Here is a 70382-nt window from a genome sequence, read left to right as displayed (position 1 = left end):
GCACACGCTCTTTGGGTGCAGGGACCTGAGCAGCACATGAGGCTCACAAGGCTGAACACAGAAGCAGGAGGTACCTGGTGCCCCGTTCTCCATCTCCCTCACCTGTGTCCCCTCCTGCCCAGCCTTCCTGGGCTCTGGCAGGGACATCTTGGCTGGGCTGCCTCACCCAGACCCGAGCCACACAGACCCGAGCATTGCTGAGCACAGAAGCAGGGGAAAAGCAGGCATGGCTCTGCAGCAAATGCAGCAGGACAGGGGTCTGGAGCTGCACAGTCCAATTTAGGCACCAGATAATGTGTGTGTGGCCACCCTTGGAGTGGGTCTTCCAGCCCCTGCCTCAGCCCTTTGGACTCTAATCTGGGCTCAAGCTGTTGGATACGCATCAGTTGAAAATAAACCCAGCAATAATTAAAACACTGTGCAACGCTTTTCCCTTTGGGGACAGCGGGGGGGGAGGGAAATCTGTTTGTATTTTTGGCCTGGTTTTCCTCATTTTCTGCCACAGAAAACAATTCTTCTTAATGATGACTGTTCCACATTCCCGCTCGTGTTCCTTGCTTTTGTTAATGTGAAGATTTAAATGCACCATTTAATACCAACATGGGCCAATGAACTCATGGCTACACTCGCACTCCCAGGCTGCCAGGAGGATGCACGATTCTATGACAGGCAATTAAAAATCCCATTATGGGACCACGGAATAAGAAGTAGATGATGTATTAAAACAAGGAACATGTTTAATTTATAAATCCGAGTTATTGCATGCTGTGAAGTGCTAGGGAGAGAAATGAATAAAGAAAGGACTTTGTAGAGCTGCTCGCTATTAAGTATTATAAACAGCAATATATGTCTGGCTGTCAGAGCCTCCTGACAGCTCTGCATGCCAGGCAGCCCTCTGCCTCCCCTTCCCCCAGGGCAACTAATTTCTTGTATTTCCAAATCCAATAAGAATTTTTGCTGCATTAGCCAAAAGAACTCATAGCCGCAACATCAGGGAGTGTGACTCGAGCAACCTGGCCTGGGGGATGGGATGTAAAGCAGAATTGCACAGTTTCTCTATTAAAATTCAGCCACGGTAATTAAAATTTGATAATAAAGACCTGCTCAGCACCTCAAAGCTGTTGGGATGAATTTCTCAGGCATGTGCCTGTCTCTCCTGTGCCCAGTGTGGTGGTCGCAGCATTGCTTTCCTGGTAGCTGGATGCCTGGATGGGAAAGTGGGCTGCCAGGGGCTCCCACATTTGATTTTTGGAGGGAAAGGGAGAGGTATATCACATAGATTATACAAATAATTGCATGGATGGCAATTGCATGGATGGCCCCATCCTTCCAAGAAAGATTGATGCAGCAAGGTGCAGTCCTGGTGTAAAAACCCCCCAAGGATGGCTGTTGGGTCAGATTGAGGTCCTGAAGTACCTGAGCAAAATTCTCCCTCTGGATGGGAAGGCTGAGGCTTCTCCATGCTCCCTACACACATGCTGCAGTTATCCTCTGAAGAGAAATGCTTCTGGCCACAGCAGCCCTGGGGACAGAGGGATCCTGTGAGGGACACTAGCCTGGAATGACCCAGCAGCCTGATCAGAGGAAATCCCAGAGAGAAGTCAGGGAGACAGATAACGGGAGGGCAAGGCATCCAGCGGGACATCTCGGATCCACAGGGAGGGCTGGGAGAGGAAACGGCCCATTAGCAGCGTTTTGGGGAAATCAAAGAGCCATTGTGCACCGGGCTCTGCATCCAGCTTTCTCAGCGTGTTTCCATCTCCCTGGGGACACTGCTCCAGCCTCTCACCTCCTTACGTCAATGCATTTCCCAGCAGATTTCCCCATCTGTTTATCATCTCTGGTGGTGAAGGGTCTCATGGGGAGTTCTGCCTGCTCTGCATCTGCTCTTGTGACAGGCTCCATTCTGTCTGCCAGAGATAAATGAGCAGCCCTGGGGCGGGGAAGTCCTGGGAATAAATACTCTGGTCTGGGGAAGGGACCTTTCTATGGTGAGGGTGAGACCCTGCACTGCTGCTGTGGTAAACTGGAGAAGAATGGGAGCCAAGGGGGTCTTTGTCTTCATCCCCAGAAAAGCAATGACATGTTCCTACATGTCTCACTTCACATGAATCATGGAATGGTTTGGGTTGGAAAAAACTCTAAAGATCATCCCGTTCCAACCCCTCTGCCATGGACAGGGATGCCACCCACTGGACCAGGATGCTCTGAGAGCCATCCAACCTGGTCTTGAACACTTCCAGGGATCCACAGCTTCTCTGGAAAGTCTGTGCCAGTACCCTCTGAGTAAAGAATTTCTTCCTCACATCTAGACTAAAACTCTTGTCTCTTAGTCTAAAAACATTCCTCCTTGTCTTATCAGTATCTACTCATGTAAGAAGCTGCTCTCCCTCTTTTTTATAAGCTCTCTTCAATTACTGGGAGGATCTCTAAGCTCTTCCCAGAGCCTTCTCTTCTCTGGGCTCATCCTCCCCAGCTCTCCCAGTCTGTCTGCAAAGGAGAGGGGCTCCAGCCTTCTGAGCTTCTTTGTGGTCTCCTCTGGACCTGCTCCAACAAGTCCATGTCTTTCTTGTTCTGAGGACCCCAGATCTGGGCACAGCACTCCAAATGGGGTGTCACAAGGGCCTGTAAGGATGCTGCTCTCCCAGGTATTCAACAAGAAGAGTGTTACTCTGCCTTGTCTCCACCAAAGGTGATGCCCATCTCCTGACACGCTTGTTGGCCAAAGGACTCACACAGCAAAGGAAGGTGATTAACAGATCCCAGACCAAACATGCCCCACACCAAACTGTCTCTGAGAGTTGGCTCCAGGGGCACCTGGGCACAAGGGGAAACAACCATCAAGAAGTCCAAACAACACAAAGCTCAGCTGCCTGCCATGCACAAATGCCCTGGCTCAGAACAGCTGTGTGAACAGAATGTGTTGAGGGACCCCTCACCCAGGCAGCCGAAGGGACTCCCAGAGGCAGAAAGGACACATTTCCCCTGCCCTCCTGGCAGTGCCATGGCTACTGGAGGACACAGAAGCCTCTAACTCCTGAGGGTTTGGCAATGACATACTGGTGTGAAAATCCCAATGTCCCCCCATGTTCCCCAAGCCCCCATCTCAGAACTGGGTGGTGCAGGAGGTTTTCTTGTGAGAGCAGTTCTGCTGTTCCTGGTTGTATCACTGACCCATATTCCTTCCTGAGCTTTCAGCCATCACAACATCCCAAATAAACAGATTCTCCCTGCCAAGGTGTGAATATGGTCCCCTAGAAGGGACTTTCCAAACCATTACAAACTGGAAGTCCCTGTGACTCAGTCAAGTCCACAAGACACATGCTGGCTGCTCACTCTCTTCAACTTGATACTGCCAGGATATTTATGGGCTTCATCCAGGGAAAATGCCAAGTCCAGTGTCTGGGAAGGAAAAATCCCCAGGCTACAACACAGGCTGGGGGTCACTGGTGGAGGAGCAGCTGTGCAGGAAGGGCATTGAGTCAGCAATGCATCATCACAGCAAAGAAGACAAACAGGCCCTCGGGCTGCATTAGACAGAGCATTGCCTGCAGGTCAAGGAAGGTAATTCTTCCCCTCTGCTCAGCCCTGCTGACACCATGACTGGATATTGCAACAGCCCCCAGCACAAGAGAGATGGAGACCCATGGGAAAGAGTCCAGGGAAAGGCCATCAAGACAGAGTTGGAGCTCACACAGCCCTGTGGGATCACACAGACTGGGAGGGGAGGCTGAGCACACAGTACTGGAGAAGAGAAGCTCTGGTGTACCTGCAAGGAGGACATGGAGATGATGAAGCCAAGCTGTACACAGAGGTGCACAAGGGAAACACAACAGGCACTCCACATAAGCTGAAGCCAGGGAGGCTCAGACTGGATATGAGAAAAAATGTTCCCACTATGAGGAGGGCAGTTCAGCACTGATACAGGGTGTCCAGAAAGGCTGTGCTGCCTCTAGCCTTGGAGGTTTCCAAGATTCAACTCACTAAAGCCCTGAGCAACCTGGTCTGACCCCAGAGCTGGCAGGATGAAGAGGTTGGGCTGAGGACCTCCTGCAGTCCCTTCTCACATCAGCTATCCTGTCATCCTACAGTGCCCAAGGCCATCCTATGCCCAAGACACACAGCTGCATCTGTGGCTCAGCAGTGCCAAAGGCTGGCCTTCCTCTCTAGGAACAGCACTGGTGACTGCATCTCCTCCCCTGCTGGGAGACCTCCACCAAACCCACAGCTACCAGATGGCCAAAAGCTGCCTCCCTGAGCACTAGCAGGGAGAGGGGGAGCAGGAGCCTCCCGGCGCTCTCCCAGGCATCCCTAACCACAGCACATTGTTCTGGGCATCACACAATACCCCCAGACAGAGCAGGGCGTCGTGGGGGTGTGGGATCCACAGTCACGTCCGGGCTGCTGCACGTCACCCCCAGGAACAAAGCCTTGCTGGAGGGCAGGGGGCTGAGTGCCTGGTGTGGGGTGCAGGAGAGAAGAGGAGGGCAGCTCTTCTTCCTCTGTCCCAATCAGAATTTGATTATCCAAACACAGCGATCGTAAAAGTCCCCCACTCATCTGGTAACAATAACGAGCCAGGGAACAGCTTGTCCTCGCCAGGCACCACATCACTCACCAGGCCATGCAGCCAGAGAACACCTCCCCATGCTCCTGATCCTCACCCAAGCTCTCTGCAGCTACCTGCAAAGGCTGCAGCAAGGTGGGGACAGCCTCTTCTCCCAGGTAACTAACAAGAGGATTAGCCTCAAGCTGCACCAGGGGAGGACCAGGTTGGACATCAGGAGGAAATTCTTCCTGAAGGGGTTGTTAAACGTTGGAGTGGATTGCCCAGGGAGGTGGTGGAGTCACTGTCCCTGGAGGTATTTAAGGAAAGATGGGACATGGCACTGAGAGCCATGGTCTGGTTGACAAGGTGGTGATTGGTCACAGGTTGGACTCAATGGTCTCAAAGGCCTTTTCCAACCCAACCGATTCTGTGAGTCTGAGTCACTCCTCTTCCACTCCTGCGTGAGCACAAGGTGAGCCTGGTGATGGAAACTGAAGGTCTACAAATTCCTGGGTCAAACTCCTCTCACTCCGTGACCTTGAGACCCGGGCTCAACACAACCAGTACCAGAAACTGTACACAAAAAATGGCTGCCCTTGGGTTTTGACTCTTTTAGTGAGGCTTATTCTGAGAAAGAACAAGATGGGATTCCTGCTAAGGGTGTCACTGATGGGTAGTGTCTAGTGCGGATGGATGGATGGATGGATGGATGGATGGATGGATGGATAGATGGATGGATGGATGATGGATGGATGGATGGATGGATGGATGGATGGATGGATGGAGGGATGGATGGATGGATGATGGATGGATGGATGAGGGATGGATGGATGGATGGATGATGGATGGATGGATGGATGGATGGATGGATGGATGGATGATGGATGGATGGATGGATGGATGGATGGATGGAGGGATGGATGGATGGATGATGGATGGATGGATGAGGGATGGATGGATGGATGGATGGATGGATGGATGGATGGATGATGGATGGATGGATGGATGATGGATGGATGATGGATGGATGGATGGATGGATGGATGGATGGATGGATGAGGGATGGATGGATGGATGGATGGATGATGGATGGATGGATGGATGGATGGATGATGGATGGATGAATGGATGGAAGGAAGGAAGGATGGATGGATGGAAGGATGGATGGATGGATGGATGATGGATGGATGGATGGATGGATGGATGATGGATGGAGGGATGATGGATGGATGGATGGATGGATGGATGGATGGATGGGAGAAACGCACAGTCTGCAGCTTGAGACCAGTGAAGTGGCACAGTGGGAGGCTGAAGGATGGAGGCAGTAGCCAGTTTTCCTAGGGGCCATGGAAAAGCAAAGAGAAAGGGAAAGATGAACACGCCTCTGTGTACTTTGGATGGGGTTGTTGTTTGTTGTTGTATTATCTGCTTTCCTGTTTCCCTTGCCTCCCTTCCCTCCAGTGGAGCACTGTTTTGTTAAGTTTCTTTGTTCATGAGTGGGGAAGGGTAGCTGTGGAGGGAAGCAGGGGAAGGACAGCTGAGGCACTGTGTGAGGGAAGGAGGGCAGAAGCAGACATGGAAGGCTTGTAGGGCAGGGGTGTCCCTTGAGTATCCAGGCTGGTTTGACTAAATTTTCCCCTGTTTCTGGCTAGAAATCAGTGATGTGTTTTTGACAACCCTTAAAAATTAAGGGCTCCTTAATTGCTCTTTTGTGCTGCCAGAAAGGTTACATCTATTACAGAATTACCTCGTAATGGTAATTCTCGTGATGGTTGCAGCATCCAGAGCTTTTAGGGCTGTGTCCTGGCTCATTTTCAAGGGCAATTTGCTCCATAGACACTTCAGGACTTGAAGAGAAGGTTTCCAAAGATGAAATGGAAAAAACTGTGCTAAGAGCAGGAATGAGGTCCAGCCCTCTGCTACCTGTAACCTGGCTTATTCCCAGAGCCCTGGCATTGGGATCCCACCATCCCACTGCCACTCAGCCAGCAAGTTCCCCGCAGTGATGGGGCAGGGCTCAGGGTGAAATGAGCTGCAAGCAAGGCCTGCTGCAACCTCAGTGCTCCCAAGGCACTTCCCAGCCACCACCATGTCACAGTAGTCATTCCCAAACTGCTGTTGGGGTTGTCCCAGGAGCTGCTCAGCTGCCTTGCCCAGTTCCCTCAGCCTCAGGCCTTCAAGCCCAGTTGTCATTGTAACCACAAATGACACCTCTGCTTTTCCTCTGACCTCATGTGACCTTGTAATCAGCTCTGCTGCTGCTTTTGTATCCATATTGAGTATCTTTCACCCACAGGCTGCCTGGAACCATCCCTCACCCCCAACCTATCCCTCTCCCTTGCATCAGCTTTGGTGTTGCACAGCCTCCACACAACTAAACCACTAATCTGGCACAAAAATAACTGAGTGAAAAAAGGGAATAAGTTTCTCCTAAGTCAGGGTCGAGTTACTCAGCATAAGATAAAGGGCAGGATGGGCTGGTAGTCTGGAGCTGAAGGAGACAGGACAGGAATGAGCCTTCCGTGTTGGCAAGCTCTTAGGCTGGTTCAAGCTGATGTGTTTAAATCATGGCTGAAAGTGATTTGAGCTCAGGGTGTGGGACTCATCCTTCCTTCTTTCTCACATCCAGCTGGAGTATAACTGGTGGCAAACAGAGCAGAAACAATCACAGTGAGGGTCTGAAAAGCTGCCAAGGGAACAGAAAAACTGCCCAGCTTACAGGAAGGACCTGGAGGCTGGTGAGATGGGAGGGATGTGTCCCTCCCAGGAGCTGGCCTGTGACCTCTTCATTGCTTTACACAACCAGCCCTGTTATTCTTTCCAGCAAGAGGCCCCACTAAGGATCCTCTCTTCCAAAGTCATTTAGCACCGGGGCTAATTCTCAGTTTCCTGGAGGAGGATTTGCAGGCAGTTAAAATGTGTGAAGGCAGGAGAGTGCCAGACTGCAGGGAGCTTCCTACAGACTCCTCTTGCCTCCTAAACTGGTGTGCAATGCAAGGCTGGAGCTCTCCTGCTGGAAGTCTTGCTCCCTGGGTCTCCATCCCCACCGAAAGCTTCTTATGGCATAACCAGCTCCTTATACAACCCACTGGGTTACTCTAACCAGTGTAAAGTCTATAAATTAGTCCTTAAGCTCGTGATAATAAATAAATCCTTGAGATTATGTGATGATTAAATGGCCTGAAGTGATTTAAATCAGCCAAGCTTGGGCGAGGCTTTTAAAGCGCTGGGGTGCAGGAGCCCAGGGGAGGTGAGAACACCTCGCTACCTCCAAGTCACTTTGCTCTGCTCCCCGCGGAGCTGAGGACACCCAGGCACTGCTCCCTACAGTCACGCCAGGCTGCTCCGTGCCCATTTTCCAGCGCTGGCCGCCCCGCAGGAAAGGGATGCCCGGCCACCCTTGGCCACCACAGATGCCGGTGACTCACAGCCCCGGCATGTCCCAGGCTCCGTCACCTGCCTACGCTGCGGCTCATGCCTTTCCAATTTCCCCGATGGTTTTCTCTGCCATCTGGGACTTCAGCCTCATGTTTCTCCCCGCTACTTGCCTCCTGAGCTATCCCTATCCTATCCCCATCCAGGGTCTCATCCATCCACCTCATCATCGTCACCGATGAAGGGCAGGCTGTGCCTTCCTCGCCCACCGCTGTGCTGTACCCTGATACCCGTGGGAGCCTACGAAAGGCTCTGGGTCTCGGTTTTGGGAGGCACTAACCCACACGGAGGCAGCCCTTGTCCCTTCTCAAGGACGTTTGAGTTTCACGTGTGCTTTTATCGCCCGGTCAGGCACTATTTTAAGCTCTTTGCATCTCTTTGCTGTCACCCTTAACTGCCCTGAATAACTCTGTATCCCATATACATAAAATACGCTATGTAAGGACAATAGAACCCCACGTGAGCTACTTGTCACCCTGACCATGCTCCCCCCATGAACACCACTACCTGCTGGCTGTGACCCCTTTGGCACAGCCCTGTGTGCCCTCAGCCCCGGGGCAACGGAGCTGTGGCATCCCCCTTACATCAGGGGAGTAGGAAAAGTCCTTAAACTGTGACTAAGATTATCTGTGACCACCCAGCAATGAGATCCGCCCTGCTGGCTGCAGCTGGGGTGCTGAGCATGGTCACTCGGGAAGTGAGTGAGACATTCTCCTGGGGCTCCAAGTGAGAGCCCAAGGCTGCATAGCTGGCCTTGCAAAGAAAGCAGCGTGCTGTGCTGAGTGGAATGAAGCCTGTTGGGTTAGAGGTGGTGAGAGTTATTTGCTGGTTCCCCTCTGTACCAGGAGGATGTAGGCTGGATTAGGAGCGGCCCGTGCCACTCCAGTGGTCCTGCAGGTGACACGAGGCACAAAGCTGGCAGGGTCACATGTGCTGGGCAATGTGACACAAAAGGGATCTTGCATCCACAGCTGACACGAATAACAGATTTGCAGTGGGGGTTGTTTGGTACCTGTATTTGATGTTGAACCTACGAGAGTGCACAGTCCCTCCTGGAGAGCAACTGGCTTTGGGAAAATCATACTGAGCCTTGCAGTGTTCTCCAAAAGCTCTGCAAACCATCCTGTCACCTTGTCACCTCCCTGTCCCACTCAGGACACGCTGGCCAGAGGAGCAAGACAACACATGATTCTCTGTTTAGCATGAAGCTCTGAGCTTTGCTGCCAATGCTCTGTTCTTGGCTGCACCACTCTTAATCTGCTGCTTCACTTCTTCCAGTGTAAACCCAGGGTTTAAACATGGCAAGTAAACACTGCAAGGCTTTCAGGTTCATCCATAAAAATGTTCTTCATCGTTTTTAATTTCCAGCTTCATCATTTTTCATTTCAGCTTCATGACCATCAAGATACCCCAGCTGAGAGCTTGGCTCAGCTTTGTTAGGCACTGTTCAAGTCTCAGTCCCAGAGCACTTGCACCAAGGAGAAGGAAAGGGATGAGGACGGGAGGAGGGAGGTGAATGAGGGCACTGGATGAAGTGCCCAGACTCCAAGTGCTTTTATTGAGGTTAAGCGTTCAGACTTCTGTATCCAGACCTCACTCTTCAGCTGAGCCACAGGACCTCCTGCAAAACAAGAATCCACAGGGATAAAACCCCCAGACAAGAAGCTTTAAATGCCTCCATAATTTTAACTTGGAGAGGTGCAGATGTGACTGCTGGGCTTGTTCCACATGCACCAAACCAGGTGTCCAGGCAAGCTGTGGCTTTCAGTCAGATAAAAGTTGTCCTGCTTGACAGCACTTGCATGACATGGGGGACAGGAAGGAAACTTCTTCACAGCAAGTTACTGACCTGGGAAGGATGTGAGATGCCAGCCTCATGAGCCTCACTCCCTGATCTCACCAGGGGAGAAGATGCAGGGCCACCTGCGCTTCACCTGCAGCCTCACCTCCCCATCTCACCTGCTGGCTATCTCACAGCCCTGGGCACAGGGCTAAGGCAGTGTTCATGCACTTAGCCTGGCCATCAGATGCTCCTTCTCCTTTCTGAAAGTCCTCTGGGAAAATAGGCTCTCCAGTTGTGCACCCACCATTTCCAGAGGAGAGATCAGCTCAGGTGTGATGGCAACCAAACCTCCATCCAAGTGCCACACTTTACTTCCCATCTGCCATCCCTGTCTCAGCCCTGAAATCCCATGGGGTTCTTGAGGTGGGAAATCCATCAGTGCTAACACACCTGGCTTAAATGACTGTGTTTGTGTATATATATGTGTGTGCATGTATCTATATATTCCTGCTGGGAACATCTGCTCTTGGTAGACATTTCCCTTCCCAGTTTCCTGGAGATCACAGGGAGGGTCAGAAGGGTGAGAACGCCCACCCAAACTCTCCTTTCCCTCACCCAAGGAAGTCTAGGGGCTTTGTTGATTTAACTTCCCAATTCATGTTAATGCAAATTATGACCGTGGTTTCTATATGAACTGGACTCAGAAATTTTCCCATGCAGCAGTTACTTTCCCATAACAACAACACCAACACAGAAATGTTCTGTTTGTATGGGAGATGTGGAAGCAATGGTCCATGTACAGAGAATGAGAGAGTCTGAAAGGAAATGAAGTCTGCCCCATTAGCCTGGTGTCTTTTAGTGCAAGTCAGGGATGAGAAATCACTTCCTGGAATGTTTCTGGTTTCTACAGGGTGAATCAAGTGATGGTGCCACATCCCCAGAAGTGTTCCAGGCATGGCTGGATAGGGTCCTGAGCAATCTGGTCTAGTGGAAGCTGTTCCTGCCCATGGCAGGGCGTTGGAACAAGATGATTTTTAAGGTCCCTTCCAACCCAAACCATTCTGTGATTCCATGGTTTTGGGGCATATTCTTCAAAATTTCCCAAATAGCTTCTTTTGGCAAAACAATTCCTCCCATTTCATGAACAGACTTGAATAAGGCTCAGGTGACTAAGCAGGAGCACTGGCTTTCCTCACAAGACAAGAGATCTTGCTGTTGGGAGAGATGATAAATTCTGGTGGCAAACGAGGTCAGTGGATGCCTACTTGGACTCCTACCACCAGCTTAGTGAAGACCCAGCAGTCTTTGGTCAACATGAGCAGTGAGTTTCACCTACTCTGATTAAAAAAGCCCTTCTTGTTTTTCAGAGTTACCAGTTCACTGACCTGGGTGTACTTGCATGACTCATGGGGTGGTACAAGGGGGAAAAAGGAACTGAAGGCAGGGAGGCAAGGAGGAACTTCTTGAACTGCTGCTGCTTCCAACAAAAACACTTAACACAAAACTCCAACCTCAGTCACCTGTTCCCTATTTTCCTTTTGAAGAGTGACAAAAGTGGAAAAGCAGCAAGTTGGTCACTAATAAGCAATTTATGTCTCAGCCAGTATGAACTAGTCCAGGCGGCGTGACTGGGGTTTGTCACTGCACGTGCTGTGAGGTGGGGAGGCACGGGGGATTTACAGATCAGCCCGTGCATTTTTGCATAATCTGTGGACTGCCTTTAGGTTCTGTATAAATAATAATAATTAAAAGTGGATGTAACCAAGTGGAATCCATTCCAAAGCAGTAACATGATCCATCTCATTGCCAATCCCCTGAGTCACTCCATTCTCCAGATGATTATTTTTCTTCTTTTCCCTAATACAATCTGAACGCTGCCCTTCACAGTGCTGATGGACCCAGCGTGGGTTGGTACTGTTGGGGCATTTCAAACCCTCTTTTAGCCCAGACACAACCAGGCTGCTCAGTTCTGCAGCAAGATCTGCCCTGTATTTCATCAGAGAGCTACACATTTTTAAACCTAAAATTCACCCCACCATCCACAAGCCTGGTGTTAACCCAGTTGTGTTATTGCCTATTATTTGCCCAATTTATTTTGAATTAAAAGAAGCGATGGGCATCCCATTTCTTTTGAACAACCTTACTGTATCTTGTTTTGCATTTTGATCTCTCCTTGGGATGAAATTCCCCTTTATTGACCTCCTGGGAAAAGCTTGTTGTTCCTGGGTTCGGGAGCCCCGAGGGAGGGCAAAGCCCAAAACCAGGGCTCTGCAGCACTTGCACAGCAGCACAGCCAGCTGTGGAGGAACATCTTCTCCCTGCACATGTGACAGACTCCGTCCTATTCCCCCCTGGGAACAGCAGTCCTGCCACTGCCACCCCAGGTCTGGGAGGGAAGCTCTCCAGACTCATTCCCAGGCTCTCAAGGGTCATTACTCCTCTCCAGATCCCTTCCAGCATTAGAGATAGAGAACGTGTGAGGAGAAAAACTCCACTTTGGGAGAGGAGCCTTCTACCTGGACTCAAAACTCCCTGGAATTAGCTTGAAGCCTCTTGTGTGCTTCAGAAGGGCTTGGTCAAAATGCACATCTCTTTAGAGCAAGAGCACCTCAGATGGGATTTTATAAGTTCCTTGCTCTTTCCTTTGGCATGGCACTGAAACCCTCCCTTGGTTCATCTGCCTTCAGGGCATCTCCAGAAGGTGACTGTTGGATTTCTGCACGCTCTGGAATTCAGGTGTTTGAGTGTTTTTCTCAATAAACAACCAGCAATGTAGAGAGTCATAAACAGCCTTGATTTGCTGCACTCATAAACCTTGAAGGTCCTGATCAGCCATATCTGGGGGTGCTCTGGTCTCCTGGTCAGAATTTGGAACAATGCTGAAGTCTCACGGCAACTCCTGTTTCCTGTAAGAACCTTGGACACGTCTTGCATCCTTTCCAGTCCTGACTCTGACCTCATCTCCTGTTTCCCCTCTCTGGACAAACCTGGACCTGTTTCCATCACTTGCCACAGGTATCGATGGACACTGTGACCGTCACCCTGCTCTGCCCACCCTGCTCAGACGCTGCAAGATGGGCAGTGAGGGCACTGTGTAGGCTGTGGCCACCCTCAGCATCCAGCTAATCCTCTCCATTGGAGGGATGTCTCTGCTTCCTGGTGAATTCCTCCACCACAGGGAACGTGCTACATGTTCATAGAGTCGTCAAATGGTTTGGGTTAGAATGGAGATTTAAAGGCTCTGTTCCAACTCCTGTTCCAAAGGCAGGGATGCCACCCACTAGACCTGTCCAAGCTGGTCTTGGGATGCGGCAGGGATGGGGCTGCCACAGCTTTTCTGGACAACCTGTGCCAGCGCCTCACCACCCCTTTGGCGAAAAAATTCTTCCCTGTATGTCTGACATTGGAGAACACCAAAAACAAAACCAACAAAAATCTCCTCCCCGAAGATTTCACGGTGCCGAACACCCACCCCCGCTGCGATTTCTCCGCGGCCGCCGCCCTGGGACGCCTGAGTCCCAGCCCAACCCGAACCACGAGGGGGACCGGAGCCACCGCTGCCCCAGGGACCCACGTGTTCCCGCCGTGTCCCCGCCGTGTCCCCCCGTGTCCCCGCCGTGTTCCCGCCGTGTCCCCCCGTGTCCCCGCCGTGTTCCCGCCGTGTCCCCCCGTGTCCCCCCGTGTCCCCCCGTGTCCCGCCGTGTCCCCCCCGTGTCCCCGCCGTGTTCCCGCCGTGTTCCCGCCGTGTCCCCCCGTGTCCCCGCCGTGTCCCCCCGTGTCCCCGCCGTGTCCCCGCCGTGTCCCCCCGTGTCCCCGCCGTGTCCCCGCCGTGTCCCCCCGTGTCCCCCCGTGTCCCCCCGTGTTCCCGCAGTGTCCCCGCGCGGCTCCGGTGTCGCGTGGGGGCGCCCTGGCGCGCGGGCGGGTGACGCCACCGCCGGGCCCCGCCCCGGCCCCGCGCGCCGCCCCCGCTCGCGCCCCGCCCCCGCGGCAGAGCGCGCGGCGGCCCCTCAGCAGGGCAGGGCAGGGCAGGTGGGAGCGCGGCAGGGCCCCCGCCCCGCCCGGCCCGGCCCCGGCCCCGGCTCGGCCCGGCCCGGCCCCCGCCATGGGCGCCCGGCCGCCGCCGGCCCCGCGCCCCGCCGCCTGAGGCAGCGCGGCTGCACGGGCAGCGCCTCGCCCGCAGCCCCGGCCCCGCCACCATGGGGGCCGCCGCGGCCAGCCGGAGCTCCGCCGGGTTCGCCGGCATCCTTGCGGTGAGTGCGCGCGTGTGCGCGGAGCGACGGGATCGGTCCGTGCCCGCGCAGCATCCGCGTGTCCGCGGCGTGGGTGGGGATGTGCTGCAGTGCGGGGCTGCCCGCCCGCGCGTCCTGCCCCGCCTGGGGCAGCCTGGCAGCGGGGAGGGTGTTTGGGCATCCTGCTGACCCCGCTCCGCGTGTCGGCTGTGCGGGGCTCCGCTGCGCCCTCGCCGAGTGCTGCTGTCCGCCCAGCCCCGGGTCCCGGTAGGGGACGCCGGCTGGGTGCGATATTCCCTGCGATATCCATCCTCCCCGTGCCTGTGTTAGCGCAGGCGGCGGCATCCCCCAGCCAGGGCTGTGCCGCACCGCCAGAGTGAGCGGATCCTTGCTCTGCTCTCTACACTGCTCCGGGAGCTCGGCACTGGACAGGGATCCATCCATCCATCCATCCATCCATCCATCCATCCATCCATCCATCCATCGCCCCCGCGGCTGCTTTTTTTGCCACCCTTTGGGCAGGCAGTAAAACTCTCCGCTACGAATGGCAGGCAGCTGCTCTGACTTATCGCCGAAATGTTTTCCGGCAGCTTTATCTCCCCATTTACCTTCCCAGGTAGGGCACTTCCCGATCAGCGCTTTAGGGCTACATCCCGTCTGTTTGGGGAGAGACAGTAATTCGGTGTGTCAGGCAGACGCCGCAGCTGCTGCGGCTGGGTTGTGTAACAGAGGAGAGCACTTGCTCTTGAACTCAAGGTGGATCTGAGCAAGCTGGCGCTGGCTCGACAGGAATCCCAGTAAACAACAAACAATCTAAGGCTGGAAGGGCATTAGCGGGGAAACAGCCTCGTTGCACTGCAGGCGAAGGGGAACTTGGCGCAGCGGTGGAGCTGACGGTGCTCGGTGCTGGCTGGGCGCTCCCGAGTGCCGGCTTCCCTCTGGGAGAAGAGAGCCGAGGGAAGCCGGTGCTGCTGCACGTCTGGAAGATGAGATGCTGATGGGGAGTTTGAGATATGCAGCTCCAGCTGGGATCCTGGAGGTCAGTTGGGAATGGTGGGTGTAGAGGGGAGAGGTGGGAATAAAAGAGTGATATAAAGGTGTGGGGCAATACAACAGCAGTTTTGGGGCATGAAGCAAGACTGAGCAAATACACACGTGTATGTTACTTGTGCATGTGTGTTCTCAGAACTCTGTGTGTGATCATACAAGCAAGCAAGGCAAAATTCCTGTCTGCTTGTGAGCTGGCAGGATCCTCCCTGAGTTTTCATCCGATACCTTCAACATATTGGATATCTCCCTTTGGTCACATAAGGAGTTCATGTCTCCAACCCGAGGGAAGTAAGTTCAAATTGATAGGTGGTGGGTCTTTTACTAGTACAGCAAACTCAAATCTGCCTGGCTGCTGGGTTTTGGACAGTTTCTGGAGCAGTAGCAGCAGTTTTTGCAGGGGTGATGTTGGCAGTGATTTCATTTGCTTGGTGGATTTTTTGGGACCCCACCAACTGCTGCAAGGTAGTTTCCACCATCTCCCCCACTGCCCTTGCCTGGAACCAGCACAATATCACCTCACTTCAGCTTGGGGCTTTTTGAAAGCGGGGGGATTCCATCTGTTTGGAGCAAAACCGTGGCTGGCAGGGATGTTTCTGAGCTCTGGTCCGCACTGGCTGCAGGGTTGGCTGCTGGGTTTCCCTTCATGGGGACCAGATGTTGTGGTGCTGCTGTTCTGGCTTGCTCCACTCCGTGTGTTTTGCTCTTCAGATGGAGTAAAGGAACTGCTGATCAGTGAGTCCTGGACTCTCATTTCACAAACCCCAAACCAGCTGAAATAACTGGTCATGTTGCAAGAAGCAGAAATTTGCCTTGCTCTTCGGTAGTCTCCTCTCAGGCAACTTTTTTTCAGACTGAGTAATTTGAGTCTTTTTAAAGTGATCAGGGCAGGACTTTTGCTCTTCCTGTCTGCCAAGTTACCGTAAAACTTCCAGACCAATTTATTTGTCTTTCTGGTGTTTTTATGTGTTTATTTCTTTTCCTTTAATGTTGCAAGCACTTTCCCAGTAGTGTCGGCGAAGGGTGCAGCTGACCTCTGGGAAGTGCAGCAGGCAGTGCTGCTCATCCCCAGTCTGTGCCAAGGCATTGCCCAGAGCCAGCTGCCGTTTCTACCAAATTCTGCTGGTTCTGCTTGGAAACCATTCCCAGAGTATCAGTTTAGCACTCTAGGTCCCTGCTCACTTGCAGGTCTCTGCTCCTGCTCTTCTCTACCAGAATCAAGTGTCCTGTGTTTAGCTGCCATTTGTGTTTTGGGGTTTTTTTATATTAATTTTTTTTAAATTTTCACTTTAGGTTTATTTCTGTGTCCCCACAAGTCTGCCAGCTGAGCAGCACTGTACACAACCTGAGATTATGACAGTCTTGGTGTTGCAGCATTTTAGGACACAAATTTCAGGACAGAAAGTTGATTCACCAACTTTCTGCTGGTGTTTTGACTCGCTTTGCAGGTTTGGGTCCCTTAACGAGATGCTGTATTCACAGAATCATAGAATGGCTTTGGGTTGGAAGGGACCTTAAAGATCATCTGGTTCCAACACCCCTGCCATGGGCAGGCGTGCCAACCACTGGACCAGGTTTCTCAGGTGTTTGCAGCTGCATCCCCTGCGCACATGCCAGTGTGGCTCGTGATCCCCTAAGAGCTGTTCCTGTGCAGATTGTCCCTCAGGTCTCCCTGCAGCTGTGGAAAAAGGGTGCACAGCGGCACCTCTGGGATGGAGTCATCGGGCTGGGTGATGCTGAGGTGCCTGGTGCCCACACCAGCTGTGGGGTGCTGCTGCCTCAAGGGTTTGTTTGCAGCTGAATGCGAACGTCCCCTTGTCTGCGTGTTTCCTGGTGTGGGGAGGTCGGAATGATGGTGTCCCCCAGCCTGATCTGATTTCCTCACACCATAAAGCCCTCATGTGCTGAAATAGGTGAAGGTGGCTGGGAGGTGCCTTTGCCCGTGTGGCGCAGGGTATCGGTGCTGTGTTGGGGATGCTCTTCGCGCTTGTGGCTATCCTGTCCTGCTTTGGACCCTTTTGGAAAGGGACCCCCATCCCATTAAAAACCCTTCTTTGTTCCTGCATTGAGCACAGAGAGCATTGCTGAAACTGCTGAAACCAAGTTTGCTCTTTAGTGTTGTCTTGCACCCGTTCTGTTTTTTTCTGGGTTTTTTTTTACCCTGTGCACTTCCTTTGGTACCAGTGTAATGAAATTAAATGCAGTGGCTCAGCAGAGCTCACTTCATTACTTGGTTGATTTTTCCATGGGAACTCGAAGTGTCAGCCAAAAAAGTCCAGGTCTGTGTGCTGCTGGGCAGCCCTGAGGGTGAGAGACCAAACCAGCAGATACTCCTTTTTGCTGAAGATGTCCTCCTGCTCTTGGCCTTCACTTTCAGAGATCTGAGTGCTGCAAAACCTGAGCAGTTGGATTATTTTAGGGAGCAGAAGTGCCAGTCTGAATAAATAGCAGATGCTCAATGCTGCTTAGCCATCCCCCACTGGAACTTGCTGTTCTCCTTGGAAGTGCATGTGCAGCTGAAGATCTTGAGATGTTCAAAAATACCAGCACTGCTTTTCTGAGACAGGGTTTAAAAAAAACAACTCAAAAAAGCCAACTCAAACCTAGTGCTATTACAGGCTTTGGTTACCCGGGAGAGGGATGGGAAGATGCTGGAATGGGGAGAACAGGAGGGAACCCAAGGCACATGCTTGTGGCGGGGCTGTCCATGGGTTTCCTAAGGTCTAGCGTGATGCAGAGCGAGAAATCAGGATCTGAGACAGCAGCACACAGCTCACTCCTGATGAGGCAGGAGAGCCACCGCCTGTCCTGCCTTTCCTGTCACCCTGTCCTGCTGGCACTGGCACGGGAGCAGGGTGAGTAACACAGGTGACCTCTGCTGCCACCTTAAGAGACCAGTTCGCTAATTCAGGGATGCGTCATGGAGATTACAGGGGAGGGTGGCAGGTTTCCTTAGAGCCAGATAAGCGCTTTGTTAAATCATGTCTTAGGGGAGGGGAAAAGTAAAATGCATCCTGTAAGCCTTTGCTGCCTGCCAGGGCAGCCCCACTTTTTAATTTGACGTGCCGTAATTAGTCTAGCCGCTGCAGGATCCTTCTCAGCTCCTGCGGGCTTGCCTGCTTCTGCCTGCTCTGTAATTGCTGCTTCAGGGGGAGAAAACTAACTAAATAAAAAAAATAAAAATGTGAAGTGTTTTGTACAGATCCCAAGCTGTAAATTATTTAGCAGGTGAAACAGAAATGAGCTGTGTGTTTCCAGGAAGCAAGAGACTGCACCAAAAATGACGCGGCGCAGCTTGCGGCTCTGCCGCGATGTGCCTTCTGCAGAGTCATGTTGTTGGGAGCCTTTTTTTTTTTCCTCTTATTTTTTTTTCTTTTTTTTTATTATGAATATATTCTTGTTGGCTGATAGCCCAGAATAGGTAGCAGAGCAAGAGGCAAGGGGTTGTATAACACAGCCAAGTGATTTTTTGTGCTTGGCTCTGCAGCTGAGCAGCATTAGGATCTCTGGTCTTTTTACCTTCAGTGTAGAAAATGTTTGAAAATTCAGGGTAACACTGACTTGTTCCCTCTCTCCCTCTGAACTTAGCCTGTGGCTGTGTGGAAATGTGTTTCCTGTTGTTTTGCATGCTGTGTGAGGTTGTGTCTGCCTTTCTTTTGATATGCCTTTTGTTCCTGGGGACTTATCTCCACTGCCATAACTGACATTAAATCCATGGACCAGAAGTCTTCCGGAGGAAGCAGAGATACTTCTTGGTAGATGGAGCTTCTCCTGGGGATGGAGAAGCATCACTGCAAAGGAATTAAGGGAATAAAGCTTTGGGATTGGAAGTCAGTAGAGACAGACAGATTTATTTAGCAAAGCCCAGTTGTTTCCAGTTCAGTGTCTAAAAACTGGTGTCCTTTTACCTATGTCTGATGCAATGAGGAGCTGAGTTACAGCAGGGTTCCTTGAAGAGCATAAAAATAGCACCAGGTTTTTTCTCCTGTTGCTAATGCAGCTGGTTTAGAGTGGATTCAGATGTGGTTGGAGGCTCAAAGCAGAACATCCCTTGTGGTCTCGCCAAACCCAACACTTGCACTGGGTCATAAAAAATCGTGAAAAGGCAAAGGAGCTGAGAAATATTCCAGGAACAGCTGCTAGTCTGGATTTCATCCTGGTTTGTGTTACTCAGAAGGGTAACTATTTGAACAAGTGCAGATTAACAAATAGAGAAGGAAAGTTTTACAGGTCAGAGCTGCCATCTGCATGTGTTTTTTGTCTTGTCAGTGAGTGCCTGCCTCATGCTGGAGCCTCTCAGCCTTGAAATGCAAAGCTGGTCTGAATTCTCCTGGGGTGGCCAGGTAGCACGTACTGCTGAAACACAATTAGCAGTATTTACCACCCTGGCAGGGTTGCAGTGTAAATGATGCTTAGTTTCACTGAGAAGTGTGGTGTCAAATGTAAGCAATTATAATCGTAGCTGGGGATGTGTCTGCAGAATGTGCTGCCACCTGCACCGGTTCCATTCCGCTCCAGCCTCACTGAGGTCCCTCCCGTGGGCGTAGCAACTTGTCCATGGTCCCACAGCTCTGGGACATCCTTTGTGATCCTACAGGGGGTCGTTGACAGAGAGGGCTCCGTTTGCACGCTGTTGTTGGCTGATACCTCCTGTTTGTTTTCCAGCTGCTCATGCTCCTTGGCACCGCTGATGGTCAGTCGAAGCTGACCTCTGAGCAGAATGCCATCAGCCTCTCCCCTGGCAAGTACCGCCACCTCGACCGTGCCACCAATGAAGAGCTGACCTGTGACAAATGTCCTGCAGGAACCTACGTGTCTAAGCACTGTACGAAGAGTACCTTAAGGGAGTGCAGCCCTTGTCCAGACGGGACCTTTACCAAGCATGAGAACGGCATAGAGCGGTGCCACCCTTGTAGGAAACCCTGTGAACTGCCAATGATTGAGAAAACTCATTGTACTGCCTTGACTGACCGCGAGTGCACTTGTCTGTCTGGCACGTTTCAGACAAACGATACCTGCGTCCCTTACACGGTGTGCCCGGTCGGCTGGGGCGTCCGCAAGAAAGGAACCGAGACCGAAGACGTCAGGTGCAAGCCGTGCCCTCGTGGTACCTTTTCTGATGTGCCTTCTAGTGTGATGAAGTGCAAACCCTACACTGACTGCTTTGGGAAAAACATGGTGGTCATCAAGCCGGGGACGAAGGAGAGTGACAACGTCTGTGGTTCTCCGGCATCCCTTCCGAACACGGCTTTGACTTCATCAAGCACCGAAGCGGGTGAGCAGCCCTATGAAGTTCCACCAACCACTGATCTTCCCAAAGGTAATGTCCACCCCTGAAACACAGGTGTAGTTTTGACTGAGGGATTGTGTTCCTGCCTTGGTCAGGGTTGGTGTTAGGCTGCTAAAAAGCAACTTGGTCTAAAGCCCAGGTGGTGCTTCTGCTTCATGGCATCGGGTTCCCCTCACTTGTATTAAACCACGTTCAGTAACTCTGTCACTGAGTCTGCAGTCCTGATCAGACTTCTGGCTGTCCTGTTGTTTGGGCTGGAAGGACATGACTTTCCCCAGCCTCTTTTCCTGTCTCTGTGATGTGCTGGCACAAGCCTTTGTGCCGTTGTGGTGAAACTGGGTTGGGATGCAGCAGGAAAACCCCTGCAGTCTCCCTGCAGCAGGGAAATTACTCCTCTTATGGTTTCACTGCTTTTGTGCCTGTGCTTTCCATGCTGCATTTCACTCTGTACTGTGTCACAGTATTGGCTGAATGAGAACCATTGCTGAAACTGCTCTGCAGGAGCCTGGGCTGTCCTGTGACTTTTTTCCTACGTTCTCTGAAGGTTATTATGTGGAATTCCTCTTTCTCTAGCTTAATTGGAAGTGGCTCATCCTCACAGCCTTTATGGCAATGCCTTAACTGTGGCTGGTTTCAGGGATGCTACAGGACTCTGATTAAAGTGGTATTCTGCACTCCCTAGAAAGAAGCTTCCCTACAGTATCTCAGATGAGGCATTTTAATTAAAAAATGCAACTTTCGATGACCTCAACAGCTGAGTTAGTAAATACAATAGCAGGGAAGTGTTGACAGTGGTAGGCTTCCAGTGCTTCACCTTAGTTAGGTCTCAAAGCTTGCCCTGACGTTGGTGTATCACTGGGAGTGTACAGGAGGGTGTTTCCTGAACTTTGAAATCAACTGTCGACAATTACGTAAAAGTTGAAGCGTTTTCCCTGTTTATGTCCTGATTAGTGTGTTTTGGGTAACCAAGCTGGGGGCAAAACTGGGTACAGACAAATACACCCACTCTCTGTCTCAGCTGGGATGAGACACAATCTGCAGAAGATGACTTTCCAAAATAATCTGTAGATTTTGCCACAACAGCCCTTCTTCCTCTTCTCACCAGGCTTTGGCTCAGATTTCGCATCGGGCTGGGACCCGAGAGGTGTTGGTTGATAAAGAAACTCAATAATGATGGAAGGTAGCTCTTACAGGGAAGTTTGGTTGCTTCAGAGACCTATTTTGTAGTTAATTCATCTGCAGTTGCTTGCAGGGCTGATAAAAAAAGACTTTACTTCCTTAACAAACCCAGTGGAGAGACACTAAGCCTACAAATTTTCATGTATTTTTCTAATTTTAGTCCAAATATGAAATTCCAAAAATGAGGTAAAATTAATGTTCATAAACCTAAAAAGAAAAAACAACTCACTCAAAGTTGTTGATTTTCTGAGAAATGCTGAATGTGGGACAAACACAGACTGAAAACATGCCTTTAGCAACTAATTTTTTTGTAATAAGCTGCCTCTAGCTTTAACCAACAAAGGTCAGTTTTACCTTGAAGCTCCCTCTGTAATCGTACCCATCTGTTCCCAGAGGCAAACCTCAACTTCACCTCTACTCTTTCTCGCTGCCTGGCGTTGGGTTTCTGTCTGCTGGCCAAGCCAATGCTCAGGCAGGTCTTAGCCTGTGATGTGATGCCATATCGCATCTCCGGGGCCGTGACACTCAACTCTCCTCTCCTCCCGCAGGTCTGAACTCTTCAGTTCCCGATTTTGTCCCCTCTCCAGCGCCGCGCGCGTCCAGCAGCATGGTGGAGCGGGCACGGTACTACAACGAAACCTCAGCCAACGAGACGGGCGGCATCGGCGGGACCCTGGTGGGCTCTGGCACCACCAGCCAGGCCCAGAGCTACCGGCACAAGCAGACCAGCCAAGCGCTGGAGAAGCAGCCATCCCTGGAGATGATGGGGGGCGAGAAGCCCAGCGTCCCATACAGGCCCCCACGGCGAGGCTCGCAGAACGTCCACCAGCACTTCGACATCAACGAGCACTTGCCGTGGATGATCGTCCTGTTCCTGCTGCTGGTCCTGGTGGTGATCGTGGTCTGCAGCGTCAGAAAGAGCTCACGGACTCTGAAGAAAGGACCCCGGCAAGATCCCAGTGCCATTGTGGAAAAAGCTATTATGAAAAAGTCCACCACCCCCACACAGAACAGGGAGAAGTGGATCTATTACTGCAACGGGCATGGTGAGCAGCAGTGATCATGTGGTGTCCTCTCCACTCCAACCCAGGGCTGTGGAGGGGCCACCCCCACAGCCACTGACCTCTGGCTTTCCTCATTTGGTGGGTCTTGTAGGGAGAACAAAGCCCATCGTGGTTCCTTCATCCTTGGCTTCTCCTCCTTCCAGTTCCCGTGGTGTGTCCCTGCTTCTGAAGGAAGGGTTAATGGAGTGAGTGTCACCTGCTCACTCCAGCTTCTCTTTTTCTCACCCAGCTTCTCCAGCTTCTACTCTTCTTCCATTGGTAGAATGATTTTGAATGAAGGCACTTTTTTTTCTCCTCCGTTTCCTTCCTTTCCCGCTTTTCTTCTGTTTCACGTGGTTCTTATTTTCTCAGTGACTCAGGCATGGATCTGGTTGTCTTTCGTTTCATTCTTTATCCCCTCATCCCCGTTTGTTTCTGGAAGGCTGAGTCATCCCCCCACCTCTTGGCACTGCCTCAATTTCAGTTCTTAGCCCTAAATCCCAAGTGCTGGCTTGTGTCCCAAGCCCTTTGCCCACAGTGGAGCCAGAAAGGTTATCCTTAAAGGCTGAGTCGTGGATGTGTCGTCAGCTCTGCCTGGACTCTGTTTTTGGTAGTGTTTTCTGTTCATTTAGTGCATGATTTTCTGTCAGCTTTCTAATGAGACTTTAAAGATGACATGTTAGGATCTTCAAGTTGAAATTTATAAAAATCAGTGGTAAACTAATGGTGGTGTGACTGTGAGCACCAAGCAGCCATGATCTCCCTAGTGGGATGCACAGTTCTTCCTCTACAAAGCTCCTATGGCAATTCTGACCTTCCCTTATCCTGTGCAGACTGACGAGTCCTTACTTATTTTGGGTTGATGTTGCTCAACCTTAAACATCCGTTCAGAGCTAACCTTTAGAAAAGCACATTTAACAAGGGGGGGTGGGGGGGTGGCAAACAAAGAATGGATTGAACAAAGATTGGAAGGTTTAAGAGAGATCAGTCCTTGATAAAAGTCATCCTTGAGTGCTCAAGTACAAAGCAAAGAAGGTTTTGAATAGGGCGTCTTCTGTAGTGTACTCTCTTCACCTTCCTGCTGATTAATAGACCTACACTTTGTTTGCCTTCATTAATTCACTTATACAACCAGTAAGATCTTGTTGGAATTGGTTTTGTGCCTTCTCTTGTGTTTGTGTTGCTTATCAGTTTCCTTTTTAACTCTTTTGTGTTCTTGTGCTGCAGTTTCTTAAACCTTTTTCTCTTTTTGATAACCTTTTCCCATAACCCTTGCACTGTATTGTCAGTAAAATCTGTGGCACCCAAAGCATGGTCCATGAGACTGTGATGAATGATCTGCAATGGAGTTGCAGAACCTTATTAGACATCCTTGTTTGTGGGCACTACCAGGAATACATCTGTTTGGCCATGATTCATAGGTCAAAACCAAAAAACAAATAGTGGTTGTTGCTAACTTGCAGTAACCCTTTTCTCCAAGACCTTAATTACCAGTTGGTTAAATTTCTGATGCTTTCCTGTTTCTTGAAGCACTTCAGAGCAGGGCAGTGTGTACTGGACAAGGAATGCTCAAGTGCAGGGACCAGACCATGCTGCTTTGAGTGGGTGCAGCTCTGGATTCTATCCTGGTGTTTCAGACCATGCTGAAGTGCCTGTGCTGCAGCTGATCCTTCTGGAAGCCACCTTAAAGCTGCCTTTTTTTGTAATGCTGTGTGTTGCATCACTAATCACGATTCAGGGTAAAGAAACCATGCAGGTAAGAGACGGCTCACATGGAGAGTGATGACCTGTTTTAACCCATTTAGATAAAACCTCACCTCCCAGATTTTGTCCTCCTTTGACATCATTCACAGGTCATCCTGTGCTTCCCAGCAGGCGTTGTTCCAGCCTTCTCTGTCACATTAACAGCTGCATAAATTTCACAAGATCCTTGCTAAGTTTTCCCTTTGTCTTGGGAAATAAGCTGGATGTAACAGCAAAACCACACTTAGGTGATAAACCAGCTTGGTGTGATTGAACCCTTCCAATCTGGGGGTGAATGGCTCCGTTACCCCCAGTCATTCCTGCAACAGTCACGCTTGTTCCCTCTTGGCATGGGTGGCTTCCTGACTTCCCCCTGCCACCAAATGTCCTCAGATGAACTTTGTGCAATCAAGGCAGGCAAATGGGCACAAACCAATTAATGCTTTGTCTTGCTTTTAGTGCAAACCAAATCGTGTTTCATTAGCTGGAAGGGCCTTGCTCATTAGCTCTTATTTGGTGGTGCTTCTCTGTTATGTCAGATATGGAAATTATTCTCCTCTGCAGTGGTGCATAAATCCTTCTCTGCCTTTCCTGTTGAAATGTCTGGCTCTTCAGACTGTTTACTTGAAAGGAGAGGTGTAGTGCCATAAAGGAATTGACCTTTTATTTAATAACTGGCTGTACAACTGAAATGTTCTGCAGAGCTGCCACGTCATGGCTTAGCTTTCTGCTGCTCCAGCAGTGTTTGTTCCTAAATCATGCTTCATCCTGAAGGAGCATTTCAGAGAGGGCTGAGTTTAGCCAGGAACAAACTTCAGGCTGTTGCAGCAGGGAAATCTTTCCCCTTCTGTGCTGCTGTGTGGATCCCTCCATGGTAGGCAACCAGAGCAAAGCCTCCTGAGATGTGAGGACCACAGCTGCTCCCCAGGTTCAGGTGCCAGCCTGGTTTGTGGTTGCTCAAGTGGTGCAGAAAGCAATCAATTAGAATGTGAACTATCTCTGTGGCTGGAGGTGAAGTCCCTGGGCTGGGTTCTGGCAGTACACCCACATCTGTATGATCTCCATGCAGAGGTTAGCTGGCACACCAGCAGAGGGCTGGGGTGTGTTTATTGCCTGTTTATGTAGCTCTTGCAAACATTCTGCCCCCATTTGTTCCTAGTTTACCATCTCCTCCCTCCTAATCCTTTCAATAAACAGCTCTAACCTTTGAAAGGAAAGTCCAGGTCTGATGTAGGCACTGGAGCCTCTCCTCAGGGGAGCTGTCCTTGGGCTTCTGCCCTCACAGTTAACCCCCTGAGCATCCTATGGCACCAGGTGGGCATCGAAGGCTTTGCCTATTTGGAGGATTTTATTACTGATTTCTCCAAGGCTATGGATGCTGGGTGAAGAGTGGTCAGGGTGGCACTAGCTCTGCTCAGTGCTGGAGCAAAGACATGGCGCTGTGGTTGGGCTCTTTACCAAAAGAGGAGGGGTTTAGCATAGAACCAGGAGCTCAAACTCTTACCCAGTTCCTGAAGGAACTAAATTCCTGAATTGTTTAAATGATTGAGATAGGTGTGTGATCCTGATCAGCAGTTGTTGTCAGGAGGAGGTTCACTTGTCCTCATCTCCCCATGAGCTGGCATCTGTGCCCTATCCTCTATCTGTTCATAATACATGCCTTAAATAACAGCCCAAACATAAAAATAGAAGTAGCTTGGGAGGCTGGTGTTAGAACTAGACCCGTGTCCTCAGCATGGGTATGTTCCAGCCAAGGCAGCAAATGCCAGTGCTTCTCACTGGATTAAATGGTTCAGAGGTCTGGGAAGAGCTTGCAATGATTAATGGCCTGAGTTAGCTGCCAACCTACCTCCACGCCTGTTCTTGTGTCCATCCTCACAACAGGGGCTGTCCAGAGAGAGACTGAGAAGCTAGAACAGTGTAGCTGTGTTTGGAGAAGCTGCACCTCTTGCTGCCTCAGCTGGCTCTTACTTTGCAGCCCTGCACATACGAATCCAGCAGTTGACAGTTTGTCAAAGTTTTCCTGAGAAATTATCCATGTGGTGCCTGAGTGATGTGGGTGCTGGGCTGATAGGGCTCTGTGGTTTAACTTTGTATGACTTCTTTCTCAAGAACAGCCTACACACCGGGCTCATGCCTTTATTTTAGAAAATAACTATTTCCTTCTTCAGACATTTCCAGAGGTAAGAAAATGGGCTTGCAGAAACCTTTCAATAAAAACTGAGCATTGGAGCTTGTCTCTCAAATGACTTGGAAATGCCAGATTTGCCATCATGCCAAACATGCCATTTGCCAAACATGAAGATGGGCTTGAATTCTTTTTGCAGAAATTGCTAATACTGTTGGCTTTGGCTTTCATCCACCTAGTAGCAGAGGATGAAAGACAAAGTCTGCAAAATCTAAGGGTGAAACCTGTGTGTAGAAGCAGCTGTCTGAAATGATATGCCAGGAGCAAAAAAAGAGTTCGGTGATTTTGTTTTTTGGAGTTTAAGGACTGAAGAACAGATCTTGGCAGTGCTGGCCTGGCATGAGATGCAACTTCCCTTTTATTTTTCTTCAAGTCTTGTAATTGCACATTATTGCAGTGGGTGGTGAGAGCAAAGCCAAGGAAGCCTCTGGTTAAATAATCAGAGAAATTAAGTGTTCTGCAGAAGCTGTTTGCAGCTGGGGTGGAACTGAGGCTTCACTGCATGTAAAAGAGCATGTGCTTAAAATGGCTCAAAATCAAAATGGGGAGTTGAGATGTGATGCTGGAGAGATGGGGAGTGTTGGGATTTTGGGGTCTTGGTTGGTCAGTTGTCAGCACATTGGGGGCCAGGATCTTCTTGGTTGTTGATGTGTAGGGGGTAGTCCTTGGCTTGCATGCTGGTTGCTGAGGGAGCTGGTCTTGAGCTTGGTCTGCTCCAAAGGAAGTCACTGAGAGTGTTGAAGGGGGACCACATCTTGTACCTTGGAGAGCCTGATGCTGTGCTGCAGCTCCAGAGCATTCCCACAGGAATATGCCAGTGGAGGTGTGGGGACGGCAGGGTCATTGCAGGCTGGTTCCCAAATGGAATCAGGTGCTCATTTATGGTTAGTTGGAAGATGCTTATCAAAGTAAAATGACGTGATTTTCTGCAAGAGACAGCACATTAAGGTTATGTGTGGGCTTTTAAAGTCAGTCTTTTCTAGAGATCCATCACCTAATGAAGGGAAGCAAGTGCATGGAAACAGTCCAGCTGAGGATGTTACTCCTCAGGTCTATTTAACTGCTACTCTGTGTAAGGAACCTGCTGCAGGCTTGGCACTTGCAGGTCGTCTACAGGGTGATGCTGAATGCTACTTCAGGACCCCTCCTTAGTGCTTTTGTGGGGAAACGAAATGAAAGCCATTTAGTGTAGTGGTTTTGTTTGGTAGTTGTCCCTGTGATCAGCTCCTGAACAAGTCCCAGCTGGTGGCAAAGAGGATCATGCTGAGAGGTGGGGTAAGGATGGAGGAGCTGCTGTGGAAACAGCTGGGCAAATAAACAATCCTTTCAAGCACTAAAGCTTCACCAGCCTCAAACTCTGGTGGCCTCCAGGTTTTGTGCCCAGGCCACAGGTGGGGCAGAGATGTCCAAAGTATCTCAGGAGGGCAGGTGTGCCCATTGCTACTGACATAATTTGGTAGTTGCAGCTACACCTGGAGAGGAGCAGCCCTGGGCTTGTGTGCAAACCTTGATATGGCTCTGGCAAGCAGAGCATGAGATGAAGGATTGATGTCTGTTCTCCTGCCAAAACAGAGAGGCAGAAGGTGTTGTGTTTGTTTTTGTTTTCCAAAGCAGTTTATCTTCTGGCATCTGCAGCTTGATGATGTGCACATGACTGATGGTCCTCTGATGACAGCCTGTCTACCTCTGCAGGGTGAGACCCAGGCAGAAGGGGGGGAGCTGGTTAAATTGGAAGAGGCAGGAATGTGCTGGGCACCACAAGGAGTGTGGATGGTCCCTCACGGGAGATTGTTCTGCTGCATTTTGTGCTGTGCTTGCTCCTACACAGGCACACGGCACAGTGCTCTGCTTTGGGTGGGATGGAGCAACTCTTCATCTGCAGAACACACCTCTGCCATGGGAGTGTTGGGCTGGCATCTGACTAGTTCACAACACCATCTTCCTCAAACCACTCAATGTAAAACATTGCTCAGGTTTTCCCAAAAATCATTTTGTCCTTTTGGGAAGCTATGTGATCTCCAAAGGGCGTGTGCAAAAGCTGACCAGGGCTTCGTGATGAAAGGGAGCCTTGAAAAGTGCAAACGTGGGAGGCTGCTGTTCTGCTTAGAGAGGAAGAAACCTAATCATGTGCAGTTTTATCATCTCCTGTTCCTCAGTCTTATTGCATTAGCACCAAATACTGGTGCTTGATCACTTTTAATGTGTGTTGCTACACGAGTCATCTCTCTGCAGCTTGTACAGGGCTGTGGGGAGCTCCCTTTGGAAGCTGGAACATTTGCTCCCAGATCTGCTTCAGAAAAAGAAAACTCAGATTATCCTATGGTCAGAATTCCTGGGTGGCCCTTGTATTAATTTAACAAGGGATTGGGATTTGTGCCTGCCCATTAAGGTGTAGGGCCGAGTGTGGGAGGCAGGGCACCTCTGCAGGAGAGGAGGATTGTCCTTGTAGAAAACCACTTCTACCAGCCCAGGGTGTTTTTGCCAAAAACCTGACACCAGTCTCAGCGCCTGGAGGGCTGTGATTTCTCACATCAGTGAAGCTCTCACACATCACTCCTCAAATAACAAGGGTGGTTTTTTTTTTGTTTTGTTTTCTCCTTGCTCTCCAAGACTGGGAGGAAAAAAAAGGCAGGAGGTGAATTTAATCCTCAGGTTGGCATCTGTGAGTGTCTGGATATTTATATGGCTCTGGCTGTGTGTGTGCTCAGGGTTACCAGCTGTCCCAGAGGGTTATAATGAAGATTAACTCTGCAAAAGCCATTTAAAATTTAATAATTACATAAAATACTTATGCTGGCCATTCTCATGCAGAGTAAAGCAAGAGCAAGTTCACTCTGTGGGTTTGGTGTCGTGTCCTTTGGTGGTGGGCAGGAGTTCAGATGGGTCCTGGGAGGGCTGGACCAAGGGGCTATTACAGAGGTGACTTCCAAGAGGTCTTGTCTCACAATGATTCTCAAGTTTCTGGATCAGAAACATGTTCATAACTGCATGTAGCTTATCCACTGTCTGGTTTGGTTATTTTCCAGAAAATTTGTGGCAAGTGATTGTTAGAAGGTTCCTTTCTGCCTGGCAAGATTTTCAGTCTTGTCTTTAAAAAAAAAAAAAACAACAAATTCCAAACACATCATTTCATGGTTTGTTTCCCAAACAGCTCTTGCTAAGGCTATGAATCACTGGGTCCTGGGAGGGTCTGATAGTAACACTGTCCTCTATGGCTGTGAAAACTATTCTGTCACTAACAAGTCTTTATGAGTGTGTCCTTTCCAGCTGTCTGACAAAAAAAAAACTAAAGAACATCTAGTTTCTAATCCCCTGCTCTGGGCGGGGGTGCCACCCACTAGATCAGGTTGCTCAGTTCCTGTCCAGGGATGGGGCAGCCACAGCTTCTCTGAGCTGCCTGGTCTAGGGCTTCACCACCTTCACAGGGAAGAATTTCTTCCTTATGTCCAATCTAACCCTGTCCTCTGTCAATTTTAGGCCATTCCTTCTTTCCCTCTTGTCCTGTCACAGCACACCCATGTTCAAGGTCCCTCTCCAGATCTCTTGTAGCCCTTCAGGTATCAGCATCTGCAGTAAGCTCACCCTGGGGCCTTTTCTTCTCTAGACTGAGCAAACTGTCTTTTTACGAGAGGTGCTTCAGCCCTTGACCATTTTTGTAGCCTTCTCTGGACCTGATTTAACAGGTCCACATCCTTTTAATGTGAACTGGACACAACACACCAGCACCTCCAAGTCCTTGGCACAGCTGCTTTCAGCCCTCTCATCCTCCAGCCTGTGCCAATACTGGTGATCTTCCTGACCCAGGTGGACGACCTGGTGCATCTTCAAACTTCCTCATTTAGGACCTGAAGTATATTTTGAGTGGCAGGGGGAAGAATTGAGTTTCCAAGAGCTTCCCCTTTGTGGCAGCGGTTGGTGGAATTTTTGCAATTTTGGAAAGGTATTTGTGTTGCGCACTTGGGATTTCTAAGTCCTGGTTTGGTTGAGCTGTGGTATCTTGTCAGTTGGTGTGTGGATGTGCTGCATCCTGGCTCTCTTGTACAGGCTTTCAGTGTGTGCTCAGACATAAAAATAGGCTGCTGTGGCTGTGTTTCACATGAGTCAGGAGGATATTTGGAGGAGGGAGGTGGGCTGAGCCCAGGAGTAGAGCTGGCTTTGCAGTGATTTTGGAGCTTTTATCTGCGTGTAGGGGAGGGTTGGGCTGCATCGCTCTGGTTTTTCTGTCTGATTTGTGTGTGCCCTTGGGCTGTGCTTTGTCTGTGATGCTTCATCCAGCCTGCCTGTCACAGTCAGGATTTGTCACAGCATGTGGTGCACAGATTAATATTGCCCATATCTGGAATACCTCTGTATGTAGGTGGTAGAAGCTCAGATCTGTACCGGGATGGTGGAGGTCACTTCCTGTCAAGTGTCATGGGTGAACTGCTGGGACCTCCTCTGTGGTGATGAAGGGCTGGAGCTTGGAGTTTCCTGAAATCCAGCCTTTCATGAAGCTATCTCTGGAACCCTGGGCTGCTGAGCTTCTCACTCCACAGGACTGTGTATGCCCTAAGCCCTGAGAGATCTTCTAAACTTTCCTTCTCAGCTGTATTAGGCACCTTTAAAACTTGAACTGATGTTGTGTTAATCCTTTTCTGTGTACTATGTACTGTGTCCCTTCATTACTAGTGGGGTGAAAGGACATGTGGCTTGGAGGGGCTCTGAGCCTGCGATTTCCCCTTAAAGGTGGCATTTTCTTGAGGAGCACTCTTGTGAAAAATGTTGTTTGAGTCAAGCTCTGAGAATGAAAACAATGACATTGTGAGAGGGTGGGGAGAGGAAGGAGCCTCAGCACCTCTGTGGCTGTGGTTTGACTTCCCTGCATCTGCTGCTGGGTGCTGGGGTGTCACCTTGGTGGGGCAGCTCTTCCTCTGCTTTCAAGTTTGCCGAAGATGCAAAAAAAATAATGGCAGAGAAGAGGAATGGGGCCTTGCAGGTGCTGTACGTGAGCATGCGAGCACTGCTGGGCACAGCCCCGCACCACACTGGCTCCTTGCCCTGCCTGAGGCCAAATGATGGAAGAACTGGGTCTGTGTCCAACCTGCAAATAGCACGGCTTGGGAGAGCAGTGAGGCTTGTCCAGAACAAGGCATTAAAGCTCAGCCAAGTCCCAAGTGCGTGTTTAATGACCACCTTGGTGACGTGGTAGGGCTGATGGCTCTGTCTACATCAAACTATACCGCAGTGAGGTGGAGCACATCTGAAGGAGCAGGAAGTGGATGGGAAAAGTCTTGAACCAGATTCAAAACAAGCAAGTGGAAGTCACTGAATAAACTGAAATCGTTTTTATGGGGAAGATGAGGCAGAAGTGAGCAGTGTCCAGAGAAGGGCAGTGGAGCAGGTGAAGGGGCTGGGGCACAAGTCTGAGGAAGAGCAGCTGAGGGAGATGGGGGTGTTTAGCCTGGAGAAAAGGAAGCTCAGGGGGGAACTTTTCACTCTCTACAACTCCCTGACAGGAGGCTATAGAGAAGTGGAGGCCCTGCTTCTCCAGGAAGGTCTTCCCTCTATCTCAGCATCTTTGTAGATGAGCTGAAAGGGAGGACCTTTCTGGAGAGGCAGGACTCATTGCCAATCTGGAGACATTTGTCCAGTTCCAGACTTGTCTCCATTTGTCCCAGTTTGTCCTGGCTGTAGATGTGCCTGGTTGTGCCTGTGTTCCCATGTGTATACATGCTCCCTTGGGCTTCTCACTGGCCTGTTCAGAACATCTTGGCCTTGTCCTGGCTTGAAGGTGTGGTTTTCACCACCTTAAGATATTAGGGCGATACATGGTGTAGCCTAGCACAGCATTTAGAGACTTGCAGTGTTAAGATAATAGCAACTGAAATGCCACCTGCCCAGGTACCTAAGACACGTATGGATGTCCTGGATCCTTCAGATTTGTCCTTGCCTGTTCTGGGCTGACCAGGGAAACACAGCTCAGCCAGATGCAGCCATGGGTGTTCCTCTTTAATTCCATTGTCTGAGGCATGAGCAAAGCTGGGTGATCAGTGGTGATGGTTCCTGACATGATGATGGAGAGGGGTGGAGCTCTCTCCCACTTTAGCAGCAGAATGGTGACAGCTCTCCCAGGCTGTTTCTGTGGCCTGTGGTAAAAAAGGAGGACAACTCAGGCTGTGGTAAGCTTGGAGCAGCTTTAGCATAACACTGACATGGCTGTGACCAGCCTCACATGGAAAGCAAGAAATATGTGGATTAAAGCACCATCTCTGTTGACCTTGGCCATTTTACTTGGGATTGTGCAGTCTGGAGGTGTTTGAGCACCATCTCCAGCCCTGGTGTGCAGATGGGCATGGTGGGAGAAGGCCCACATGGTTCAGGGAGAAGGAGAAAGTCCAGGACCTCTGGTGGAGCTGGGATTTTTGCTGCACGCAGTGTGGTAGTCACCTTCCCGTCCCAGCAGGATGTTCCAGCACTCTTAGTGCTCTGCAGAGTAACTTGTAGGACTTCTGGAAATATGGAAGTAGTAGAATGATAAGCTTATTATAAGCATTACCATTTTATTTTAGTGTGAGCAGTAATACTTGGTGGCGTGCAGCCACAGCTTGTCATGTAATGGTTTTAATCTTATTTTTTAAGAACAGAGGGAGCAATGTTTTTCTTACTGACTGGAGCCAAATCTGCACTCTTGTCTGCATCTCTTCATATCTCTCTGGGTTTTGTTTGCACAATATTGTAGTGGATGTAGCAAACATATGGGCCTTAAATTCATTTAATAGTTGCAAGAAAATGAGTTTAAGGTTCTTATAGTATTAAGGTAGACATTTCCAAATTCATTTTTAATGGAACATTTGTTCTCCAAAGATTATTACGCGCCATTAAGTCCTCTGCTGCCTGGTGTGTTCTCGTGCCCAGGGATGTTATTGCCAAGGGATATAAACGTGTTTATGGGCCCAATTTATTGAACGGAAAGATTAAATATACTAAACTTGAAAATGTCAGTAGAAGCATGAGTGCTTTGTCATAAATCCTGAGCAAGAACATTTGGACATAAATGTCGTGCTGCCGCATAAAACCGGTGCAAATCAAGTTGCAAGCAGCTGAAAACTTCTCTCACCAGTACAGCAGTTGTAAACACTGGGATCTGTCAGCATTAAATAGGTACATGGGAGCAGGTAGTGTATGGGTTTTTCCTTTTCTGGGCTGACTAGATGTGCCACATGGGGGTCATAAGCCGGCAAATTACGTTTTAATGTTTGTGTGTGTTTGATGTGCATGGGAGTGGGTGTGGGCAAAGCTCCCACCCAGCCATAACTCATTGTCTCACTGCAGGGCAGCACGGGCAGGGAGACCTGATGCTGCTGACTTGATGTGTGTGTGTGCATTAAAAAATGGGCAGCATTATCTCTCTCTCCCTCTCTCTCTCTCTCGTGTGTGTGTGTATATATCAACCTAGCAAAAAATAATTGCTGAATATGAGAGTAAAGAAGCTCTGCAAGATTTATACAGTGAGATAGCTACTTAAATAGTCTCTATGTATATACCTATATATATCTATATCTATATCCCAGTGCATAAGTTGTTATCTATATATATCTATATATGTATATATAATTGGCAGTACCACACATGCTCATCCATCTTTGCATTGCTGTCATTACCTTGGTGCACAAGCCTTGCAGAGCTTTCTCTACCCTTGTATTCATGGATTTTTACTTGAGTGATAAAATCAAACAGCGCTGCATAAATCAGACATTTTGCTGCTTTTATGCAAAAAGCAGTTGGTTTTGCTGCTTTAAAGGACCTGACTCTAAACCTGAGTTGTCTTTTGGGCTTCTTACCCACCCAGGTATGTGATACCAGAAGGCACAAGGGCTTGGCTGCCAGCGTGGTCTGGGCTGCCTGTGCTTCTGCACAGCCAGCCTGGATGCAAAGTCATGGAGGGAGAGGAATTTGGGATTTGCCTGGAAGCACACAGCTCAGTCCCTTGAACTGAGGGCCACTGGGTCTTCATCTGAATAATGAGAAGCATTAACAAAACCAATTCCTGCTGCTCTGTTGTGATGCAATGTGCACCAGTATCTAATGAGCTGAGTCATATCAGTAACCTCAGAATAAATCCCAATAGCAGGTTCACAGCCTTTTCTCCATAGTTAGAACCAAGCCCTGTGGTTGGCTTGGGCTTTTTTGGGTGGGCTGCATCCCCCATGTTGGGCTGATGGGCCAAGCTTTTCTGGTAGGAGAAGCCCCAGCTCTCACAACTCCATGTGAGATGGTACAAGCATGTGTCTGTAAACAGCTGGCCAGGAAGGTGTGGTGGTTGTGGTGGGAGGAGGGTGGGGAAGTACCAACTGTGGTTTGCACTTTTTTGTTCCTGATTTAGAGCAGGTTTAGCACCATCTGTGGATGCTCCAAGAACTGTGGGCTCATGGCTGTGTTATCTAGCTTGGAAGTGAAAACTAAAGTCTATATATAGCAGGTTTGATAAACTTTCCTTAAGTGAGAAGAGGTTTGGACAAAAATACCTTTCAGAAGCTTTACAGCTTTTTATATACCTCTTTTTATATAAGCATATGTACATATATTTGTAAAATACCTATGTTGTATATAGAGATATACAGAAGTATGTGTAATATATACACAGATACAAATACATATAAAATATATCAGGCTGAATAGATACTTTAGAGATGTTTGTATATATTGTATTGGGCTTGTATGGTCAGGTTTTGGTAGCAGGGGGCTAAAGGGGTGGGTCCTGCCAGAAGCTTTACCCATGCCCAAGGGAGCCAAGGCCAGCCAGCTCTAGGATGGACCCACCACTGTGCAAGGCTGAGCACATCAGGGATAGTGGGAGTGCCTCTGGGACAACAGATTTTAAAAGCAGGGTGGAAAAAAAAGTTGGTAACTTCAGCCAGTAGAGAGAGATTGAGAGCATGTGAGGGCAACAGCTCTGCAGACACCAGGATCAGTGAAAAAGGAGGGGGAGAGAGGAGGCCACACTGGAGCAGGTTTGCTGGCAGGACCTGTGGAAGGGATCTGTGCTGCAGCAAGGGAAGAGTGTGAGGATCCATCCCCCTGAGGAGAAGGGAGCAGCAGAGACAATGTGTGATGGACTGACCACAGGTCCCACTCTTTGTCCCCCTGCACTGCTGAGGGGAGGAAGAAGAGAATTCAGGAGCAAAGTGAAACCTGGGAAAAAGGGAGAGGTGAGTGTGAAGTGATTTAGTTTTTATTTCCCATTACCCTATTCTGCTTTGTTTAGCAAAAAGTCAGACTGATTTCCCCAAGCTGAGTCTGGTTTGTCAGTGACAGTCACTGGTGAGGGATCACTCCTTGTATCTCACCCCAGGAGCCTTTTGTTATATCTTGTTACATTTTCTGTCCCCTGCCCAGCTGAGGAGGGCAGGTGTAGAACTGCTTTGGTGGGTACCTGGTGTCCAGGCCTCATACATATATGTACACACATCTTTATAAAATCTATCTGTGTATCTGTATATTTATCTGTGTAATACAAAGATACAAAAATGTGTGCACCATAAATCCATGTGTGTATATACACATGCACTTGTATAAAAAGGGATACCTATATCAGTATGTATAGTTTCTATAAATTTTTGGTTTTGTATATATATATTTGGCTATATCAGAGCTGTGAACTGAAGGTGAAGTTGGGAGGTTTGATCTAAACTGCATTAGAAACTCTTAAATTTTAGGCCAGCTGGAAAAACCCCAGCTCTATTCTTCTTATATTCCCCAGATATTCTTCTGCAAGCAGCTATTTTTGCTGTTGTGCCTGCAGAGGGAGAGAAGTGCTCCCTGTAGCCATGGGGGCACACTGGCTTGGGAGGAAACCCAAGGTGTGGTTATCTCTCTGAAAAAAGTGAGTTTCTCTTTGCAGCTCACAGATGCTGAACCCTTCATGTTGCTGTTTGATACAAGGTGTTGCTCAGTTGATAAAACAGGGTTAATTAGTTATTTTGGAGGAGATATGGCTTTATCTGAATCTTTAACTCTTGACCTGAAGTAGACTCAAGGATAAATGTGCTGTTTGCATTGCTCCCTGACCTACACAGAGAAAACCCTCACTGTCTTGAGCCAGAATGTCTCAAGTGCTTTTCTGGGGAAAAGTGCGTTTTTGCTCTCTGGTTTCCTACCAGATCTTCCATTCACTCAATGCTCAGCTGGCACAGCATCTCCCACCCCATCACTGAGTCATCCCACCTGTCTGCACTGGAAATGGCTCTGAAAGCAATCCTAGCTGCTGTATGTGCTTGTTATGGAAGTACTCATCTTTATAAAGGTGCTTTGGTGACTCACCTCTTAATCCAGCTCTGTCTCAAGGCAGTGGCTGCAGTGCAGGCATGTGGGGGAGCACGGGTCTTCTGCCCTGTTCCTGCAGCTGTGTGGTGGCTGAGTACCCAAGGTCTTCCTGTGCTGAAGAGTGCAGGAGATTTTACAGTTAAGTTACTGATTTTAGAGTGTGCTAAGTTAACTGATGGGTCTATCACCCTTTACTCGCATAGCAGTTGTTGAGCGTGTTATGGGTGCTGCTTCCCTGCAGCCTGAACTCATAAAAGATGTTAAAACAACAATAATAATAATTACAACAAAATCTCAAAGACCTACCCAAGAAAAGCAAAGTGTGGTCATTTGGGGATGAGAGAATCTTTGCTAGATGTGATGTGTGCAGACCTCCCTGCCTCACCTGTAGCTTCTGTGCCTCGCAGGCATCGACATCCTGAAGCTGGTGGCGGCTCAGGTGGGGAGCCAGTGGAAGGACATCTACCAGTTCCTGTGCAACGCCAGCGAGCGGGAGGTGGCGGCTTTCTCCAACGGCTACGCGGCCGACCACGAGCGCGCCTACGCCGCCCTGCAGCACTGGACCATCCGCGGGCCCGAGGCCAGCCTGGCCCAGCTCATCAGCGCGCTCCGCCAGCACCGCCGCAACGACGTGGTGGAGAAGATCCGCGGCCTCATGGAGGACACCACGCCGGTAACGCCGGGCTGGGCTTTGGTGCAGCTCACACCTTGTGAGATGTGGTGGCGTGGGACACGGCTGTGACCTTGAGCTTAGCGTGTGGCTAAGTAGCTCCCTCTCTTCATGGAGCTCCTTGGGGGCTCGTGTTGAAGCTGAGCGTTGCTTTTGAGCAAGGCTTTTCCAACATTTGCTCAAATCCCAGTCAAAGTTTTGATGGGCTCTGGAGTCCCATGTGCTTTGCATATATCTTTGAAGATCACTGGGAGGATCTGGTACCTGAGCTCTCATGCCAGGGACATGGAGGAAAAATCATCCCCCTTTAAACTTGCTCTCCAATGCTGTGGATTTGTGAGAAGGGCCAAGTAACCTTGAGCACTAAGTGTTGCTTCCTCCAAGATGGTGATTGGTGGCATGGGGGAGGCCATGTGTGCAATCCTCCAGAGTTGTTGCTCTTCTTTGGCAGCGCTGGCCTTAAATTGTCCCATATTTTGGGAGAATAAATTGCTGCAGAAAATCCTGCAATAGGTTCTCAGCTGGGTGTAAGTCATCAGGAGGTACTTCAGTGACCTTGGCAGATTTGTTTTGGCCACTACTGCCTTACTTGTTTCAGTTTTTTGGCTCTGATAACTCAGTGGTCTGCCAGAAGTGTTTGTAAAGGTGATGAGTGGGGCTTTTTCTGAACATAGAAGCAAATGGGACAACATGTAGATGGAGATGGGGGTGGTTGAGGCATGGCTTTTCCCCCTAAACTGGCTGATGAAACATTTCCCATTGCCTTGGCAGACCAGACCCAAAGGGGACAAGTGAGTGCTTATAGACTTCTCTGGGCTCTTAGCAAGGTGGCTCTTTCACTCAAAATAGAGCTTCTGAAGCAGAGCATTTATCAGGACAGAGATTCCCAAATTCTGCTTTGACCATCACAAACTTCCCCTTACATGAGGGACTGTGATCCCTTCACTGTGTCACATAAATTATTTTGTTTAGTGTATGAAACACCTTGTTCCCTTGTGACCATTGTATGAAATCAGAAGTTGGGATATGTTGGCAGAAGCTTGGGCTTGTGTTTTGGAGAGACCCTGAGTCGGGTATGTGCTGAACATCCTGCCCAGATCTTGGATAGGCTGGCTTTGCCAGCTGCCTCATCTCTCCTGCTCCTGCTCAGTTGCTGTTTTTTTCCTTTCAGCTCCTGGTAACTAAGCAGCATGTGGCCTTCTCTTAGGTGGAAAAAATAAAATTAAAAAACCAAGACAAAGCTTTGTTTAGGAAGAGAGTCAGAGAAAATTGCCATTTTGCACATATGAATTAAAGTTTGCAGCATGTGTAGTGTCCAGAAGGATATGCTGTTCTCTTGCTCTCCTGGAGCAGGTAGTAACCTATGTCCTTGTACTTACTGTTTTGACTTTGAATAGTGTGAGAAAGCTCTGGGCAAGGACATTAGATAAAACACGAGGCTTGTTCTTCAGCACAACACGTAATTAACAGACTTGGCCTCTGCAGTGCTGAATGCCCCTGGCTCTTCTGGCCAAGACCATCAGGTTGTGCTTATCAAACAGTACAGAATGCAGGTGGTGGCTCCAGGGGCAGGGTTTATGGGGTGACCTGTCAGGAGGGAGGACTCCCAATGATGGAGTAACCACAAGCTGTGCCCGTAACTCTGAAAATACAGCAAGCAGGTATTCCAGAGAATGATCAAACCCAGATCTCAAGGATAACTGTATGCAAGTCTCCTGGACTTCCCAAACAGCTCTTTGTTTTTTAAAAGTTTGTTGTCTTTTCAAGTGTTCAGCACACCTGGACCCTGGGGTGGTTTCCCATCAGTTTCACTTGTTTTTCTAGAAATGGGTAAAATTGGGTTGTTGATGTTTTGAGCAGGTGCTGGTGAGAGTCCACATGAGAAGTCTGGCTTATTTGAGCAAAGGAGTTGGTTTTGAACAAATTACCCAAGCTGTCACATTCTCTTTCCCTGTTCATCAGATTGGGCTTTTTCAGATGAGCATGATCAACCTTAGGAGTTGGCCACTGTCCTGCCCTGGAGATCCTGGAGCTGTGTGTGGGATGTTACAGCCTGGCAGCACCCTGGGGTACAGATCCAGCACAGCAGCACATTTTGTTTCTGTGAGGTGCTACCTGCTGGAACCTGTCTGCCTCCTCTCCCTGAGCTGGCTCCTGTGCTGTCGATGTGGGTGGTGAAACAATGGCCCTGCTGGGAATGCGGAAGGCAGTTTGTGCACGGGAGATCAAATCCCTGGAGAATTGTGCTGGTGGCTCATCATCATCACAGCAGTCCAGGAAGCCAAGAGCTCGGTGCCAGGAGCAAGCATGGAGGTTGATCTTTGGGGTTTTTTAATCTGCTGGTTGGAAAGCCTTTAATTAGAGCTAATTGAGGTTTGACTCTGGGTGATTTGTCTATCCAAACACAGGTAAATTAAGGCAGTTTCTCTCTGCACCAGAGTGGTTTAATCCAGAGGAATGGGTCATCCTGTTGTTGGCAAGAGTGGTGGCTGTGCTCTCCAGCCCTGCAGAAGGTGTCCTGCAAAAAAACCCCCAAAACAGCAAAAAAGAATAAAAAGAGTTATTGGTGCTGCAGGGGGACTGAGGACTCTCATAAGCAATGCAAATGCATGCATCCTCCCTGTGGCTGAGTTGCCCAGAGAGGTTGTAGATGTCCCATCCCGGTGAAGTGTTCCAGGCCAGGTTGGACAGGGCTTGGAGCAGCCTGGTCTAGAGGAAGGTGTTCCTGCCCCTGGCAGGGTGTTGGAATAAAGTGAGGTTTAAGGTCCCTTCCAACCCAAACCATTTTGTGAGTCCAAGTGACAGCACGATGCCTTTAGGGTGGCCTGAGCCAGCAGCGAGTCCCCACTGCGTGCTGGTGTGTCCTGCATGAGAGCAGGAGGGATGGATGCATGGATGGCTGTGTTGTCTGGATGCCTTTGGCTCTGTCCAGCATCCCTGGGTGCCAAACAGAGTTACCCCATCTCTCTGCATGATCCCTGTGCATAAGAAAGCACTGACACCCCCAAGTCATGGGTAAAAATTGTTATTGAATGCTGTAGTTCTCAGATGGCGAATCAGTACCCGAAAAAGATTTCATCTCACCCACTATTGCATCCTTCTCTTAAATCCTTTATCTGGTGTCTGCCTTCAACTTGGAAAACCTATGGAGGCAAAGCTGCTCTCTCCTCTAGCGCCCTGTTCCCTCAGCAGCCTTTTGTGCTCTGAAATCCAAATATTTACAACCCCTGATAGGAATAGGGGAATTAAGGGGAGTCTCTGGAGTGTTACGGCATGAGGCAGGAATATTTTCCTTCAGGTGAGGAACAGCTCTGCTGCAGACTTGCCTGCTTTTTTAGCTGCGAGGGATTATGCTGGTTTTGCATGGCACTGGATGAATTTAGGTTAAACCGAGATTAGCCCTCTGAATCATTTTGCTCAGGGTTTTTTGCAGCTGAGCCAGAAAATACAGCGAGTGCAGAAGCTGTGGGAAGGTTTTTAGGGATGCATTTAACTCATAGAGCTCCTGTTAAAGCCTGGCCCTGGCCATGAATGTTTGTTGGACTCAAGGTTTGAAAAATCTGTCCCCTTGCAGGCAGGTTTGCCAGACAGTGGCGAGCCTAGGCACTGCTTAGCAAGCACAGACACATCCCAAATTAGTGGTGCTGACAACAAAAATAGGGGAAAGAGCAGGGAGGGGAGAAGGAAGAGGTTTTTCCCTGCCATCCCAGCAAACTGCAGTTCTCCAGTTTTGGGGCTAAAATCAGAAAAACTGATTTTTACCAATACCCACTGGGTAATGAGATTTTTTTTTTTGTGGTGCATAACAGCATTTTGCAGCTACCAAGGGGCTGTGTGCTCACCTGGGCTGGCCTGGGGTGGAGCTGGCACAGCCGGGCCGTATTGGCTCCCCAGAGTGTCCTGCTGTGAGCAGTGCTTTAAGCTCTTATCGTTTTATTTACGGCTCTGCTGGCCTCGGCTGAAGTATTTCAGGGGCTGGATGGAAGGGAAACAAACAGCCTTGCTCAGGGTGTTCAGCAGCGCAGCCTCAGCAAAGCTGAAAAACAAACCTAAACCACGAATAAGGGAGATGTGGAAAGTGGAGAGGGGGAAGGCTACAGCCCCAAGCCCAGCAAGGTTTAGTTTTGTGGCTAATTTCATGCTGCATTTAATCCTGTGAGTCAGCAGATGTCTCAAGGCTGGGGCTGGTGCGAGGTTAAGCTGTGGGGTTTTGGGGTATTTCAGAGGAGAAGAGGATGTGAAAGCAACCCCATGTCCAGGCACGTGGCTGTGGCAGTGCCTTGTGGCTCTGTTTCTTGCCCTTTCACAGGTCAAAACCCTGAAGGGCCTGGAGCAGCATTCCTCAAACTCAGCCCCTGACAGCTCCCACCCATCCCTTTCACTTCCTCTTCTGGCAATGGACTGGGCTGGGCCCAGTAATTAGGAATTTAGTTTGTGCTGCGTGCAAGTGCCAGCAGTTGGAGTGAGGGTAAAGCTGGTGGATGGATTTCCCAGCCAGAGGGGCCTGTGGTCTGGGAAGTACCCAGGCAGCCAGAAAAAGAACAAAATTGCCTTTTGGACTTGCATCAGGTTTTATTTGAGGCACAAAGCTGTAAGGTGAAGTGGCCAGAGCCCTGGGGAAGGTGTAGGGTTGGCTGGGTTTTGCTGGAGTGGGCATCACTCCAGGTTTGCTCTAAGCTATGACTTGACTTTCAGCAAACTGAATAATAAACAGCAATAAACAAAATGTAATAATTCATAAAGTAATGCAAAGAGAAACAGCATAAACATAAAAATATAAACTTTATATATGTAGTGACATTGAGGTTTCCCTGCTGTGGTGGCCACATATCCTGGGGCCTCTGTGTTTGCAGTGTAATGGGTTTAGGAGCATAAGAGGAAACTAGAAGATGGTTTCTTCTACTAGCCAAACTCAGTATCGACTAACTCAGCCTGTAATTGGGTTTGAACCTCTTCATCAGGGCTCTTATCACCTCTTCATTATGGTTTGAGTTGAAAAAGTGAGTGGACAAATCTATGAGAAAGGAGAAGCCACCAGAAGCTCTCCTGGAGACATCATATGCTTGAGAAGCACTTGGCCCACAGACAGCCAGGGCAGGGCTGATGGGGAAGAGCTGTTTCCTCCGTGAGTGGCTGCAGTTTTGGTTGTGGCATTTAAACCCTCCCCAGACCCAGCATCCCAAGTCGTGTGAGGCTCGGTTTGAGCAGCTCTTCCCCAGGGCTGCCTTGCATTGAGGGAAGACACTCCACCAGAGATGGGTTGAGCATTCTCCTGAAACCACACAGGTGAAGAGAAGGGCACAGAGATGACATTTGGGCTTTCCCACCCCAGCATCCTCATGCTCTTCCCACCCTGCAGAGGACATGCCTCCTGCTCTGCAGCACCACACACCATCACTGCCCTTCTCAGACACCTCTGTGAGACCTCATGGCCCTGCCAGTAGTGGTTAACCTGTCAGGGTCTGCCTGCCCCCAGGGTGGATCCCCAAACACCCTGTGCACTATGAAGCTGCTGATTCAGAGGGACGCTCCCTATCCTGTGTGTCCACAGCAAGAGCATCCCACAGCAGCACCAGTCTGTGCCTGCAGCATCACCCTGCTCCATGTGCCAGGGTTTTTCCTGACGCATTCCCTACGGAGGCATAACAGACCTGGGAATAAGGGCTGGTGTCAGTCGGGTGTCATCTTCTGGCAGGGAATCTGGGAAGTGGCTGCCTCGGTGCTAAATTTATTCCCCCCACATCCCGGAGGGTGCACAGCCACCCTCAGCAGCAGCCAGCCTGCCACCCGCTTTTGTTCCCGCCTGGTTGCGGCAGGAGGAATTGCTGGGAAGCATTGCCTGAGGGAAGGGTGTTTTTTAATGCCTGCTGCTGCTCCTTCCTAATATTAGCACAGCAGCTGCAGTTTCTGTTTGTCTGAGCTAAGCTTTTATTGCAGTACTGTGAAACAGAGGCAGCAAATGGGACCAACCCGTTCAAACAGAGCTGGTGAGAGCAGCTGTGAAAGAAAACAAAGCCAAGCTTATGTCTTCTCCTGCCCCTATCCCCTTCTGTCCCCTTTTCTTCCCTTTTCTTTCCTTTTAGGAAAGGCCTTCAAACACCCTGAGCTGCTTAGAGCACCCTCCCTGATGCACTGGGATCCAAGAGGATGCTGGTGCTCGAACTGCAGTCCAAACGGCTGCAAGTACACAGGAGCTTTTAGGATTTTTTAAAATTAATATTTTTTGGCATTGAAAAGCTCTTGGTGCAGTGCTCAAAAAAAGAAAAAACCTTAAAAAAATACCTGGCAGGGCACCTCTGATGGGCTGTAGGAGGCTGCTGATGTAAGAAAGCCACTGCAGTGCCTTTGGTTTCCATGCTGGACTGTGCATCTAAGTGTCCCACGTGTCTTCCTTTGCAGGTGCAGATGCAGCCCCAGTGGCAAGCACAGGAGCCCAGTGCCGAGGACGTAAAGGTGAGAAATCCCATGGCTCTGGAAAGGCAAAAGGGTTGCAAGAGGATTTTTTGTGGGATTTTTTCCCCAGCCAGAGCTTGGTTTCACTCAATCACTGCCATTCACAAAAATAGGAATGGCCAAGATGGTTTCAATGCAGTGAGTCACAGGCTATGAATAGTGTGATTTTACATCTATTCCACAGGCTTCACCTTGCAGCAACCTTTTGCATTCCCTAATCTTTCAAAGCCTTCATTCCCAGTTGCTTTCTTCCAGCGGTTTAAACATTAACACACATCCACGCATCCTGTTTGCTTTGCCTCAAGCTTGCAACTGTTCAGCTATTTGGAAAGCTTTGGGCTCCCGGGATGGCTACAGTCAAATAACCTCGGGTGATGTTGTCTTTCCTAGCGTGTTTTAGCAGCTGTTTAATTAAACTCCAAATGAGTTGGTTCTGGGAAGACAGCACTGGGGCAGCTGTCTGCTCCCTGCCCTCCTGTGGCCAATTGTTGCTCAGTCATCAGTCTCCTTTTTGGGAATTGGTAGGTGGGTTTGTGGTAGGATATTAGGTAGATGAGCTGCACAAGGAAAGACTAACCCCTAAAGCCTGTGTTATTTTTACAGGGGATATCATAGTATATTACAATTTGGAAAGCAGCCAACTGCTGTCCTGGTCCTTCCCTTGATATTCCCCCTTAATGGCCATTGCTGATTCTCCATGATGAGCTGTACTGGAAAGGGAGTTTCAGAGGAGAAGGCAGATTCTTTTAATTAAAAATTAAAGCTGACTTTTATTTTTAACATGGCTATTGCGTAATGCGCTGAGCTAGAACAAATCCTCCCCTGTTTATTTTCAATGAGGGGAGAAAAAAAACCCCTTTTATTCTACCAGGAACAGGCTTCAATGTTAATTTAATGTGAACTAATGGGCGTCCCAGCAGACATGTGATTTGTGGGTGGCAAATTCCTCGACACGGATGAGGAATGTTCAGGCACATCCATGCTGGCGCGGAGGTGGCTCAGCAGCACCCTTTCCCACAGCCTTTAATCCCAATTTTGCATTTTACCCCTGGGTTGTAGGCAAAAGCCTGTTATCATGAATAGCCTGATCTTCTCTCTGTAGGAGAAAACAGGGTTGTGAAATGCTGTTGGGAGAGGGAATTGCATGGGGACAGGGTTTGCAATTCTTTTCCCTGGCAGGTCAAGCAGGGACGCAAGGTTGGGGAAAAACATTAAACATTGGATGGCCCTTAAAATAAACAGTTTAGAGGGTTAGACCTGCAGAAGTGCCCAAGCTGCCAGCTAGGGATGTGAGGATGCTGGCCTGGGATCTCATCCCTGCAGGGACTGGGAACTAGGAATGCTCTGCTTGAGATTTGTACCCTGAAGGGGTGTTGAGAGGCAGAGGAAGGTAGATAATGTTGGCTGCTGTCTTGGAGGTAGGAAGGAGTTTTAAAAAGAAACATGCAGAGTACAGTCAAATTAGGAATCAGGTTCACACCAGCACCCAAATTCATAGAATCATAGAATTGTTAATGTTGGAAACATTTGAGATCATCGAGTGCAATCCTTAACCCAACACTGCCAAGTCCACCACTAAACCGTGTCTCCAGCTGCCACCTCCACACTTTTTTTAATGCCTCCAGAGATAGTGATCTCACCACTTTCCTGGACAGCCTATTACAATTCCTGACCATTCTTTTGGTGAATAAATTTTTCCTAATACCCAACCTAAACCTCCTCTGGCACAACTTGAGGCCATTTCATCTTGTCCTGTCACTTGTCACCTGTCACTTGTCAAATGGTGCTGCTTTCTAGTGCAGTGCTTCCCAGCAGTGCTTGCTGCACCTGATGTCTTTGGAGCTGTGGAGCTGAACGTTTGCCCTTGGCTTACATCAGGACAGGAGAAAGCAAAGGCAGCTGGGTGACACTGTGGTCAGTTCCAGCTCCTGCCTGTGCTTCCTTGCTCTGAACTTGGAGTCTTGTGGGATGGACTTTTCCATCAGGCTTTAATGGGATGCTCATGGTATCAAGGCTGAGATGGGGCAAAAAAAATCATTAATTTGATGTGGACCTGGTCAGTGCCATGTGCTGCACTGAAGATCCCTGAAGGGTCTCAGCCCTTGCCCTGCTGCCTTGGCACTGGTTGGAGCTGTGGAGTCAGGCTATGCTTTGCTTCGGGCAAGCAACAGGTGTGGAACAGGTTTTGGGCATCATCACCTCTTGCCCCCAAGAGCTGTTCTTTAGGTTTTAATAAACTGAGTCTGAAAAGGGAAGCCCGACTAAAATGCTGTGCTGAGGTTACATGTGCCATCCAGGTTGCTCCTACCAGGTGTCCCAAGGGTGTGGGTCATGTTACCATTCCTGCCTGATGTGCCAAATGCCAGTGCTGACGTCCACTCTGGATCATCTCCTGTGCCTGTTGTGGGCCAGCAGAACAGGTCACCCCTTGCTGAGGGTGGGCTGGAATGTTTTGAAAGCCAGGGTGCAGGTGGGTTTGGGTGTTCCACGTGGCGTAGCCTGCCCCCAGTTAATTTTCCCTCTCTTTCCTCCCCACAAAGCTGGAAGGTGACAAGCTGGCGCTGCCGGTGAGCCCCAGCCCGGTGAGCCCCGCGCCCACGCCCAGCCCCAAGCCTCCCGAGGCAGCCGTTCTCACCGTGGAGCCCTCTCCTTCAGAAAAGAAATGCTTCTTTGTCGACGAAGCCGAGCCTCTCCTGCGCTGCGACTCCACCTCCAGCGGCTCCTCCGCGCTCAGCCGGACAGGCTCTTTTATTACCAAAGGTACTGACCTGGGCAGAGGGGGAAGAAAGAAGGGACACCATGGCATGTTCCATGTGGTCAGCAGATGTGATAGAGCTGCCCAACACACAAAATCATTAAAGTAAATAACTGGGGAAACTGGATCTCCAGGATATGCTTATCACATCCTCATTCCTGACCAGAATATCCTGTTAGCAAAAATCATACAGATTTGAGACAGAAAAACATCTTTAAAGGCTTTTAACTCTTTGAAGTTCTGCCAGGGAAGTTGTAGCATCCCTGAGTGTTTGGGGGGTGTTTCTCTTGACTTTTGGCTCTTATGTTGGCCTGTGCATTTCTGCATGAGATGAAACCAGGGAATGTAATTTCCAGACTGGATTTTGTTTTGGGTTTTTTTAAATTTTTTTCACTCTTGGTCCTCTTTGCTGCAGACATAAAGTACCATTAGGCATCTGCCTTTATTTAGGGGCTTTAATTTACTGCATTTAACTTTGTGCATTTAATCATCTTTTAACTTCTGGTGAAGGTGAAACACTGAGCTCAGTCAATCTACCAAATTTATACTTGGGTGTGAAAATAAAGCTTACCCAATGAAAACAACGTGAAAGAGCAGAATTCAGCTTTTTTGGCTCTTCTCCTGCCCTCACTTTTCTGAATTGGCCATTCAGCATTTGGAAATGCTGTGTTTGCTCTTGCAGGATCTTGGCTGAGGTGCCTCGGCAGCACTTCGCCATCTCCTCCCCATCACTTGTCACCCTCCATCTTTTCCCTCAGTTCTCCTTGTGGTGTGTCCCTCTCCAGAGGTGGCACCAGGGGATGGACTGAGGAGAACGAGCCCTGGTTAGCAGAGGTTTCTGGAGGGGTTCCTTGACCAATCCCCTTTCCTCCTACAGAAAAGAAGGACACCGTCCTGCGCCAGGTGCGCTTGGACCCGTGCGACCTGCAGCCCATCTTTGACGACATGCTGCACATCCTCAACCCCGAGGAGCTCCATGTGATCGAGGAGATCCCGCAGGCTGAAGACAAGCTGGACAGGCTATTTGAGATCGCTGGAGTCAAGAGCCAGGAAGCCAGCCAGACCCTCCTGGACTCTGTCTATAGCCACCTTCCCGATTTACTGTAGGCACTGGGTCACCACACGCTCTCCGAATATCTGCTAGACCTAGCTTGGCACTCGTTAAGATGACCAACAATACGCAGGCGGGATTTGTTGTAGAATATACGGCCAGTATTTTCGTTGAGGTGTCCTTGGTTTTTGGAGGGGGTGCAGTTTGCCAGCATTGCACCCCTCTGCCGTAACTCTATCGCTCAGTCCAAGTCTTTGCACCCTCTGCCCCCTCCCCGAGCCTCTCTCCTCCTTGTTCTCATTCCAATCAGATCAGCCGATGCACTTTAAAAAAAAAAGAAAACAAACAAAAAAAATCCAAAACTGCAGTTAATGAAGTAAAAGACCACGAATCTGGTGTAATCTAACACATCAAATTGGGGATTGCTCTGTAACCCCCTTCCTCTGTCAAAGCTGTCGCTCGGAGGGACCGTCTCCCAGCACCTCCCTTCGCCTCGGGGCAGTAAATGGCAAAAACACGCAAAAATCCCACCCCAGTTGTTGCTGGTTACTGTCTCTTAACGCAGCTAAGCTTCCCACCCGAGCTGACTTTTTTTTTTTAATGTACTCCTGTTTTGGCTCATATCATTGCTGAGATTTTACTAGCACGGTTATTTATTGTATGGTTTTCACCTGGACAATGCATCGCGCTCCTAATACGCTACAGCAGAAGCGCTTAAACCACAAGGAAAAGGGTCAAGCTCCACCAACCTTCGAGGCAGTGGAAAGGTCCTTTGCCTCCAGTCGAATGTAAGGAGTTATCCTGCCTTGCCACATGTGGGAATGGTGGGGCTCTGAAGGGAGCCGGTGCTGGACGTGGGGAGGCGAAGGCCGCCGGTGGTCCCGCTCTCCTCGTGCTGTAAGACTTAAACCAAGCTATGCTTTTACACTCGTGTCTCTTGTTTTTTATACAGATGTGGCCGATAAGTTCTCCAAAGACCTTATGTGGTCTCAGTAGTCTCTTCAAATCACACTTCACTTTTTATTAAAAGAGGTCGGGGGTGGGGGTTGTGGGGGACAAAAAGCTGCATCGTAAGAAGTCTGTCTGATTATATTTGCAATTATTATGCTCCCGTAACGAACAGTCTGTACTACGCTCAATTTGAAGAAATAATGGTATGAGGGTGGCATGAGCTGCCCCGTGGGAAGGGGTGGGAGTGGGGGAAGAGGGGAATGAATTGAAAAATTGCCTTCTGGTGTACTAATTTATTAATAAATACTAGGTGTTTGTTACTTGAACAGTTCTGCGTTAACCTCCTTAACAGCTGCCTCTGCTCAGAGACACCTGGGTTGGGGCGGGGGCTCACTTGGGGTGCCCATGGTGATGAGAGGGGTTTTGGAGTTTGGGGGTCATAAGGAGGTAGCTTTGAGGCCAAAACTTGATTTCTTTTTGTTGTCAGCACTGCCCTGATTCCCTGTGGTTGCTGCTGGAACTCCCTGCAGGTCCCTGCCCTGTTCTGGGCTGGGGGACCTGTGCTAATTCCCATAGCAGTGACAGATCAGATGGCTGATGGGGCTTCCAGGGCTGGGTTTTGCAAGCTCTCAAAGGCTTTGTGGGCATTTTGGGGAGGCTGAAGTATTAATTTTCCAGGAAGCAGCTGCTGTGCTGAGTCACTCCTGAGCAAAGGTCTTGCAGTCACAGCGTTTCTGTCGCTGTTACATTACCCCATGTCCTTAAAGTCTACACTTCCAAATAACTCATCCCTTGTTATTCTGTCTACAAATTGAATCCTTAATGGGACAAATGCTTCTGGTTTATAAGACTGTCATTTTGTTTACTTGGCTCCAGAGTGATTTCTGTTACTGAGGGTGCTGTGTTTTCCTTCTGGCTGGCACTGGAAATTGCAGGACTATAGATAGGTGCACACAATTAAAACTTTTCAACACAGGCACAGATGAAATATAGTGTCAAATAGCAAGAGCCTTTCTTGGGAGCTCTGGGATGAAGTTTTCCCTCGGTGGCAATGAAACATTTAGGTCTTGGTGCCTGCAGTTCTGAGGTGTAACCCAGTATCAGCCTATTGGCAAGAGGTGTTGGGATCTGTGGTGGTTGATCCTCCTGGCCAAGAGTTGGTAAGGGGAGGCAAAGCATGCAACTCTGGCCTCAATCAATAGTTGGTTTTAAATTATCTTTAGCAGGTTCTTGGAGCAAGTCCAGCTGGGAAGTTAAAAATTGTCCTTTTCTGGTGGTCCAGGTTCTCCCAGGGAAATGCATGGGTTGTAAGCACTGCAGCCATCATGCCACCCTCCCAGGGAACCACCAACCCCACCCTGCAGCTGCACTTCCTGTCCTGGCAGCCACTCGCATTTTCTGATGGGCTTTGAAGGTAAAGCAAAAAGAAAAACAGTCCTGGGAAGAGGATTTAGCCAGATGAAGAGACACCACAAAGCAGGAATGTTGTGGAGGTGCCTTGGCCTGGAGCTGCTGAGGAGGCACAAGGAAGCTGGTCCCTGAATTATTTTTTTTCATTTAATTCATCTTGATGCCAGGTCGTGGAACAGGCCAAGGCTTGGGCAATCCTTGGCTCTGTCTGTGCTGTGCACACATCCAGCACAGTTCCTTTCTTTGACTACACCTGGATATTGACCTTTTCCCTGGCTCTGTCATTTCAGATATCCAACTTCTTGTTGTAGGCATGTGTGTATATTTTTATTTATCATATATTTATCTATACATTATATATTTAGATACACTACATAAATGTTTTAATATGTTGTGCTATTTCTATATTTACATATTTTCCTATATTATTACTATGTATTTTTATAGGTGTATAGTATATAAATATATTCTGTCTCCGGGGGTGTGTAGGGGAAAATATCTGAGAGCAGCTGAGCCCCACGTACAGGCAGGATATTTCCTGGCAGAGTGGGTGGTGTGAGGAGCCACAAGCCCTGTGCCCCCACCCTTCCTCTGAGCCAGCTCTCTTAAGCCTTAAGAAAATAAACCAGGCAGGTGGGATCAATGGGTTCATGACCTGGAGGCATAACTCCCCGGGAGCAGAGATTGTCCTTGTTCTCATCTTTGTTTTGCTGGAGTCCTGGTGGGCAATGCACAAAGTGTGATGTGCAGCTCAAATGGGTGAGGTCTTTGGCTAGAAAGGTAATGGCGTGAATATAAAGGTGTTTATAAATATATATAATATGCATAAAAGTGCATTTTATACGAAATCTGCATTGAAAATGTACTTGAGGGTGCACTCTAGGTGAGAGGTGGGGTTTGCCCCTTGCCTGGCCTTGCTCAGTCACGGTGTTTGAGGGGTGGGATTTGGGGTGGCACTGCTGGGATGGCAGTCCTGGGTGGTAGAGCCTGTGAAACTGGCACAAGGAAGCATGATGAGGGCACAGCCTCCTCTGCCTGCTGTCTTACTTCAGAGCAGGGACCGAAATTTCTGGTGTGGGTTGCACAAAGCATTTGCTGCCCCAGCCCTGCTTGCTGAGGCTGGGATATGAGGTGTGGACTTTCCATTTTCCCTTTGCATGACAGTGTTTGCTGGGACAAAGCCCTCCAGAGATGCCTCCAGCATGGCCTGGCATCCTCAGGATGGGCTGCCCCTGCTGATCCAGGGTCTTCTGATTCCTTCAGTGCAAATGAGCATTGGGATTGTATTTTTAAATTCTCTTTTTTTTTTTTTTTTTTTCCCCATGTATTGCAGGTGCTCTCTGCAGAAGAACAAGACATCTTGTGCACTTTCCTCCTACCTTAGCCAAATTGGAGTTTATCCTAATGGGGAATTAATTGCAACCCTCTGGGTGTGGCTGCTTACACACCCCTGTTGGAAAAGCACCCCGGGGCCTTCTGAGAGGTCATTCACCCTTTGGTTCTGTGTGCATCAGTCAATTCTCTGTGGATTGCAGCAGTGTCTGTGTAGGAGGGATGGTCTGTGCAGCCTTTGTGTGAACAGCTTGTGGGGAGATGGGAGATGCTGGGGGTGGCCTGCGGGCTCAGTGTGGGATGTGGGGTATTGTGGGATGTGGGGGATATCTGGGGGGTTTGTGCCCATCACTGGGGCCACAGGGATGAGCTGTGCAGTGTGTGGGAGGGAGGCAGGTTGGTACAGGCACAGTTCACCCCAAAATCCTCCCTTGGCATCATTTGGCCACAAGCTTTAGACCACAAAGGTCTAAAGCTGTTTTTTCTCCTCTTGGACTTTGCTCCTGTAAGTGCCTCGAGGGGGAAGTTTCCAGGGCAACTGGTAGGAAATGGGAAGATGAAGGAGAAATAAGAACTATAATTTGTGTACTCATTAAGTACCTGCCTGATGGCAACCCCTGAGGTGTTTATCACACCTTTAGGATGTGTCTGCTACTTCTCTGTGTGAGCATCCATGAGCTTTATAGTTTCTTTTGGGATATCCTAATTTAATTTTCCTTACTTTCTAGGGTGGAGGGAGCTGGGTGGATAATGGAGGACCTGCCTGTTGTGGAAGCTGTGGGTGTTTCTGGCAGCTCACAGTTGCTGCACCGTGCTCCAAGCCCTTGCAGCCAATGCACATTTGTGTCTCTGCTCCTGCTCCCCAGTTTCTGCTCCAGTCCCCTCAGGGGAACCCCTTGGCTGCTGCACCAGTTTCACCTGTCTGCTCTCTGCCCTCTATGGATGACATTATCTTCACTTGGATTGAATTTGAAGGGAATAATCTATAAGCATTCTGGTCTCAAAATACATTTCTAGACACGGGAGCTTTTGCCAGGGCCTGTCAGGTTCAGTGGGAAACTGGGACTCAGGCAGGATGTTAATCTGCCTGACTTTTTTCTGGCAGCTCTGATCTTTCCAGGCTAATACTTGGCAAGAATGATATTAACTAAACCATTGATCTTCCAAGGTCCTTCCATAGCTGATGAATGCTTTTTGTGGCTTCTTCTCTTACTGATAATTTATTTTAAGAATAACAAGCTGTCTTACTGCTCTCCCTGGTGAGCAGAGCTCCAGGTGCCTTTCTACTGAGGCTGGCAGTGCTACTGTCATTATGCAACTGGGGAAACTTGAAGGACAGAGATCAAGCTACCCATAAGCAAACTGATCAGAAAAAATCAGGGTGAAATTCAGAGAAAAGTCTTTCCCCAACAGCTCCCATACCAGCCTGAGTCGAGGAGCGTATGGGTGAGATTTGGTGTGTAATGAGCTCTAACAAAAGGGGAAGGATGGAGGCAATGTTCCCAAACCATGCTTTCCATTAATTAATTTGCCCTTCAAATGAGATTTTTGTGCTGGGAATAAATCTGTGTCCATGCTGGCTCCCTGGTTAGATCTTCTGCCTTCCTCTTGCCCTGTCTCAGCAAGTGCAGCTGGGGGGAAGGTCCAGCTCCAGAGCTGAGACAACAAGCCTGTCCTCTATCTTTAGTCCCTGTCCCTCCCAGAGAAAACCACTCACTCCTGCCTTTTCCCCCAGCCTGTCCTGTCTCCTCAGAGCAGGGGTACTCCTTCTTTCTGCCCTGTAGAAGGGACATGGCAGTGATGCCCATAACACTGGTGGAAGAAAGACAAAATTTGGGCATGGAGCAATTCGGCTTTGTAAAGCAAAACAACTCCACAGGGCCAGGGAACTCACACCTCAAAATTACAGCTGTCCACAAATGGTGAAAACCCAATTTTTTCCTACTTTTGTGGTTTTTCTCCTTTTCTTCCTTTCCTAAGGAACTTCCCCTTCACCTGGCCATCATTTCTATGGCAGGAACAGGGATTGGCAATAATGGGAAGAGGATGCACTGATGCTCAGCCAACTTCCAGGACAAGTGACACCTCCAAATTGCTCTGTGGGAAGGGAGCACCCACCTGCCCTCTGCTCCCTGGATGAGCCCTGCAAGCAGGCTGGAAGCCTGTGAGTTGTCCTGAGCAGAAATCAGGCTTGGGAACCATCCAAAAATTCAACAGTCTGGACAGTAAAGGTGAATGAACCCACCCACATTAGTCATACCCCCTAAGGAGGTGCAAGAATGGGACATCAGCCCTTTCTCCTACCCCTGCTGTTGCCATCTTATAAAATTTCCTTTTTAAAAATGCGTTTTAACCTTGAAAATTGCTTTCCTCTTTTATTTATTTTTTTTTTCATCTCACCTCTGCTTTCTTCTGCTTGAATACTTGTGATTTTTTTTTTTTTTTTTTAATTAAATCTATCTGTGGACAGATAATCCTGTTTTGCTCAAGTGTCAATATGGTCTTTTAGCTAAACTAAATATTTTCCCTGCCTGATATTTATCGTCCTCTGGCTGTCCCTTGGCTCCTTCCTGGAAGTATTTGAAGACTGTGATCCCATTGCCTAGCTTTTGTTTTCAATTTTTATGGGCTCAGGTCAGGTTTTCTCAGGGTTTTCTGTCATGCCTGGGCAATTAAGATGTTCCCATTTTGCTGCTGCTGCTGCTGCTGTGGACCTCAGTCCTCCTTGGTTTACCCAAGCCACACCATGTGGCTGCATGGAGAGAGCCACATGCCACCAGCACACATCACTGATAAAAGCTGAAATAACATCCACTTCTGCCTTAACCTTGGATCTTGCAGAATCAGAAAAACAGAATGGTTTGGATTGGAAAGGACATTAAAGCTCATCTTGTCCCAACCCCCTGCAATGGGCAGGGACACCTTCCACTATCCCAGGTTGCTCAGAGCCCCATCCAGCCTGGCCTTGAACACTTCCAGGGATGGAAAGTGACTGCCACAGCTTCCCTGGGCGCCCTGTGCCAGGGCCCCACCACCCTCACAGTGAAGAACTTCTTAGTAACTAATGTAAATTTCTTCTCTTTTAGTTTAAAACCATCCTCCTTTGTCCTATCACTATCTGCTTCTGTAAAAAGTCACTCTCTCTCTTTATTGTAAACCCCCTTTAAACACAAAAGGTCACAGTGAGGTTTCCCTGGAGCCTTCTCTTCTCCAGGCTGAGAAGGCCCTGATTGTCCTCACACTGGTGGCATTTACAGCCAGGCTCTGGTGATGCTGAGTTTGTGAGCTTTGCCCTTTTGAAATGAGGAGCCTTCCTCACTCTGGGTTTGCTTTCACTGCGCCTCCACCAACTGCCTTGTCTGGACTAATCCAGCCTTCCCCTCCTCTAACTTTCTGTGATTGTGATAAATAATTTATGTAACAGGCTGAATCAGGATTTGTTGCCTGGTATAAAGTGCATAGGCTTCTGCAAAATAGTCCTTGTTCTTGCTGTTAGCCTAGAAATAGGGACATTAAAATAATAACCACATAATAGCCCTGGCTCTTCTCCCTCCTGCAGTGACACAGATTGGGGGTGACACTTGCTCAGCAAATGCAGCTACTCAGTCATGCCAGGAGCGTGAGGGATGAAGAGCCAAAGAGTTAAATCAATGAGATTTTCTGGATCTGGCAGGGAAATAAAATCTGGTCTGCCAAGAACCAAATTCTGCAGGTCCCCGGCAGATGCAACCTTTGAACTCACGAGCTTGGGCACGTGCTGTGGAAGAAGTTTTTTGTGTCCCTAGGACACCTGAGCAATCCCATGCTGGGTTTAAAAAAAAGCTGCTTTGATGGCAAAATTAAAAGTAACCTGGGTTTTGTGCACCTCGTACTGAAAGACCTGAAGTCATTATTTTTGTTTCCCACTCCCTTTGTCTTGCTCTGCTTTCCCCTGCTCTGTGTCCTACAGCTGCATCCCTGAGGACCTCAGAGTGGATGGAAAGAGGGGTGGGAAGGGCTGGAGGGGGCTGTTTTCCTGCATCCACCCCCAAGGTGATGCGCTCCTGTACGTGATCCCCATGGCTGGATGATGCCAGCAGTGCTTTCTTGCCATGGATGGCCCTGTGGGTCTTGGACTGAGCTTGACACCCCAGCCCACAGGTGTTGTGTCCCATTCCAGACCCTTCTGAAGGAACCAAACTAGGATGGCATGCCAGATTTTGAATGAATAGATCTGTATCAGTGGAAGAGGCAGTGATACAGCACCTGGTGTGCATCCTAAAAGAGCTCTCCACTTCTTTTGGCACACTTGCCCCAATGTACAAAAACCATGAGGGATTTGACCCTCCATTTTGGGGTTTGGGTGTTTGAAGATGTAAGAACACTTTCCCTAAGGCAGCAAACCCTCCCTTTGGGGTTAGCACCTCTAACACTGCTCTGGAGCTTCCCAGGGAGGTCGTGGCATCTCCCTCTCTGGAGTCATTCCAAACCCACCTGGATGCATTCCTGTGTCACCTGCTCCAGGTGACCCTGCCCTGGCAGGGGGCTTGGACTGGGTGATCCCCAGGGGTCCCTCCCAACCCTGACAATTCTGTGATTCTGTACTCAGTGCTGCCCTGGGGTTGTGTCCCCAGACCAGGTCCCATCTCCCTTCTCAAGTGTCATCCCCTGGGGTCTCCATACAAAACCCACAGGATCGTGTTTCAAATTCCAGGAGCGTTTCCCAATCAGACTAATTGGTTACTTGCCATAAAAAAATCCACCACTGTTGTTACATGGCAGACCTGCATTCAGAGAGGATGGACAGACCCAGGGACACTCCCTGACAGGCAAGTCACCTGAAATAACCCCTCATTTGTCTGGAGTCCCAGCAGCTCCTGGAAAATGAGCTGCATGATCATCATTGCGGCGTCAGCACCTGCTGATGCAGCCCTGTTAATTATAGAGCTGAGGCTCAAGCAAGCACAGCACAATTCACATCTCTTAGGTGAGGCATGAGACCTGCTGGGCTCTCCCAGACCTCCTCCAGCCTGGAGGTGACAGCAGGATGCCATCAAGAGCTGCCCCACCACAGTGGTGGTCCCATGGTCAGTGCAGGGATTTACACCCTGCTGCTCCAAGGGTGATGTTTGGGCTCACAGTCCAGCCTTTAATGCTGGAGCAATAACCTGCAGGTGGTTTTTGGAGGAAGGCCAGATGCTCTCCACTGGCAGCTCCAGCAGGAGGGAGGGAAGGGGTGACAGTGTGACATTAAGGTTTGCAGCACCCATCCTCTGCGTCATTAATTCACTTTTTTTCCCGATGCCCAAATAAACAGTAGAAGGTGTTACTTTCAGCACTGAAATGCTGGCATCTTACACCTCCCATCTCCAAATGTGCAGCCATTTTCTTCCAGAGGAGACTTTTTATGAAAATAGAAAGAAATGTGTATTTTGACCAGAGCAAGCAGATATGTTCCTGCACTTCTTGGTTTTTGGAGCATCTGGCAAGCAGATATTACCACAATAAATTTGCTCTACAGACTCCCCATCCTCAGGCTCTAGAAAACCTGCTGTCCCATGGCCAGGGACACTAAAGCACCTGAAATTCTTCATTTAGGGCCAGAGACAGTCCCTGTGTCCCAACACATGCCCAGCACTGCCATGTGCCCATCAGACTCCCAACACTACCAGCCTGGGCACCAGTTCCAGGCTGGAGTCTCTGGGGGTTAAGGGTCCTTTTCAGAAGGTCCTGTTGTCATAGAACAAAGGGTAATGTTTTAGAACTAAAAGAGGGTAGATTTAGACCACCCTCCTTTTAAGATGAAGGTGGTTAAACACTGGAATAACCAGAGAGGTGGTGAATGCCCCATCCCTGGAAAACATTCAAGGCCAATTGGGTGGGACTTTGAGCAACCTGGTCTTTTTGAAGATCCTGCTCAAGGGGTTTGACTAGATGACCTTTAAAGGTCCCTTCCAACCCAAACCATTCTATGATTCTGTGATCTCTGAAAGGGCTGAGTGGGGCTGGCAGGATCTCCTTGTGGGATGTAGGTGCTCAAGTTCCACACCAAGGACCTGCACCTGCTGTCAGTTGGGGTGATGGTGCACAGGGAGTCCTATCAAGCCCCACATGGGGCACGTGGGGTTTGGGGGACATCCATCCCCACTGCTGCAGTGAGCAGGCTCTCCAGCATTCTCCAGCTTGAGACCTGGGTCCCCAAGGGGTTTCAAAGGATAATGCCCAGCACATCACCTCATCCCTTCCCACTGCTTCCCACTGAGTGGCTCTCAGCAGTGATGGAGCTGGTTAATGGGTTCTACTGGAGGGTTTGATATTTAACTCACTTCTGCAGTCAGGCAGAGGCTGGAGAGGTGACTCAACAAGGTCTTGCCCTGGTTCAGCCAGGAAAATCACATCCTGTTCTTTTAGTTGGAAAAACACTTGGCCACAAATACATCACATCATGTTGTACATGGAGGCATCTGCTCCTCACCCAGGCTGGTGTCACCTCCCCTGACCCCCATGATGAAGGGCCAAAACCTGTCACCAACCCATGGGCTCTGTTATTGATGCACACAACTGCCTGGGCTGCTGCAGTTTCAAAGGGTGGCCCTCATGGTGCTCAGAACTTCAAAACAACTCACTCTGGGCCTGGGACTGGGCTCACTCCATCTCACCCCAATGACAGGTCTGGGTTTGTGCCTGTCCACGTGTGCAATTGCACATCCCCACCTCACCTGGTTTAATGAAGCTGAGGAAACAAACACAAAACCATCGAGCCGTACTGATTTTATGTCACTGCCAGGTTTTGCACTCAACTTGGGAGCCAAGGAGATAAAATACAGCTCATTTTGTTGATGCCAGTGAGGTTTAGAACTCAAGACAAATTAATTGCAGCTGTATTTTTTGATCGTTGAAGGCAATTTCGTGAAGCATTTGTTAAAGATGCCACTTAAGGAGGAATTTCCTGACTGCACAAGTTAATAACTTTAAAACTGCTACTCAGGCTCTCTGCAAATGGGGCTTTGTGCTGCAAATCTCTTTGAGGCTCATAATTCAATCCTATTTAAAAACAAATTTTCTTAGCTTTAGAGCAATGAATATTTAAATACTACCAGTTGAACAATTTTCAATTTTGAGATCATTTCAAAGCCAGGAGAGTTTATAGCATTCGGCTACTCCACCACGCTTCAGCATCTGAATTGATCTGAACCATAGCTGACTCTTAAGCAGCTTAAACAGCTATAAAAGGTTAGAGTAGTTTAAAGGGTTAGAGTATTTTAGGGAGAATATCGTATTTTCAGGGCTTTGGTTAAAGAAATGAGAGTTCACAGGCTGTCAAGCCAAGCAGCTCCAGAAGAAGGACATGACAAGCTTTGCTAGAAAAGCTCTCTGAAGCACTCAGCATGTTCTCTGCCTTCAAACCTTGTCTGGTTTATTTTTTGCTGAGAAAAAATAAAGAAGAAAAAGGAAATGAAAGGAGTATGTTGAACATTGACACAAAATGCAGAACATAGGCAAAATGTTTGGGAAATGCTGTGAAGGTGGGTTTGCACTGACAACAGCCTTGTTTCTCTGCCTGTATTTGACACTTCTTCAGTACAAACCACTTCAAAACACAGTCATGCTCTGAAAAGTGGCAAAGAAAAAAACACATGAGCTTTGCTGTGCTCATGTTTAGCCCCCTGATGTCAGATACATGCAAATTAAAAACTGAAAGATGAATCTTTTAAAAACTCTGTTGGCAAGCCCAAGCCAGATCTGCACAAGCTTTTGGCCAGGGTGATTATTTCAGATGGGAAAGCAGACAAGGGGAGAAGGAGGGTTTTGGGCTTTTTTGATTTTTTTTTTTTGTTTGTTTGTTTGTTTGTTTGTTTGTATTTTTGGTTTTTTTTTGTAAGAGGTATTTATGCCACTCCTAGCCATAGGAATGGCTTCTGTGTCCATTATAATTTATTCCTTTTGACTAAAAGCCATGCATATGCCAGTATAGTCACTCCATCTGTGCTGTTAATGCTGGACTGTGCAAAAAATGGTTCAGGTTTTGTTGGACAAAAGAGACAGCTGAGATAGAGGGAAGACACCTTAACTTGGCACAGCACAGATGGATGAACATGGGGAATATGTTTCCAGGTGTTTCTTTAGCTGCACTGGCATTAGGACAGCATCTGTGCTGGCACAAGCCTCCCACACCTGTGCCACAGAAGCAACATGAGAAACAGTGCAGCTGAGATGAGCTGCAAAGGCTCTGCCAGGGCTGTCTCTGCTGCAGTTGTTTTACATCAGCCTGAGGGTTATGGGAATGGGACAGGGCTGATGTACCAGGCTGCACCATGTCCCAATCCCCCCTGGTTCTGTCCCTGGCCCCAGAGGAGATTTCTTGGAAATGCATAATCACAGGGGATGTAATTTCCTCTGCAAACCCTCCTGTCTCTGACTGTGGCTTGGGGAGAGCCTGCAGCTCCTGGGCTCTCTGGGTGCTGGCTGACTTGTGGGCTCCTCTCCTGTGACCACCCAGGGGTCTCTGGAGAAAGCAGGACAAGCCTTTGCCATCCAAAGCTTCTGTGTCAGACATTGTACCAAACACTGGCTGATTTTCTCTATTTTGAGCCTGGCAACCCCAGCTGAGGCCCTTATCAATCTATTTATTTATTTTTATTTGTCATTGGCTGAAGCACTGAACAGCCTGTCCTCTCCCAGTTCCGTAAGCCTCACCATGCTTCCACCCACCTCCTTCCAAGGACAAGAATTCCTGACCTACTCATGTTTGATCTTCCCTGCATCACTTCAAACTTCTGCCCTTCTGCCCATGGTGAGCTGTGATGATGGATGAGGCAGGGCCACTTCCACATCAGGATTATATCCTGACAGCATTATTGCTGCAGAAGAAAATGCCAGCCCTGACCAAATATCCCCTCTGAGGGTATTGCCAGGGTTTTCATCAGGGATGGGATATTTAGCATCACCACAGTAGGATCCAGGCAGTCACTCAGCCGGAAAAATAACTCAGGTGCTGTGTAATGAGATGTGACAGAAATGTAGCAGTAAATGATTTAATTACTCTGCCTGTTTCAGTGATGGTGCCAGGATGGATGCAGCGGTGCTGAGACCCTGCTGCTGACAGCAACATCCTCCCGTGGCCCAGCAGCATGCCTGGGGCAAGCCTCTGGCTTCTGACTTCCCAGCTCACCAGAAATATACTCCAGAATTGAATTAAACTATTTAGAGCAGGTTTATTAGTGGTATGGCTGATGTGTGTGTGTATATATACACTGAATTATTCCTTACACTGAGGGCTCCAGCAATCCCATTGCTTCAGTCTTCTTCCTCCACACCATTTCACTTCTACTCACTCCCAAACTGCTCCTGTCTCATTCCATCTTATCTCTATAGTCTCTTAGAACACTTTTTTTAACAATAACATCACTGTCCAAGACTATGATATTCCCACCAGTTCCTACTTTTTCCAGTTTCTCTGCAGACACACAGAAGACATCTGGGTTGTTTTTGTTTTTCTTTTCAGAGCAAGCACTCAGCACTTCCAGGAACTGGGTGTCTTCAACAAGCAGCAATGTGTGTGTTGTTTTAAAAGCATCCCGCCCTTGCTTTAACTGACTTTTAATATGTCCCAGAACTGGGTGTTCTGGGACGTATTTCTCCATGGCTTTGGGCTCTGGGTTAGGGTCAGAGCACCAGGACGTGCTGATCTGGCAGGATTTTGTAACCCCTCCGAAGCTGGCAAGTGACAGATCCCCTTCTCCCCACAGCACTTTGCAAGGATATTTGGAAGTAAATAACTTCTGCATCACCTGCATTAGGACTTTTCCTGCATTGCTTGGGGTTTCTGGTTTGTGAAGCATCTTTTGGGACAAGCCACCAAAAACTTCCCAGATGACAGAAGGCACCAGCCAGTTTCATCATCCCTAAAGCTTTCCAGGAAACCCCGACTCAGAAATTCCTGTTCCCCTTCCCTCATCCCGTCCACCACCCTGGCCCAGCAGTGGTCAGGCTTGGGAGCTGAAGACATCGTCACAGAAATGAGTCAGAAAATGCACGATTTTGAGGGGGAAATTCTTTATGACAGGTCTTTCTGCTGCGGTTTTGCAAGCAGATCACCTCCAGCTTGGCTGGAGTGATTCTCAGTGTCTCGTCGAAGGGTTTTCGCCCTCTGGAGGCTGACATTAGCAAACCAAATGCAAAAGAGAAAAAAGGCTCAAACCTTACATTTGCAGAAATGCAGCCCCCATGAGAATAAATATGCAAAGAGCTGATGAGCTCCAAAGTACTTGTACTGAAAAGCCGGGCACAGACTTATGGCAATAAGAGAATCACAGAATGGTTTCGTTGGAAGGGACCTGAAAGATCAGCTCATTCCAACCTCCCTGCCATGGGCAGGGGCACCTTCCACTGTCCCAGGTTGCTCCAAGCTCCATCCAGCCTGGCCTTGGACACCTCCAGGGATGGGGCAGCCACAGCTTCTCTGGGCACCCTGTGCCAGGGCCCCACTCCTCTCACAGGGAAGAATCTCTTTCTAATAATCAATCTAAATTTCTCTTCTTTTATTTTAAAACCATCTCTCCTCTCCCTGTCACTATCTTCTTCTGTGAAAAGTCACTCTCTCTTTTCCATATGCCCTCTTCAGGCACTGGAAGGAGCAAAAATGTGACATTGAAAATATAAGCTCAGGCTTGTTTTGTACTAGGCTTGGTTTAGCTGTACTTCCTTACCTGTCTTTATTTCCCTATGTATTTCTGCCACGACTTCATCCCAGTTCCCTGAAGACTCCTCATGTTCCTGTGGAGTTTTCTTGTCAGCCTCTTTATGTCCTCTGTCAAGCTGCAGCCAGCTCAGCCTCAGGAGTCCCAGGGGAGCAGAGAGAGGGCTGAGCATGGAGGCACAATGCCAGGAACATGCCCGACAGAGGCTGCTGTCCAGGCACCGGGGATGTGAATCAGTGAGCTGGAGGCAGAGACACAGAACATCCCCTCCCAGCCCTGCTCCCATGCAGGACACCCTGTATTTTGTGTTTGCTTTCTTCCAGCCAGCCCAGGTCCCTGCACATCTGCCAAAAAAACAGCTGGAAGCCAGATGTGTGAACAACAGCTAGCACCTAGCTCCTACCAGAGACGGGAATTCCCATGGGTGCTGGCACATGTTAGGAGCCTATGTGGGAATGATGCTGCTAAATATATTTTTGGACAGGATCTTTTTGTATAGAGCATTATTGGAGGACAAACTTTTTAGCTGTGTGTGCTGGAATAGTACACAGGGTGATGATTTTAAACTGAAGGAGGATTGATTTAAATTAGATAGAAGTGCTTTACAATTATTATGGTGGAACACTGGCACAGATTGCCCGAAGAAGTTGTGGATGCTGCATCCCTGGAGGTGTTCAAGGCCAGGTTGGACAGGGCTCTGAAAAAACTGATTTAGTTGAAGAAGTCATTGCAGGGATCTTGGACAAAATGACCTTTAAATGTCCCTTCCAACTTAAACCATTCTATAATTCTATAACACAAAGCACGTAGCAGATATGAGGGGTACCAAGGATTATCAGATTTCCACAGCCTCAGAAGCCTTTGCCCTTTGCTCCTGACACCTTCTGTCCATTCAGCTGTAAGAAGGAAATGTCCAGCTGTGATCTGTACACACAAAGAGCTCAAAAAGTTCCCATATTCCACCAATATGTCACAGTTCTACCCTCCCACCCCTGACTGGGAGAGGTGTGCAACACCATGAACCCTCTTACCCTGCTCATCTTAATTCCCAGTCTCCACAAGGTGCCCACCTCCACCTCAGCAACATTCAACACTTCTGCATGGGGTCAGCCCCATCCCACAAGGTTGCTGAAGGGAAAGGCACACGTCTTTTCCAGAGGGAAAACCAAAGCTTGCGGGAAAACAAGGTCCAAACAGGAGGGGGATGATAAGGAAAACCTAGATGGGATTTTCCACATTCTTAGTCCTTGATCCAGAGAAGTCACAAAGGTTTATCCAGTGCCAACTGTCCAGTCCTACAAACTAGGCTTGGGTTGGCAATTAACTTCTCCATGGGACTAATTTGACTTCCCATTTCTGAGCTGGTTGATGTTCTGCACTGCTGCCAGTACAAGGTCCACAGGTCACTCAGTCACCCACAGGCTGAGCTCTGGGCCAAGAGCTCATCCCTGTCCAGGACCACACCAGCCACCATGGCTCCCTGGGGCCAACACCAGCAAGCCTGTGCAGGGCTTGGCTCAACAGGCTTTGATTTTTCTTGGTCCCTCAACACCTGAACCCACACAGCCAAGACTTGAGAAGATACTCTTTAATGTCTAAGAGAGAGTCTTCCCCTGCTTGGATAGGCCTGAACTAGGGATAAAGCATTCTGCAAGTCTAACCAAAAGAAAAAACCCATGTGCAACTTCCTCTGTCTCAATAAAAAAGCAAGACCATATCCAGCTGTGCATTATTGGGGTTGTTCTGTCCTGATACCCATATTAGGGGGTTTGAGGGCAATTTTGGCAGGTTGGCTCCCTGGGTGTGGCACTGGTTGTGGGAGTGAGCTGAGAGAAGATTCCCCCCTATTTTCAAGGCTATTATCTTCTGTCCATGAAACAAGTTAGATTTCAGCAAAAGAGAAGGACATGTCACCTCACAGAGGGACAAAGCTGGGACAGGAGACACTTGTCACAAAACCCCCAGCAGTTCTGGGTACCACAGACAACATCAAAAGCAGGACAACATCAGTTTGTTGCACTACCTGTGCAGCCCTCCTCATGCCAGAAACACCATTCCCATCTCCTGGATGCAGGAAATTGTTCAATAATTTAAAACTGTGCTCTGGAACAGAGGTAAACACTCTTTGGTGGAGGAGTGGAGGTACACTCCAGTGCTGGGGTACATCTGGTGTATGCTGAGGTTGTCACATTGAAGCAGAAGCCATCAGGGCACTGTCCCAGCATGTGGTGAGAGGGGACAGTCACAGGGGTGTGATCACTGCTGCAGATTTGGGGTCAGCTTTGCCAGTGCTTTGCAGGGAGCCCAGGAAGGCGCCAGCGATGTTTTGTATTCTGTCTGCAGGGCTGGGATTTGTACAGCTGAGCAAGTTTTAATGTGATGTTTTCTGAGGCAAGAGACGTGGAAGCCTAAACTGACGCTATTACAAAACTCCAGTCCAAGCAGTGGCACATTTTAAATAAGCAATAAAGATGCAAGAGCAAGTCAGTACCAAATAGCAATCCCACTGTAAGATCACAGAGCCATGACCAGGCACAACCTCATTTTTTATGCATGTTAAAGTAATTGGAAATTTGCCTTATGCTTGTTCTTCATCTTATTAAAGGACTTGCTGCAATGAGGACATATGGGGTCATTTCCAACCTTTTTAGTGCTCTGCACAATTTTTTGGCTGGGGTTCACATTGTTCCAGTAAACAGTTACCTGGTTGTTTACTGGAAAAGCCGGGATTCCAGGCCTTCTTTGGAAGATGATTTAATAATCTTACACATCATTTTGCACTTGGATAAGCAGGTCAGCAGTCAAGGCTCGAGCAAATAACAGGGTCTGCTGTGGACTTACCTCCTGCCCCGAGCAGCACCAGTGTGCAGGAGCAAGGAAGCCAAGGAGTGCACACACATGGCTCAGTCTCTGCAGCTCTAGCATGTTTCCTCATGCCTGATGTGCACATGCCATATTAGCAAAATGTGAGCATTTGACTCAGCCTGGCCTGCACTGAACATGAGTTGGAGACCCAGCAAGTAAACAAACCCATAAGTCATCCTCCAGCCAGGCTGCCAAGAGGCTCTTCAATACCCAGGCAGAATTCAATGGGTGCCACTCTGCCAGACTGTGTCTGCAGCCTGCTGCTAATGGGGAAAAATCATCGCCGTCGAGCTCCCCTTTGGTTCAACTCAGCACACACAGACAGCTGATCCTGCAGGCTAATTCCCAGCTGGCCCAGTCACAGGAGAAGGAAAGGGAAGCTCACTTCAGACACAGCAGCACAACCCTGCCTTGCTCAGGCCACGGTGACTCACGAGGTGGAATTGCACCATCTCAGCGTGACATCTGCGGGTTACACCAGACACAGACACGCCACGTGATGTCCAGCACATTTCAGGAAGCATCTGGTGCCTCCACTTCACTCCAGAAACTGACTTTTGGCACGGTCACGTTGAACACTGTGTAGTGCCTGGTCATCACCCACTGGGTGTGATCTGTGAATGATAACTGTAATCAAACAGGTGGAAAGTTCTCAGCTGTAAAGTTCTTTGCCTGTGGAGGAAGAAAAGGAATCAGACCTATGTGCCTTCCTGGGATCATGGAATTATAGAATGAGTTGGAAGGGACCTTAAAGATCATCTAGTTCCAACCCCCCCGCCAAGGGCAGGGAACAGCTACCACAGCTGCCATCACCACTTGCCTGGGAGCTGCAAAAGTCAATAAAATTGGGCAAATGCAATTTTTGGTGAATGTTTTATCTGTACCTGCCATCCTACAGAGTCTTTGTACATCACACATGTGCTGTTCACCTGTCCCATGAGTGAGGCACACATGGCACATCCCACTATTTGAGAAAGAACAGGGACAGGAGGAAAATGGCATGCCAAGGATAGAAAAGGTGATGGTGAAGAAAAGAAAAATAAGAAAGAAGCTATGAAAGACAGGAGCAATAAAAGATAATCTCTGTAGAAAGTTACAGAGGAGCTCAACAAGATGATGACACATGTCCCTTTGGGTTCATTAAACACTAATAGGATTTATGAGAAGGATTTGTCACAGTCTCAGGAGTATTTAGGAAAATAAAAAAAATAATCTGGAAAAAATCTTACACCCTATAAACATCTATCCTTTCTAATGAACACTTAGTGCTTGTTAAGAGTGATGGAAGTAAAAGGAGCCAAGTGGGAGGCAAGTGGGCTCCAGTTTGAGATGAAGCCCCTGAGGTGTGTGAGGACCTGGAGTCCTTGGCTCCCACAGGCATTTAGGGCTGTGCAAGATACCCTGAGCATCTGTCCTGGCCCCTGACCACCACTTGGTGGCTATTGATGCCCCACAAGTGGAACCTGGAGCTCATATCTCTGTCTCTGATGCCCATGAGCACCTCAATAATCCTTGAGAGCTTCAGTAAAACAAAGTAAAAGAGCTTCCATGGGCTTTTTTGTATAGGTGCTGCAAATCATGGGCCAGGCTCAAGGGAAGTAAGATCACATCCACTTGCAGGGAATGCCACAACAAGAATGGACCCAAATCCTGCAATGTAGCAGGGACAGCCTAAAACAGCTGCTGAGGATCCAGGAGTGCTCACCCTTGCCTGGGCAGTGAAACACCAGGCAAGAACCTACCTGGAACATCTGCCTATCTGTGCCACCAAAGCCAACACTGGGGACACTGGAGTGGTTGCTGTTGCACCCTGGCTCCCCCACAGAGCAAAGCTTCTCAAGGTTTTCTTCCTCTCTTCTGGGCTTTAGGAGTCCTAAATACATACCAATTAAGTAATGCCCGAGGCATTTGCAATGCCCTGTGCAAAACCACTCTGAAAATCCCCAGCTCTGAACACGAGGTGGCAGGCTGGCCCCAAGATGGGGAGCAGCCAAGGCAGCTGAAATGGCCAGAAATGGTCCTTTGTCACCACAGAAAGGTGGTGACACGGAACCTCAGCTCCTTCTTGTCACCTCTCAGAGAAGAGAGAAAGGGCACAAGGTTTCTGTGGGTCTTGAAGTGACTTGGGGGGAGGAGTATGAGGTGAATGACCACATACTGTGAAGAGATCTGAAAAGATTTTGTCTAAAACCACCTCCAGCTTGGGAGGAGGATGACTGAGGTAGGGGTGCCCACTCTCTGGTCATGGGGATGGTGGGATGCTGCCTGGAAATTAGGTACTGGCAGCACCCTCAGCTTGCCCACTTTGGTGGCTTGGCTCCCAGGGCTTGGGGTCAGAGTGGAGATGGCACAGCCAAGAGCTGATCCCATTATTTGGACCTGCCTCACACATAGGGGTGTCCATTAGCACAAGAGGAAACAGCCTCAGGTTATGCCAAAGGAGATTTAGATTGGATATCAGGAAAACATTTCTGCAGGGAAAGGGTGGTCAAGCATTGGAACTGGTTGCAGAGGGAACTCATGGAATCAGCATCCCTGGAAATGTTCTAAAGGCATGAGGATGGTTTAGCGGTGGTCTTGGCAGTGCTGGGTTGATGGTTGGACTTAGTGACCTTAGCAGTCTTTTTCAACCCTAATGATTCCATGGATTTGTCTGGTGACCACTGGGCTGTTCCTGATAACCTTGACCCTGACTCTGCCCCTGCCCTGCAAACTCTTTGCAGCTTGACCTCGGACCTGCCCCATCACCTCAACTTTCCTGAGGACTTGGACTCTTGACTGAGCCAGCCGCTGTCCTCAAAGTGCACCAAAGGTGCAGCAGGCATTTTGGCAGGGGAGAAACGAGGGCCAGGGCGCTCCTCACCAGGCACTGGTGCAGGAGTGCAGCAGCCACAGGGAACACAGAGCTCCCAGAGGAGCAGAAGCCTCCCACGGCTCGTGGGGCTGCTTGTCCTGCAGTTTATCCACAGTTCACAATTCAGATGATGCTGCAAGGAGTGCAAGCACGGTGGGACTGTGGAAAGAGCAGTTTAATCCTCCAAGTCTGACATCCACCGTAGCTGCTGGCAGTGGAGAGCAGAATTTGGCTGGTGTTGGCACCTGAACACACCGCACTGATGGCTTCATGCTCCTCCCTCTTGCCAGCTGACAGCATCCCCAGCTAATTAAGGCCATTTGCATACAGCCCTGTGTGAGGTTGTCAGGAGGTGCCAGGCACATGAGAGAAACATCGTGAAAGCTTCACCGGAGGGAACAATCCAAGGAAATCCCAGTGCTCGAGCTCCAGTTTGCCTCAGCGGAGGGGAATTCAATTAAGGGCTGATTTGATTCGTGTAGCTCAGAGTAAAGCCAGCTGACTGGGTGTTGGACATATTTTTGGCTCTGCGTCAGCCATAAATACCAGGAATTGCTTTAAGGAGGCTGGAACAAACCTCCAGGACCAAGCCCATCCCTGGTGCCAGCTGCAGAGCCAGGGTGGGCAGCAGAGGCAGAACTGCCCCTCGCCAACGGAGAATTTCTGTGTGACTGCTTGCAGGGGTTGCCTCCCCTCTGTGGGAGGAGACTGCAGATTTTGGCTGTGCCGGGGGTGTCCTGTCCTCCAGCCCCTGAGCACCAAGTCCTCAGACCTGGGCAGCTCATGGCACCAAAACCTCGCCTTCCCTCTGCCAGGGCTCTGATCCCGCGGGTGCCTCCCTGGGGACACTGAGATAAGGACAGTCACCAGTTAAGATCAGGCATTGCAGAAGTGATTAGGTATCCTGTGTAACTCATTATCTTCCTGTTAACATTTTCCTTTTCTTCCTTTGAAAACCCACTGTTTGTTAAACCAACTGATTCATCCTTTGCCAGCGCACCAGTGCCCAGCTTGGTTTCCTTCTCCCAGGTTTCTGGCTGGAATGACTCAAGATGGGTGGTTTCCTAGTGATCCACCCCATCTGAGCCCACCTCTGGTGGGTACCCATTAAATCCTATTAACCCCTGGCTGCCCTAAAGCTTGGGGAACTTGCCCTCCCTGTGAGTGCATAGGGAATTTTAGCTTTTGCGTGCCAAGAGCTGCTGTGCTCATAAAATTAATGAGAACTTTTCTCTCTGACAACAAGAGCCCCCACACAGCTGTGCTGCTGCATAAACACAAATCAGCTCACGAGACTCCCACGGGCACCTTGTCTGTCCCCAGGGTCCCTCTGTGCCCAAAAGTGCTCGTGGACTGGCAGTGCCGGGAAAACTGCAGTTCCTGCTCACACTGGGAATAGAAGAGCTGCATGAAGCTTCCCAGGAGCAGGATGAGACCTGAAGGCACATCCAGAGCTGCTGCTCGCTCGCTGCAGATAGCACAGGACACGTGGAGCAGCCCTGGGAAGCAGGGAGCAAGCGTCGCTCAGAGACCAGCACAAATGAGATGTTCATTAATTCCCTCAAAACTTCCCATATGCTCAGGGAGTTGGAGGGTCCTTCTTGATGGAAAACTCATTTGCAGTACAAAGCAGTCCCCTGGGTTGACAGCATGGAAAGCTTTCTCATCTGCCCAGGGAGCAAAATGGAACTGCACAGCTCCCAAAGGGAGGAATGAACTGATTTAAAAGGATTTGCCCTTCACATCTAAAGAAAGTCATTGGAGCTGTGCTTGAGGTCCCATGAGAAGTATCTATGCAAACATCTTGCTTGTCTGAATAAAACAAGGACTTCTTGGTATCGCTGGGGGAAATTCCTCTTTAAATATAATATTTAAATGTGAGGATACAAATTTTCTGCTGAAACCACTCAAAAAGGAAAATTCATGTGGGTGAGTTCACTGGGCCTTATTTCCTCTCCTCTGTGTGACACATGGGGGTTGAATGGAAATGATCATCTCCTCACACTCTTAACCATGCCCCTTTCTTGTCCCTGACCACTGGTGTCTCAGCCAGTTCCTCCGTCTGCCACTTTGCTTCATCCTGCTACAGTGGCTACAAAAACCAGCCCAGAAAACATCCACAGGGTTGCCTGCCAGCTCCATGGGCTGAATCCACTGCTTGAGCAGGGCATCCTCCGGCTGCCAGGGACGGGAGGCCAAAGGGAGCAGGAGCAGCCAGGCTCTCTTACATCAACAATGACCTGCTAGGGCAGCTGGAGCATGCCATGCTGTCCTGATGGGGCTTATCCCAGCTAAAAGCTCAGCTAAAAACTGGGACAGGGATCCAGGAAGGACTGAGCAATGAGTGTGCTGTTTAGAAGAGCTGTGTCTCCCAAGGACTTTGAACAGTGTTGGTAACTTACTGCTCACAATATCTTAGTTCTGCCAATAGAAAGGATGGATGGAGTTGTCTGGCAAATTTTGAGGCTGGTACAAAAATCTCAGGATTTCTGCAGCAATTCTAACATAAAAGTAGTCAGACAGGCTCTTGCTAGACAATTACAGCTAAACCTATCATTTTCAATGCTTGGCAAA

General features: G+C 49.1%; 1 protein-coding gene and 1 long non-coding RNA gene across 5 annotated transcripts; one reads left to right on the top strand and one right to left on the bottom strand.

The window, feature by feature from the left end:
• Positions 1-13863: 13863 nt before the first annotated feature.
• TNFRSF21 (TNF receptor superfamily member 21) lies at positions 13864-48994 on the top strand. 4 transcript variants are annotated; one of them, XM_086875622.1, is made up of 7 exons: positions 13864-14017; positions 19709-20363; positions 22061-22558; positions 37196-37461; positions 43858-43911; positions 46452-46671; positions 47544-48994. In XM_086875622.1, the coding sequence occupies exons 1-7, from the start codon at positions 13964-13966 to the stop codon at positions 47771-47773; spliced, it is 1977 nt and encodes a 658-aa protein (XP_086731748.1). In that variant the 5' UTR covers positions 13864-13963; the 3' UTR covers positions 47774-48994. The 4 variants fall into 4 exon arrangements, with proteins under 4 accessions (XP_086731748.1, XP_023780056.1, XP_023780057.1 ...); XM_023924288.2 differs by lacking the exon at positions 13864-14017 and adding an exon at positions 14052-14612; XM_023924289.2 differs by lacking the exon at positions 13864-14017 and adding an exon at positions 14078-15035.
• On the bottom strand, positions 32454-37302 carry LOC147654577 (uncharacterized). The gene is made up of 3 exons (XR_015282679.1): positions 37174-37302; positions 36786-36902; positions 32454-32611 (listed from the first exon to the last, which is right to left on the bottom strand). It is a non-coding gene; the product is annotated as an uncharacterized LOC147654577 (long non-coding RNA).
• Positions 48995-70382: the final 21388 nt, after the last annotated feature.

This window comes from Cyanistes caeruleus, chromosome 2 (genome assembly GCF_971803275.1).
Source record: "Cyanistes caeruleus chromosome 2, bCyaCae1.hap1.1, whole genome shotgun sequence".
NCBI lineage: Eukaryota > Metazoa > Chordata > Aves > Passeriformes > Paridae > Cyanistes > Cyanistes caeruleus.
Note: the sequence above shows the minus strand (reverse complement) of the source record. Positions and strands in the feature narration are given on the sequence as shown.

Excerpts from the sequence above, each read along its gene's own strand:
- TNFRSF21 (XM_023924288.2), top strand. The coding sequence starts at position 14,541 with ATGGCAGGCAGCTGCTCTGACTTATCGCCGAAATGTTTTCCGGCAGCT. Across the intron at positions 20,364-22,060 it reads AACCACTGATCTTCCCAAAG|GTCTGAACTCTTCAGTTCCC; the intron begins GTAATGTCCACC and ends CTCCTCCCGCAG. Across the intron at positions 22,559-37,195 it reads CTATTACTGCAACGGGCATG|GCATCGACATCCTGAAGCTG; the intron begins GTGAGCAGCAGT and ends TGTGCCTCGCAG.